We start from the raw sequence: 72,089 nt of genomic DNA on the forward strand, positions 1-72,089 counted from the left end.
ACCTCATCGATGGTAGCCATCAGTTTGCAAATTTTACGTCCTGCAACTCCTCCTCTTTTCCGGTAACGTAGATGCTGGCCAGCTTGCTTGTGTAACCATCCAATTTTGACATAAAAGTTGGATTTAGTGGGCCGGTACTGATTCGACTGAACTCAGCAGCAATCTGCAGATTTAAGACAAGATTATAGTAAGGATAGTTTTCATGTTTAAAAATATATTCAGGGTCATTCATTGACATCTGAACACTTAGCATTTAGGCTAACTCTGCATGGACATGAATAAAGCACAATTAGATTGAATTCGATAAATTAATTACTATTTGTTTCACCACTTAAAACTATGAAAGAAATAAATAGTTATTCCATCATATTTACCTCATGTTCACAAAACAGAGCTGGCCATCTGCTTTTGAAGTCAACAATTAAGATGGCTGTGTAAGTTAGCGCATTCCACGTTTTAAATCTACAGGGACACTCGGAGTAAGTGCACGGAAAACGATTAGCTACCGCGACCATAACGTCCATGCGCTAAGCGATACTGTTTCAACAACTGTGATCTGGTCGAGACTGTTATTTTGCAGTCCTTGCACTGCTACATGCTTGCTTTGAGGAACACGCCTAACTGGCTAAAAGACTCAAACACTCCGAAATACACCGATAACTTAAATTAACATAACTATGTGAACACTCGCATCACTTTTTCCTGGCGATATTTAACAGGATGGTAAAGAATTATGAAATATTCATACCTGACAAAATCACCATCTTCTCCTCCTCCTTGTACTTCGCGCATTCGTCTGTCTTCCGTCCCGTTGCTCCGCCTCCAGGTGAGCAGCTACGGTATCCGCAAAGATCCAAATTCATGGGGTTTTGCGTTTTACTCTACAATGTTAAGTTGGCCAGTCAAACTCTTACTAAGTAAAGCCAACAGTACTAAATTTCTGTAGAAATAACATAGTTAACTTGTGTTAATTTAGTTACTTTTATGTTTTATGTACTTTGAACAAGGGTGGGTGTAGTAAAACTAACAATAGTGAAAGTTCATTTTTTTGAGTGTACACCGCATCTCTTCCATATTAATCTGTCATAAGAAACATGATCTAAATGTCACAGTGAATACAGTTCATCTTCAAGACCAGCAGTTTCTGTGAGATTCAGATCAACTCAAAGATGGACTTCCTCCCCAAAGAACAATATCTACATTTTATTACTGTGTACAATTTTGCTTTATGATATAAATTACATTATTATGCTTTATTACGAGTTTCATTTCATGTTCAAAATGTTCTTGTTCACTAAACTGAAAAAGAGGCTGATTTGTTTTTAATTTCATCTTCACTGTTGTTTTTAAAACAATTAGTTATTCTTCTGCTTTGGGTGTGTTTTACAAAATGCAGGAGTAAGATTTTCTGTCATGTAGGTTTGAATCTGATCCATCTTCACTTTTATTCATTTGAGATGCTTTATATCTTGTTAGTCAATAAAGAGAGACATCTGTCTTTTACTTTATATTTGCTTCAAGTATTAAAGGATTAGTAAATTATTATTAGTAAAGGATTATTATTAAAGGATGACACTTTTAAAAAAACTTTTGCTGATAATTTACTCACCGCCATGTCATCCAAGATGTCCATGTCTTTCTTTCTTCAGTCGAAAAGAAATTAAGGTTTTTGATGAAAACATTTCTCCATATAATGGACTTCATTGGGACCCAAACGGTTCAAGGTCAAAATGACAGTTTCAGTGCAGCTTCAAAGGGCTTTAAACGATACCAGACGATGAATAAGGGTGTTATCTAGCGAAACGCAATTACGTAGAAAAGGTCACGCTTGATGTAGGCGGAAGTACCGAGTCAGTGTTTACAAATGTGCAGAAGGAGGACCATATACACATATTCAAATGTCTTTGTGTCAGTTTATCGTTTAAAATGCCCATTTCGTGTGCGTATCCTGGGTGTTTTAATATTAAAAAGCCTAAAAGAAAATTTTGGATTTCACGTCAACCGTGACCTTTTAAACGTAATTGCGTATTACGTGACGTCACGAACGCGCATCACAGAACAGAGCAAGGCGAGCATTTGTGCTTATAAAACTTAAACTTTTTTATTTATTTTTGAAATGACCGATCGTTTCGCTAGATAAGACCCAAATGAGTAATTTCATAATTTTAGTTACAGACTGTCTGTCTGTGTCAGCAACAGTTTGAACATTATTTTAGTTTGATACGTTTTATAGTACTGTGTAGTTTGCAGAATTTGGTGCGTAGATTTGGTTGGTCAGAATTAGGTTTTTATTTTGTCTGATCCACCCAAACACAATTTGAGTGGATGGGACAGTATAATTTTGGGTGATTGGGACCGTGCTTAAAGGCATTGCTAATTAAGAAAATGATTGACCTTGTAATAGAGATTGTATATGCTTTGTATGCCCTAAATCAGTGGTTTTCAACCTTTTTATTTGTGCAAGCCCTAATCAGCCACAAAAATATTCATGAACTAGATTTTGCTAAAATGAAAAATCTGAAATATAAGCATTCTCAAAAACAGAAGCATTATAGATAAATATATATATAATTTATTTATTTATTGCTTTTTTATTGTTTTTAACTGTTTTCAATTACTTTTGGACTTCAAGCTGTTGAAATGTGTGGATTATGGATGGATTTATAAACTGAGAAATAAAGTTGAACAGAAATAAATATGGACTCTTAATGATGATGAACAGAAAAGGAAACATTGCATATACAATTATATCAAAGTATGAACTAACTTGTGCAATAAAGTAAATATGCTTACAATAGCCTAAATCAATGAACAAGTGTGCTGTCCCAATCAGCCAAATATTACCAGAAAATCTTTTTTGGTTCAGTTTATAGAAAAGTGTACGTCACACATCCTTTCATTTTAATAATATAACATTGTCTCCTCCTCAAATGGGTAGTAAACATCTTCAGTATTATGTTTTTAATTTATGGCAAGACACCTTGCAGAAGGCGGAAATTCAAAAACTGTTCCAACCACCCTTAAAAATATCTAAAAACAGATTTGTTCTCTAGAGCCTTTCTTTTCTTTTTGTATATTAGTTTTAACATACACTGGTTATTGTAATTTGCTTTACTTTATCTATTTTATGTTTGTATTTTGTTCTTTTCTGTGAATGCACACATGCATCTCTCTGTAAAGCACTTTGTAAACACTGTTTTAAAAGGTGCTATTAAAAATAAAGCTTTAACCAATCAGACGTCCACGACTGAGCGATGGAAATACTATGTAAAATCTAATTGGCTGAGAGGAATCTGCACCTGGAATTCTTTTGACAATCAAAGATGGATCCTTAATTTCTTTCCAGTTTAATAATATTTAGCATTGTTAATCAAATGTACATTAGAAATGGCTAGAAATTGGGTGTTTGGATGATTTTACATATAAATAACCTCTGTCCAACTGCTTGGTCAAACCCTTCTGAGCGATTTATCTAAAAACAACATATTATAGCCTGTGGCTCTGAAGACTTCATAGAAAATATCAATTTTATGCCATATGTTAGATACCTCAACTGAATTTAAAATCATTGCAATAAATTCTCAGTTGGTATGATAGCAATAATAAGTAATAATTCCTATCAAATCAACATTGAATGTAATAAGTGATGTAAATGATGAAAGATAACACAACAAATGCTCGTATAGAATCACTGTTTGGACATTTATTGGGAGTTTTTTTTTTTTTTAGTTCTGATTTTAGTTAGATGTATTTATTTATTTTTTCATGAAAACCCACTTCATATTAGCTAGACATCCAATGGCCCTCTCCTTTAACACAGTTACAAGTTATTACATTGTCTGCGAATGCATTAATGTTATGACAAATATGATAAACTTGTTATGGTGGTATATTTGGTCTCCACATCTTAAGAATTTAGGGAATAGTGCATCTGACCCTGATCTAAATAGTCTTTGCTTCCTCCTGTATGTTGGTTATTAAAATGTAATGAAAGTAATTAATATAATTTCTATGATTGTAACTGTTTGGTAATGAGTATATTAAGAGAAAAGTATACTGTGTTCGATGTGTTGCATATGTGAGGACAATTATAGCAATGATTGCTGTAGTACTTTACTAATGGGAACGGTGTTAATGTTCTTCCGAGAGATTTTCTTCTTTTTCAACCAGTAAAACACCAAAATAATGTTGTATCCGAAGTATCCAAAGTAAAATTGATCCGTTTGTCTTGTCTCTCTTCACATACAAAACGACAAGCAGAAACTATTTTGGTGTTATGAATGTTGTTATTAGAAAAATTAAGTACATTTAGGTTCATGTGGAAAAATCACAATATCCGATAAAGATACCCAGTGGGCATTTGATGTCAAAAAGACGTCAAATTGACATCAAAAAACAGGTCAAAAATGCAAATCAAATTGATGTTAAAAACTTGATGTCAATTTGACGTCCACACATTAATGTCCTATTCTAGACCAAAATAATGACACCGTAATAAATGTAAGAAAGTTTTATTCATCAAGCAACAATTCAAAAATACAAATGTAAATTGGATTTTGTATCCCCTGAACAGAAAGGACTAAAGTACAGTACACGTAAATCAGAGGTTAAAAACACTATGGATGATAATAAATTACAGCTCAACTGTAAAAATAGAAAGAAAAAAAAGAAAAAGGGAAATATTCCAGCATTCATTTTTGGGCACAATTTTTACAGAATGAGCGTAAAATATTGTATCGGTGTGTCGATATAGAAGGATTCATATTGAGTAAAAAACAGTACACATTATTTTTTTTTTAATTTTGCTATAAGTTTGATCGCAACATATAATCATTGCTGTTAATGGTGTTCACCGTCTGTTTGATTACATGACATTAACTAACTGCTTGATTTTTTACTGTACATTTCTACCATATGGACATCAACTTGAGATAGTCACCACTGATCAGCTATTACTAAATATAAAATGTACAAATTTTAATTTTCTCTAAAGCTGCTTTGAAATGATTTGCATTGTGAAAAGCGCTATACAAATAAACTTGAATTGAATTAGTTTTACTGTAATGGCAACAAGTTACTATTGAAGCCAAGAAAAAAAAAATAGTTCAGAGTCAAATGCTCAAACAATTCTCCTGATTTGACCTTACTTTTTTTTTTGTGGTGACCACATTGATATACCACATAGATATTCTGTCAAGACCACCAGCAACCAGGAAACATAACTATAACCATAGCATTTAAATTGCCCCAGCTATAGTGACTATGATTTCTCTATTACTGAACAATAAAAACACTTAAGAGGTCAAGCATTTAAAGCAGCATATTATTTAACTGCAGCAACCACCTAGAATACACAGAATGTTATCATCCCTTTTTGTGGACGCTAAAATACTTGGCATTAGTCATTGTTGAAAGAGTGGTTAGAGAAGCTCTGTGCTAATGTATAGGAATACTCTTACCCTAACATAGATCTGGGACAGGATCCTGGAGTTTCTTGAGACAGCATCATTCTCCTTGCTCATCGAGAACCAGAGGTGCAGCTCTGCTTTGAATTTGTGTTTGAGGAACTGCTACCATGACTGCAAACATAGAGGGTAAAAACAGATCAGATCAAAAGGAAATCCTCCAATTATAAACATGCATAAAAACAGAAATGACTTCTGATCATTAGATCTTCTGAGATATCTTACACTTGTAAGGTCTTTTCACATAAAATGTAAGTCTGTAAAGTAACTTGCGTAGCCATTTCCTTCCAGATTCATAAGGAAAGGAATATTTCACAAGAAAAAAAAAACATTTACACACATTCTGCATCTTGGTCAAATTCAATAGAATCCACCGACTCATGGTGAGACACTGTATTTTGTCTAACATCTTGAGGCAAATCTGCAGCTACGTTTTGAGTTTCAACTGCAATGGTTGGTTTTAAATCCCTCTGACTACTTAATTGGTGTGCTTTACATTTGTGAGCATTAAATGTGGAATAAACTTGGCTCTCAAAATTGCACTCATTGTACGGACACTGAACCTTTTCATTATTTTTAGATGATGACGCAAGTGGGTGAAGAACTCAGATTCTGAACAAGGTTCCTTAAATTCACAGAGTGAACAGTGAAATATTAAAGGAGATTCTTTTGATCCAATTGTTTGTGGTGCATCCACATGTTGGGAATGATTTCGTGTCAAATGTACCTTCAATGCATTAAAAGACTTGAATGAACACAAACAGTCTGTGTGAAGGCATGGAATTGGACAAGTTCGAGAGTAGCTTCCATGATTTATGCGATAATGCTTCAATAGGAGAGATCTCTTTTCACAGGAAAAAAAACAATACTTACACTTCCATTGCATGTCTCATCATCTAGTAAGATCTGCAAGTAAAAGAATATGTATTATTATCATCATACATCTAAAATAACATTCAAATATAAATCAGTGAATCAGTAATCAGCAATGTTTTTGTCAGGCACTGCACACATTTGCCCTCATTCTTCAAAGTTTCCTGAAAATATACGAATAAATTTACGGAAAACTGTGCGTAAACCAGACATTCATGAAAACGCTCGTCAGGATTTCACAAATGATTTATAAACCACAGATTTGACCATCAAACAGGTGTCTGTTATTAAATCACAATCATTAAATAGCATATGTGTGCCATTCACTCAGCATTATCTCCCTTTCAATAAATTGTCTGGTCTTACGGCGAGTAGCTGCATACCAATGTCACAGCTACTCTCTTTGTCCATTTTGGTCTCCAAACCCATCAGTTTAGATGTCACTAAATTTATGAAAGTATTAATTCATGACGCAAGAAAACTCAACAGACAACAAAACTGAACAATAAGAGTTTAATACTTGAAGCAAATATAAAATAAAAGACAGATCTCTCTCTTTATTGACTAACAAGATATAAAGCATCTCAAGTGAATAAAAGTGAAGATGGATCAGATTCAAATCTACATGACAGAAAATCTTACTCCTGCATTTTATAAAATACACTCAAAGCAGAAGAATAAGTAATTGTTTTAAAAACATCAGTGAAGATGAAATTAAAAACACATCAGCCTCTTTTTCATCTTAATGAACAAGAACATTTTGAACATAAAATGAAACTCGTAATAAAGCATAATAATGTAATTTATATCATAAAGCAAAATTGTACACAGTAATAAAATGTAGATATTGTTCTTTGGGGAGGAAGTCCATCTTTGAGTTGATCTGAATCTCACAGAAACTGCTGGTCTTGAAGATGAACTTTATTCACTGTGACATTTAGATGATGTTTCTTATGACAGATTAATATGGAAGAGATGCGGTGTAGCACTTGAAGGAACTGAACCTGAAGATAAACTACTTATTGTGATTGTTTATTTTATGACTCCGTAGAAAAGATGATTGAGGGAAACTCTTCCTGCATGCAGTGCAGTGATACGGTTTCTCTCCAGTGTGGATCCTCTCATGTGTTTTCAGTTCTCCTGACTGACTGAATCTGTTGTTGCAGTGTGAACACTTGTAAGGTTTCTCTCCAGTGTGGATCCTCTGGTGCTGTTTTAATTCTGTAGCTGTAATAAAAGTCTTCTCACACTCAAAGCACATATACTCTCTCACACCAGTGTGTATCTTCTGATGTAGTTTTAAACTCTGCAGATGTGAAAAACTCTTTCCACAGAAAGAACATGAATGTGGTTTCTCCTTTGAATGAACTTTCAGGTGCTCCTTCAGGTATGAAGCCCTCAAAAATGTTTTCCACATTGATCACATTCATACAGTTTCTCTCCAGTGTGGATGATCATGTGTCTCTTAAGGTTTGATGATTGTGTGAAACTCTTCCCGCACTGATCACATGTGAATGGTTTCTCTCCAGTGTGGATCCTCATGTGTCTCTTGAGACTCTGTTTGTATGTGAAACTCTGTCCACACTGAGTGCAGGTGAAACTTTTCTTGTCTCTTCTTTTCAGTAAAGAAACTCTTTCAGTCTGTGAGTGAGTCTTTTCTCCAGTTTTGACATGATGTTTTTTCTCCTCCATTAGATCTGAAATTAAAGTTAAAATGGGTTACAATATAATTAAATAATTAAAAATTCAGAGAAATGTGAAGTGAAAGCAGTTAATGACTACACCAAATTATAATCATTTCGTGACATTTTTACAAAATAAGATACAATAATCTATATTAGAAATACAGACTCTAATCCAATGTTTCTGTAGTGAGAACTATTCGATGCTTGATCAACTCCACAATTATAATATTATATTATAAACATAATATTAGCATTAATATACTGTAATAAAAACTTATGTAATTAATAACTATTTTAAACTAATAAACTGACCAATATTTTTCGCTGTTACAACATATTTTTCATTCAATTTCTTCCTTTTTAAAACAAAAGCATTTTTTTTTTTAAAAAAGGCAACATCCAGGAAGTGACATCATTTGAAAAAAAATTATATTTAATTATTTTAAACTAAAACTGGTCAATATTATTCACTCAGCACAATTTCCATTTATTTCGTCCTTTTTAAAGCATTTTATTTTTAATGGCAACATCCAGGAAGTGACATCATTTGAACATTTGAGTTTCAGTCCCTATTTTGTACTCTGGAGATAGAAAGTCTCCCCTATATTATTTATTGGACTTTTTTTCTTGAAGGATGAAGAATAAACACCAACCTGTTTGTTCTTCAGTGTGTTTCATTCTGCAGGGTTCTGGATCTCTCATGTTCTCTCTGTCCTTCAATAAACTCTGTCTCTGCAGATTTCACTTCTTCCTGATGCTCTGATGCTCGTCTTCACTTGTAGACTGATGAGAATATTCCAGCATTTATTGCTGAACTGCAGTGGGAGGAGCTTCACTGAAGATGTGATTGTTGTGGGAGGAGCTTCACTGAAGGTGTGATTGTTGTGGGAGGAGCTTCACTGAAGGTGTGATTGTTGTGGGAGGAGCTTCACCGAAGGTGTGCTTGTTGTGGGAGGAGCTTCACTGCAGATGTGAATATTGTGGGAGGAGCTTCACTGAATATGTGATTGTTGTGGGAGGAGCTTCGCTGAAGATGTGATTGTTGTGGGAGGAGCTTCGCTGAAGGTGTGATTGTTGTGGGAGGAGCTTCGCTGAAGGTGTGATTGTTGTGGGAGGAGCTTCACTGAAGGAGGAGCAGATCTGCCAAAGTTTGAGAGTTTGTTTTTCTACTAATTCACATATTAAGCATTTATGTTTATCTGGTATTTACAGTAAAGTATCTGTATTTTTATACAAATTTACACATGCATTTCTGTTTTGCCTCTAAGATTTTCATATTTAATATGTGCACATATTAAAATGTTAAGAAAAAAAGTCAAAAGAATAAATAGAAGTACAGTTATGTAACCAATAAAAAAATCAGTGTTTCCATAATTCCTTCCATTTGAGTTAGAATTGTTGTTCATTGGTTTTTAGTTTTGTGTTGTTTTATATTAAATATAATCTAACAGACTAATGATGAAATAAATGCTGTTAGGACGTTTGTGTCTTGTAGATATCATAATAGTAACTGCATAGTTCAAGTCTGATGAGAAGAATTAAATTAACTTTAACTGGCAGTTTACAGGAGATCTGCATAATATGAGCTAAAAACAGGAGCTATTATCATGAAATAGAGGATTTTCAGCAGCTCTGAATCTGACCTAATATTGATGAGCCTCAGACTATAAACACTCATTAAACAAGTCATTCAGGATCAACTGATCATCTCACTTTATTCTGAGTATAATATTCTGAGTTCTTTCCATTAGAAATACAGAGCTCTATTGAAAAACATACTTCTCACTCTGACATGACTGACACATTCATCTTTACAGTTTCTGTTTGCAGTCCTATTCAAATATAAAAACATAAAGTAACTAAATCTATTTTTATTATTATTATTATTATTACAAACATAAATGTCAAAAAAGAAAGAAAGCTAAATAACATTAAAATCTCATCAGCGAGTCTTGAGATTGATTTCTATTAATTTCCCTCACAGATTCATACTTCAGCTTTTGACTCCAAACACTGAAACAATCAAATACACGAATGTACAGAAAACAAACACTGGAAGAACATGAAAAAATCGCCCATGAATTTAAATAAAAAGTGGTTATTTTGGCGTTTTAGCTAAATTTAGTTTAGATAAATCTTCCATGGATCAAATCGGGGCGAATACATTAAAGAGAACTACCAAATATGATTAAAATATGCAAGCAGACACTGTCAAAACGGCAATCAAGAAATGAACAGATTCCCTTGAAAAACACATGCATCATTTTCAATGTCAACAGTCAGAATTTAAATGCTACAAAAGTGATCAGAATAAGCAACATAATTATAGGTATTTCACACTCGTTCATGCTCACACCATGACAGTCACAACTGTGTCATTCTGTATGATAATCCCATAATAAAGAAAATAATAACAACAATAATGCTCTTACTTTCGTGTCGCTCTATAATTTCACACAGAACTAAGTCTTTTGTGAAGTTTATATTGAACATAATATAGAAGTGTGCACAGTCAAAACTAACAAAGTCCAGCATCTTTAAAGTGTACCAAACTGGACCATTTAAAAGATAAAAGACAGGATCATATAGATATAAATAGATTTTGATGAAATAATTTAACTGTGCTCTGATTTTGGAGTTGCAGTGATATAGCCTTCATGTCATATCAACAGATGTAATCCATGTTTTGAGAGGATTACACTATCCACTTTTTACCATTGAACTTATATATAGGCATTATGGTAACTTACAGTTATACATTCAAAATCAGATCCGTTATCGTGCTAAAAACCCGTGGCTTATGAATCATCACGTCTGTCTTCTGATCACTATAATTGGTTAACAGCACCAGTCTCTTTGCAGTGTGTGTGTGTGTTTAGTAATGTTGTGACTGATTGGATGCATGCAGTAGGCTATATATGCACACTTGGGCTTGTTTATTAACCAAGTAGCCTATACAATTTAAATGTTTTGAAAACCGCCAAACTGACCAAAAACCAGCCCAAATTGTGTCCACCTGCCCAAGCCAATATTCACCCGCACAATCAAATTCAAAACCACCCAATCTGGCAACACGCAGGGACAAAATGCCAGACCTCTGCAATATTTTAACTATCAGGGGACACTCAAACACCATTTAAATTTAGCTTAAAGCCTAATTTAATGGAATTCAACACTATGTATTATTATTTTCTCTTTTTGATTCTGTTACATCGAATGACTTCAGCAAACGACACAATTCGTTATTGTGATATTTGCAACTATTACAACAGAATATATTCATTAATCTGTGATGAACCGTGTTCATATAAAACACAAAACCAGAACAAATTAAGTTCATCTCAATTCATTGCATATTTCTCTTTTTAAATTCTTGCTTTTTTATATTTGGTGTCTTTTAATTGTATGTGGGGTTTTTTTCTATATGTCTGTGCCTGTATATTAATGAGAGAAAAGATCAATAATAATAGCTAGATAATTGGTTTATTTATTTATTTTATTTTATTCAGCCTACAAGTACGAGCATCAGGAAGAAGTGAAATCTGCAGAGATAGAGTTTATTGAAGGACAGAGAGAACATGAGAGATCCAGAACCCTGCAGAATGAAACACACTGAAGAACAAACAGGTTGGTGTTTATTCTTCATCCTTCATCAGTGAGGCTGAGGAACAATTATGTAATGACGCACAATAATATGACGGCTCCGACATTCATTTGCCGTGTCTGCCAACTGAGGTTGTTGAGACCCTCCTTCAATCCAGAGCTCCCTCTACGAGGAAACTGTATGCCCTGAAGTGGAAACTCTTCACTTCCTGGTGCGGAGACCGCCAATTTGGCCCAGTTAACTCCCAGTTGGTACAGTGCTGGAGTTCCTGCAGGCCCGGTTCTCCGCAGGGTTAACCCACTCAACGATCAAGGTCTACGTGGCTGCTATTTCGTCATACCACGCCCTTATCGATGGCCAGTCAGTGGGCAGACAACCCCTGGTAATACGTTTCCTCCGCGGTGCGCTGAGGCTGAAGCCTCCGGTGCGACCACGAGTCCCTACGTGGGACTTGGCTGTGGTATTGGAGGCTCTGAGTAGGGTGCCTTTCGAGCCTCTTGAGGCGATAACTGATAGACTCCTCACTATCAAGACTGTCTTCCTGTTGGCCATCACCTCTCTGAGGAGGGTGGGGGATCTTCAGGCTCTTCTTCGGCCCCTTCTCACATTGACTTTGCGCCCGGCATGGCGAAAGTATTTATCTACCCCCGTCCGGGGTACCTTCCTAAAGTCCCGACAGTCGTACCACAGCCGGTCGTACTGCAGGCCTTCTGTCCTCCTCCCTTCAGGGAGCCTGACCAGGAGAAGCACCACTGTGTGTGCCCAGTGCGAGCACTGGGCGCATACATCCACAGAGCTGCCCTGTGGAGAAAGACGGACCAGTTGCTGGTATGCTATGGTCCGCCTAAGAGGGGTCTTCCTGCTACGAAGCCCACTCTTAGTAGGTGGATTGTGGATGCTGTTAACCTTGCTTACGAGGCCTCTGAGCTTGCCCATCCGCTGGGAGTCAGAGCGCACTCAACTAGAGGTATGGCGGCCTCAAAGGCCCTTTGGGCAGGTGTCCCAATACGGGACATCTGCGACGCTGCTGGATGGTCCACGCCCCTGACCTTTGCAAGGTTTTACAACCTTGATCTCCGAGCCACTCCAGGCTCTTCTGTCCTTTTGTCCTGACACAGACAGGGACTTGTCAGTATGGAGGCGTTGGTATAGCGTTCCCATAGCGTCTCCGACGCACCTCGACGTTCCTGAAAGGGAACGACCTAGGTTACGTATGTAACCCAGGTTCCCTAAGGGAACGAGAGCTGCGTCTCGCAGCCATACTTCCGGCATCCCTGCCAGCGCTTGCTTCATGACATGGAGCTAACGCGGGCGCCGCCTCACGTGCTTATATACTTCCTGGTCATGACGTCACCCCGCCCGTGACGCTTCGCCCTTTCTATTGGACTGATTGCATACGATATTCAGAGCGGAATGACGCTGAGAGCGTTCCCATAGCATCTCCGATGCAGCTCTCGTTCCCTTAGGGAACCTGGGTTACATACGTAACCTAGGTCATTTTCCTATTATAATTGAGCATTGATTTATCCTCGTTATAACACAAAAATTGTGATGTGACTTTAAGGTCTGTTTGATTAATTTGAATAATAAAAACAGGATTTTTGTCTTGGACTTATTAATGCACTTGATCTTTATGAATTTTTGGGGTTATAGTGGATTGAACTAGGCTGTATGAAATGGTATGTCAATGAGTAACTATTATTGAATAACCATTTGAGCTTAGGCTGTTTTCAGGCACTGTTTGTTTTGGGAGGATTTATTAGAATTATTTGGATTTGTTGTGGTCAATTAACTTATCTTCATTGTGAATTTTATGTTAGTTCAAAATTACTTCCATTCAGGGATTGAGTGTAGAACTTTCTGAGAAGTTTCTAGATAAGTGCACTAAAGAACAACTTGTAGAAATCGCAGAGAGTCACGCAATCATTTTGACTGGAAATGATAAGAAGCGCTAGGAGGATTTGTTAAGAGCTGTTAAAAGCCAGTTGATAGCCAAGGGAATTCTGGTTGTAGGAGATGAAGCTGGCATTGGTAACGTAGTGTATCCACTGGTTGAGAAGGATTTTAATGTCCATGGAGAAACAAACACAGTTTGAAACTGAGAGATTATTGGTTGAAGGTACTCCAGCATTAGAAGATAGGGAATGGGAAAAACGTTTTCAGGTTAAAAAATTAGAGCTTGAACAGGAGCGTGAGCGTGCACAATTTGAACTGAGGAAGTTAGAGTATGCACGTGAGAGTGAGCGTGAACAGAGGCAGTATGAGATGAGGAGGTTGGAACTTGAATTGGAAATAAAAAAAGTGGAAGCTTCAAAATCCATTCAGGTTGTGCATTCTTCTTTTGATGTTGGTCGAAACATTAAGATGGTGCCCCCATTTTGTGAACGTGATGTAGACAAGTATTTTGCTCATTTTGAAAGAGTTGCTTCTTCTCTAAAGTGGCCAGAAGAAGTTTGGACTCTACTTCTGCAGTGTGTTCTGACGGGGAAGGCTCAGGAAGTGTTTTCTTCTCTTTCTGAAGAAGCGAGCGTAGATTTCAATCAAGTTAAAACAGCCATTTTAAGAGCGTATGAGTTAGTACCAGAGGCTTATTGCCAACGATTTCGTGGTTATAAAAAACCTGAAAGACAAACATATGTTGAATTCGCTCGGGAAAAAGAGATTACGTTTACAAGGTGGTGTCAGTCGCAGAAAGTAGAAACCTTGAATCAGTTAAGGGAGTTAATTCTTGTGGAAGAATTTAAAAATTGTGTACCAGGGTCTGTGTCTACTTAAAAATGTGTTTAGCTAATGCAAAGTTTGTGTGTTTTTATATAAATTACATTAGCTAAGGTTTCAGCGACTAGCTTAACCACGTGAGTTGTGTAAGGTTAGTAAGTTAACTTTTAAGTTAATGCTTGGTGAATTCAGTGTTTGTCTTGACTTATTTATTAGTTTGTGGAAGCCGAAAAAAAGCAAAACAGTTTTACGAATGTTAACGTTAATTGTACCAGCACCTTCCTTGCTGTCTAGGCTTGTATGTTACGTTAGACTGGCCAAGTCTAACATTACATTAACGTTATTCCTGACTGGCTGTAAGCATGTTTTCTAATCTTGTCAATTAACATTAGGACAAAATACACCTGTGAAATCATGTTGGTAAAATGTGGTTAATGTGCACTGACGGCAAGAATTTATGTTTCTACATAATCATAATGGCAGGCCTAGGTAACGTTGGGTGCCTGAATTGACCGTTTCTTTAAAACTTTGTATTTTTTTGACACCTGTAGACCCGCCCCTACTCTGCAGCTGACTGGCTCTGACCGACCGTGACATTTTCAAGGCCTGTCACTCCACTTACGCAAACTTACCCAACGAATGCAACGAACACTAGCCAATCAGAGGCAGGTATTCGCGGAATGAAGAAGATGTCAAAAACATTCTCCTATAGAAGAAAAGAGGTAGTGCAGGACAATCCAGCTGCCGGAGAGTTTAAAGCCAGGTGGCCTGCACTTTTTCACATTGATGAGGTAAGCACATGCTTGCTCCCTGGGTTTTTACATTGCACTTTGACCCCTTGTATATATAAAAAATATTATTAAGGTTTAAATAAGGATGCAGGATGCTGGTCCAGTTTTGATTTCTTGCCATTACCCTTGATTGATAGCAATACATCTGGCTAGAACACACTGTACACCTAATATAAGAAAATTTGAATATATCTATTTAATAGCTACAAAATATCATTACACCAATGGCTGATCACAGTGCTCTTTGTCTTCTGTTGTTGTTTTTTTGTGTGTGTAATAGATAAATGCTGAATTCCAGCGCATAACAACCGTCCCACTTGAAACAACCTTCATGGCTCAGTTGGACAGCCATTTTCCCCAGCTGACATCTATTTTCAACAAAAAGGGAGGTGTTTCTGGCCAAAAACTAGCCAAACATCTGGTGATCTTGCAAGAGGTAAACATGTTTTTACATTTTAGTTGAAAATATCTTATACACTGTGGAGAAACCTGAAATATACCCGTCTAGTGCCAGCCTTGATTATTTGTAAGGGGCAAGGTTCCTAACGCTACATCCACACTACTACATTTTTGTTTTAAAACGGAGACCTTTTGGAACATTTGCACCTACCATGCAGACTGAACTGTCACCCTATCGCCCTACACATTCAGACCTGAAATTTTATGAAAATGAAGTCACAATACACTAACATTCTTTAGCTAAAGAAGGCAGTCCATTTACAAAATGTATAATGAAGTCATTGAGTATATATTTTTGAGGCTACCACAGGTCTGAATTATTCTACAGTTTCAAGACATTTTTTATTTATTGTATTTTAATAGTTTTAGTCCTTTTACACAGGCTAGAAGTGACATCAATCTTAAAAGGGCAGCAGTCCTCAAGGCACTTTGCATCTACCTTGGTGAGGATGATGGACATCTCATTCGGGAGTATAAGGCAAGTCATTGTAATTGCATTTATCAGTCTGATGTACTGTCTTGTATTATAAAATTTAAGATCCTAATGTCACTAACCCACTAGTTAGAAGAAAATGAATTTAAAGGGGCACTCAACAAAACAAACCCGATGCATAACAAAATCAGTGTGTTGACACCAAAACTATGGCAGCTGTAGTCCTATCACAGTCTGCATGCTGTCGTGTTTTGGGGTCTAGAGCTATTATAGTGTGGAAGCCTGCTGTTTATTTAAATCAACTAATGCAAAACTTGAAAAATGCTCTAGCCACTAAAGCATGTCACTACATAGGATCATACTGGTGTTTTTATGTTTTAGCCCATTGATGACGAATGCATTAAAGGAGAACTCCGGTCAATTTTAACATTGAGCTCATTTTTTTGTAAATTTGGAGTGCTGTCAGTACAGAGAACCTGTTTTTTGGTCCACAGTAGTCGATTGTCGAGTTCAAGCGCATAGGTTTAGTTACCTATGATCACGCGCGTGATCTCGACAATCGACTACTGTGGACTTCGACCGAAAACAGGAAATAAATACAGGTATGTGCGCTGGCTGCATTAACATCACTTTTATTCATATCTTTCACATCTGCTGCAGTCAGATTCACCCGTGTTCACTCGAAAGTAATCACTCACATGGCTGGGCATTTGTAATGACACATCAAGGATGTTAAGAGGCTAAAAGCAGGTTTAAAACTTGCCCCATTGAAGTCAACAGGGTGCCAATTTTAAAAAGAGGATAACACTATGTAGGCAACCGATTTCTGTCGTTTTTCTCTGTACTGACAGCACTCCAAATTTACAAAACAAATTAGCTCAATGTTAAAGTTCTCCTTTAACATTACCACTGACCATTTTCCAAAGCATCAAGTTTAACCATATAAGTAGCCATAAGCTTCAGAATATTTGTATAAAAATCAACATTTGCTGCACAGTTTTCAAAGCAGGTACCATTTTCTAAACACACCCTGGTGCATTCAAGAACTCTGACATACGATAATTATTAACAGACTCTTACAAACTTTGTTGAGGAAATTAAATCCTGCAGAGTAAAACAACATGGATGTTGTCACAGGATGATGTACATTTGTCTGTGTCTGGACTGGAGATGTTCAGTAATTGGCTAAAACATTTTAAACCATCAGTTTGGTTCTTGAAACAATAAGGCAGGCTTTATTCATTATTTTTCTTATTGTTCAATTAAAAGACCAAAACCAACAATGCGTTAGTCCATCTCTCAATCCATTCTGACTTCTGTGTCTCTGCTCCATTTGCAGAAAAGTTTTGATATTTTTCACAATGCCATAAAAACAAAAATCTGTGGTTTGTTAATTTACATGAACCTTTATTTTACTGACCAGTGTAATTATATATTGTAAATATAAAGAAATTTAGAATTCTCAGGTCATTAAAATATATTACATAAATTCATGTTTTTCTTATATTCTACAAATATACAGGACATTGAAGGAGATGACATCCAGAGAGACCTGCAGAATTCCACCATGGGCGTATATGTCATCAACAAGGAGGGTGGAGAAATTGGAGCACATGATGACATTGGCATTTATGTTGAAGGAGAAATCATTCTGGACAACATTGGATCTGTAGCCCAAGCATGTGCAATGATGCTGGGAGTCATCTATGTATTGAACATGGCTTACCCCAAAGAGCTGAAATACTCCTATGAATTCTTTCAAAAAGTGCTCTTGAAAATGGATGGAGAAAGGCTTTCCCCCAAAGTCCTTGGACTAAAGAACAAAGTCATTGCTGGACTGTAGGATTTCTTCAGCCGCTCATGTGAATGCCGCCAAGCTGCATTTTTAAATCTGGTTTGGGAGGCGATAGAAAACATTTAGTATGATGTAAAATGCAGCCCTAGAAGATGCAAAGTGAGTGGTGGACTGTAATACATAGCCACTGGTGTGAACATTTAAAGTTGTCATTTAAAATTGAGGCATTGCACAAGAAGAGGACGCAATGAGATGACGTCATTAAAAGAGCTCCAGTCAAAGTTCAAACGATGGAGAACCATGTGTAAAACATGGAATTATGACATTTCTTGTTAGTTTCATGTAAGAATGTTACAGCCTCCTCATTGCTCCACACAAATGTTATGTTTCATTTGCACCTATTTTTATTATTCTCAGAGGAACTTAAGCTTCAGTGGACATTTAAGTCGCGTTTCATTTTATTCAGTAAGTCTTTAATTTTTTTTCCTATTACAGTATTTTTTGAATGTAACTGTTTGCAGTTTTTTGTAATTTCAGCATCAGGTCCTCAGTTTGCACTGTGTTGCAGCTGTGGACAGTTCTTGTACTATAGTATTTTATGTTCTGTATAGTAATGGTGTATTTTGTTATTTGTATATGTTGTGCTCTTGCAAAGTCTTCCAGCTAATCTGGTTCATTTGTTTTGTTTTTGTTAAGAATGGTTCAATGTATTTTATGTTAATTGGTGATACTACTGCAGAAAGCAATTTGAGAAATGGTGACTATTGAGATACATTACTGAGACTCTTGTTTGGGAGATTACTGAGTTACAGTACTGCCATTCTTGTTTGAGTGAGCAAAAATATCTCTTGGATCACAAATAAAGTTACAGTTGAAAATATTGGGTTTGCTTTATTTGTCTGAATATTAATGAAAGATACAATAGATAAAAAAAATATTGGATTAAAATTAATTTTAATTAGTGGTGTCAAAATTAGCGCGTTAACGCATGCTATTAATTATTTTCAGATTAACGCGTTAAAAATATTAACGCAAAATAACGCAGGGGCGGGGCTAGGGTTGGCCACCTCATTCGCAACTGCTGCCTCTGTCTCTTTTTTCTTGCAAAGGATTGCGTTTATTTAGATGCAGAATGTCTTTATGACCACATCAAACGGGAGAAGTTTCAGACACGTGCTCTATACGTCGCCTCCACGCCAGACGCGAGTCAAACAAGCGCGTAAAAGATACTGTGCTCGTAGTGCGCACTCTTCAAATACACGCACATAGGTGCCGGTGCGCGCTGTAGCCTATATCATTTCATATCATACAGAGAAAGAAACTACGTGCATGCAATGTCGTAGTTATGCCGTCAGTTAAGGCATGAAGTTACCAAAAAGGCGATTAAAGCTGCCTTAAATGTGTGCATGCATGCAATAGCCTATATTATATATGCGTCACATTTAAGTACATGTCTCTGAAATGGTTTTAAAAACTGTCCTGAGGCACCCCAGCACTGTCTCCCTCATCTAAAATACCCAATTCAACTCATCCGCTCATTAGTTGAGACTTTCAGACCTGAAGTGAGTCAGAAAATGTAAAGAGATTTGTGAGAAAATAAGATGCATGTCAGATCTGCGTCACGTTCAGCAGCAGCAGCTTTTAAAGCAATAGCAGGCAAACAAGTTAATAACCAGCTGCTGTGATGTCTATTAATCCAAGAACAAAAGAAAAATGAGCAAATCAATAACTTTCATAGTTTTAAGGGGTTCATCTATATTTAATTTAGAATTTAGTGTTTGGTAAGTATTAATTTTCTGTATATTTCTGCTGAAGGGCACAGCTAAATATGTAATTTATTATAATGGGTTCATGTGAAGATTGTTTTAAGTTCACTTAAATTAGACGTTAAGTCTAATAAATGTTAAAATTGATAGCTCTCAATTATACTGTAATGCTGAATGGTTACAGTCAATGGTTAAATATTCAGGGGGCCAAAATTCTTTTTTTATAGAGACATCAGTAGTATTGATATCAGTGATCCTGGCCTTCAATCATAAAAAAGATACCATTAAAGAAATATAAAAAAATATACTGTCTTTATGTTGTTTGTACATTGTACATTTGAAGATTGTTTATTTAAAAACTTGAATGTTAGGTGGGGTTAAGCGTGATTAATCACGATTAATTTTAGAAAAATGTGTGATTAATTAGTTAATTTTTTTAATCAATTGACAGCACTAATTTTAATATGTAGAAATTAAACTATTAAATTGATCTGGTTGCACAATTAATTTGAGTAAATTCTACTCAAAATAGTTTAGCTAAAATTATGAATATAATTAATCTGAAATTACTGAATGGATTAATAAACTCAATGTATAAAATATAAGTACAACCAATTTATAAAATATAAGTAAACTCAACTTATAAAATATAAATTCACTCAACTTAAAAATATATCTGAATTTAGATAAATTTATTTTGTGCAACCCCTTGACGTAATAAAATTAAGTAAATTCAACATAATTTTTTTCAGTGTGGCTTACTACTCCTGCCGATGTAAATATAACAAGCCAAACTCACGTAGACGCAGAGCAAAGCATGCAGTTAATTTATTACAGTGCTAATCACCATTATTTTGTGTTTTTGGCTCAATTTTATCAAGGGATATCTACACTTATTACATAGCCTAAGTGTTCTGAAAGCAGTTCTGCTTACTGCAGGCTCTACACTCACTTCAACTCTCTCCCTTTCTTTATCCTCCTCACCGGTGCTGCCAGTGCTACTCTCATCAGCCACGGCAGCTGATGAAGGTCCTGCTGCAGCTGTGGCAGAAAACATCTGTGTTATTTTGCAACACTTTGGAGCGTCCGTTTGAAGAGCCGGTCTCTTTTTTCCCACAATTTCTCTGCGCCTCCCTTCCGTTTCTTCTCCATCTCTCTGAGTCTCTCTTGACTATTTTGACAGATACTCACCGACGCTGCACGCTCACACAGACCAAAATGGGAGTTGTTTAAAGATGTGATTGGGTCAGCCCAATGTCAAATAAGAAAAGAACCAATGGGCTGCAGATTAAATGTCTCATGGGCCAGTCTGTCTGAAAAAAAAAATTGACAAATAAATTACACAGCCACAAAGACCACAGCACTGTCAACTAATTAGGCAGAAAAAACTATAGGCTGCTAAGAGATTTATGGGCCGATCAGACAAATATGAGCAGCTGTATCAACCCGGCCCAAAAAGTACGTCGGCCCAGCAGGAAAATGCCGATCTGCCAGATGGCCAGGCCGCCCCTGGCTGTATTTATATCCGTGAGTTGATTGACTTGATTACGTGCCACTTGTGTTTAATTAGGCTAAGTATCTGACGTGCTCCTCCCGAACTTTGTTAATAAAACATCATTTAACAACAAAGTAAAAGAGGTTTCTTTTAAAATAATGCATAGAATATATCCAGTAACACCTGTGCTGGAGTGCTTTAAATTAGAAACTGATTTCTGTAAAGGTAAAAAATAAACTATTTTTCATTTATTTGTGCATTGTATATGTGGCAGGGTAGTTAGATCCTCCCTGTATTCCCGTTAGAATGTAGTTATCCTATCAGTGGGCATAGGTGGGTTTATAAAGGGCTGATTTCTCAGGTGCCTCTGCCACTTTCTGGTATTGGCGTTCAACATTGTGTGCTTGTTAGCAGTTTGGCTAATTTAGTCACGGCTCGCTTTTGTTTGACTTCGTGTGTTGATCGGAAGGGTAAGCATTACAGCAGTGTGGTTTAATGTCTGTTAATATTCAGTTTGTTATATTAATGTTATCATTTAGTACTTATTGTAGTTGTACGAGATGTCAGCTGGTTAGTGTTTGCGACGTGCGTTTGGTCGGACTGCCTACACAGGTATGTGTAAAATTGTTGTCTTAGAGGCTTTAGCCATATGCGGGAGCATATGTATTTTTGTGTTTGTATTTTTGTTGCAGCATTTTGTTGCTACAATAGCAGTATTCAGTATATTCTTGCTGCTGTCAGCCCCGTGCTTCTACAGTTTAGCATCGGTGCTGGCTCTGCTTTGGTGTGGCTCTTGGCTGCATTCTCCAGTTGTCTGTTGATGTCAACTTTTCCCTCTTCTACTGTTCAGCGCTCACGCCAGCTCTGTTTATTTTAGTTTTGTATCAGTTTAATTTTTCTTTTATGCATTAGTAGTTTTCTCTGTTGGATGGTTCATCTTGGCTTTATATTTTAACATCTGTCAATCTAAGGCCTCATTGGCCTCTATACATTAAATGCTGAATGCCTGGTGACCTTATTCATTTAGATTTATGATTTGATTGTTTATGGTCTTTTGATCTGTGTGTAGTTCATTGTGTGGTTTATTAAGTTGATCTGGTTTCTTTAATTGCAGGTGCTGTGTGTCCAACAAACACAGCAGGGAGGCAGATTTTCCATACATGTGAGGTGGTGGTGCTGTCTTGTCACCGTGTGCCGTGTCGATCACTAACAGTGATTTCACTGGGTATTGTGTGAGTGTGTGAACGTGTGCACTGATAGTGTGTGTGATAACTGAAATGTATGCTTCTTTGGGAGGTTGATACCAGTTGGCCACAGCCCTGTTTCTTTTTTTTTCTGTGTGGTGTTTGTGTATTTTGGGAGGGCAGCAGCGAGTAGTACCATCATTTTAAGGTTGTTGTTGTTGTTGTTGTTTATGTGAGCCTTTTTACTAAAATCTATTAATTGAAATAATACAAAGTATCTTTTTGTACCCACGTCTCTCGCTCGTTTATTCAGTAGAACTGAACCGGTTTCCTTGTAGTACCCGAGGGTGCGTAGTATTTCCCTGGGGGCAAGTCCCAGGGTGACGTGGTCATCTCTCCATTGTATAATAAATATTATGTATATGTAGCAAAATATTATGCTACATATACATAATATTTTGGATTGATATGGAGCTTTTATTTAGAAAAAAATTTGACATTTCTCTGCAGTTGACTGGATTTGATGTTATAATGTACTTCAGTGTTCATCTTTTTCTATGTTGTCCTTTGCAACTGAATATTTCTCATTGTGTTCCAACCCTGGTGAAAATCAATAGATCCTGTTTTCACCTCATTCATTATGCTGATGACTTCAGATCTGTTAATTACCTCATTAAGCTCATTTTATTGCTGTCTTAACAGACTTAAGCAAACAACACAATCAGTTATTGTGGCATTACAAGATATATATAAGCATCATAATGGCATTCATTTAATGAATCTGTGATGAACTATGTTAAAACTAAAACATACAAAAACAAATTGATAGGTTAAACTTAATTGGTGGTCTATTTGTACCTTGCAAATTTGTAAAATTATATTTCCATGTTTATTCCTTCATTGTTTTTTTGTTTTTTTCTTACATTCTTACCCCTATAATACATCTTTAAATGTATATACGTTTTGATTTATAAAACACTTTAACTTTAAAGTTACTTCACTAGGTGGATAGATTGGTGAACATTAATATTTAAAATGGGTAAATTATTACACAAATAATGTGTAATAACTTGTATATCTTTATTTTGGGCAGATCTGCTCCTCCTTCAGTGAAGCTCCTCCCACAACAAGCACACCTTCAGTGAAGCTCCTCCCACAACAAGCACACCTTCAGTGAAGCTCCTCCCACAACAAGCACACCTTCAGTGAAGCTCCTCCCACAACAAGCACACCTTCAGTGAAGCTCCTCCCACAACAAGCACACCTTCAGTGAAGCTCCTCCCACAACAAGCACACCTTCAGTGAAGCTCCTCCCACAACAATCAGACCTTCAGTGAAGCTCCTCCCACTGCAGTTCAGCAATAAATGCTGGAATATTCTCATCAGTCTACAAGTGAAGACGAGCATCAGAGCATCAGGAAGAAGTGAAATCTGCAGAGACAGAGTTTATTGAAGGACAGAGAGAACATGAGAGATCCAGAACCCTGCAGAATGAAACACACTGAAGAACAAACAGGTTGGTGTTTATTCTTCATCCTTCATCAATGAAGCTGAGGAACATTTAAAGTTATCAGCAGTTCATCAGATTTAGTGTTTATAGCAGAAAAATACTCTAGGAGTTGTAAAAAATGAAGAAGGAAAAAAAAGGTCAAATAAATAATATAGGGTGGAGACTTTTTATCTCCAGGGTACAAAATAGGCACTAAAACTCAAATGTTCAAATGATGTCACTTCCTGGGTGTTGCCATTAAAAAATGCTTTAGCTTTAAAAAGGACGAAATGGAATGGAAACTGTGTTGAGTGAAGAATACTTTCCAGTTATTTAGTTTATAATAGAAACATATTTAAATACATAATATTTTAGTATATTATATTAATGTTAATATTATGTGTATAATATAGTATTATAATTGTGGATTTGATTAAGCATCAAATAGTTCTTGCTACAGAAACATTGGATTAGAGTGTATTTTTAATATAGATAATTGTACCTTATTTTGTAAAAATATGTCAAAATGATCATAATTTTGTGTAGCCGTTGTCTGCTTTTAGTTCACATTTCTCTGATTTATTTAATTTTATTTATATTGTAATTTTTTTTGTAACCTTAAATTTCAGGTCTAATGGAGAAACCACATCATGTCAAAACTAAAGAAAAAAACTCACTCACAGACTGAAAGAGTTTCTTTACTGAAAAGAAGAGACAAGAAAAGTGTCACCTGCACTCAGTGTGGAAAGAGTTTCACATACAAACAGAATCTCAATGATCACATGAGGATCCACACTGGAGAGAAACCATTCACATGTGATCAGTGCGGGAAGAGTTTCACACAATCAGCAAACCTTAAGGACCACATGATCATCCACACTAGAGAGAAACTGTATGAATGTGATCAATGTGGAAAAACATTTTCTTGGGCTTCAAACCTGAAGGTGCACCTGAAAGTTCATTCAACGGAGAAACCACATTCATGTTCTTTGTGTGGAAATACTTTTTCAGAGCTGAAGAATTTAAAAGTTCATCAGAAGATACACACTGGTGTGAGAGAGTATATGTGCTTTGAGTGTGAGAAGACTTTTATTACAGCTGAAGATTTGAAACGGCACCAGATGATCCACACTGGAGAGAAACCTTACAAGTGTTCACACTGCAACAAGAGATTCAGTCAGCCAGGAAACCTGAAATCACATGAGAGGATCCACACTGGAGAGAAACCGTATTGTGTACAATTTTGCTTTATGATATAAATTATATTGTTTTGCTTCATTACAAGTTTCATTTTATGTTCAAAATGTTCTTAAATTCATATTTGTAGAAGGTTTTTACAGGTTCAAAATGTTCTTTACTAAGCATTCGTGTGTATGATTGTTGAAATGTTTGGAGCCAAAAACTAAAGGTTGAATCTGTGAGGGAAATGAATTAGACATGCTGATGCAGTTTTAATGTTATTTATCGTTCTTTCTTTTTTGACATTTATGTTTGTCACACAAAAAATAGTTTTAGTTACTTAACATTTTTAAATAGCCTATATTTGAAAAGGATTGCTAACAAACTGTAAAGATGAGTGTGTCAGTCATGCCAGAGTGAGAAGTATGTGTTTTTGTTTATATATAATAGAGCTCTGTATTGCTAATGGAAAGCACTCAGACTTAGAATAAAGTGAGATGATCTGCTGCTGATCCTGAATGTCTTGTTTAATGAGTGTTTATAGTCTGAGGCTCATCAATATTATCAGCTGCTGAAAATCCTCTAAGCTATGTTTCATGTTAATAGCTCCTGTTTTCACCTCATATTATGCAGATCTCCTGTAAATTGCCAGTTAAAGTTAATCTCATTCTTCTCATCAGACTTAAACTATGCAGTTATTATGATATCTTCAAGACACAAATGTCCTAACAGCATTTATTTCATCATTAGTCTGTGTTAGACTTTGTTCAAGTCTGTTGGCAAAAATTTTATAATCAGTATTTAACAAGTTTATCGGACATAGATTATCTATTTATCTAGAGTTTTTTTCGGGTTTAGGTAGTAACGTCATCAGCCCTTGTCTCTGTGTAGAGCTTAATGTGCCTTCAACAAATTGTAAGAAAGTTTTAAATAATTATTTTTAAATCTATAAAAGTTGGAAGTTAGCCCATCAGGACCTGGTGATTTATTTAATTTGTGGTTTTTCACAGCTATATTGCACTTGTTTTCTTTTTTTTTAATAAAGAAGAATGATGGAACATTACAAAAATATATTAAAAAGTAAATCCAGAAACACAAAATATAATAGCAATCTTAAACTATAGAACAGTGTTTAAGAGGAGAAAATAAATAAAATAAACAAATAACCACATAGGAAAAACTAAATAATAAAAATAGAAAACACAGAAACAACTAAACAAGAGTACAAATTTCCTTCCTTTTTCCTTAGGACATATTCAAAGATTGCAGTGGGGGAGCTATACCAAAATATATATATATATATATTTTTTTTTTTGTTTTGTTATTGTTATTTTATATTAATTTGCATTAGAGACTTTTTCAAAGCTTCCGTTTCTGATAAAAATAGATTACACTTTGGTATACATTTCTCAAATTTATGTGTATGAATATAATATTTCCCTTGCAAAATTTAAAAGTTAACGGCATAATTTTTTTGTGAAAAAGTACAAATAACATATTTTAAAGATAGCATATAATTAACATTTATTTGCAGAAATATAAAGGCACTAACAGACCAAAATCTAAGAGACAAATCACAATTATAAAACATAAAGCCGGTGGTATCTTGAATTGCTGGTTGCAAAGAGACTTATCAATTTTGGGAGGACTCTTCTAACTAAAGTTGAATATTTATCTAGACTGATTTATCCAGCTTTTGCTTTAGCTCCCTCTTCAGTTATTATAAAAACAAGCAATCAAAAAATGTATGACTTTTTTTTGGAGGCACAAAACTCATTATATTAGAAAATCTGTTATTATTAAAGTGTATATATAAGATCATCCAGTCACACCACCCTTATCAAATATTAAGAAATGAGTTAATCACACATTTGACAAAAACATTGTTAAATATTTCAGAACATCCTATCTAAAATGTCCTATTCTTCACAAGGTAAAATAAATACAGTTTAAAATATTAAATGATATATATCCTTCCAATAAATGTCTGCACTCAGAATTTAATTTTGAAAAAGTGCCTTGTTATCTATGCACACATTTGCGTTTCTTAATTTGCATGTGTTGTGAGGATTTGCAGCGTTTCTGAATTTGCATGCATTGTGAGCACTTGCAGTGTTTCTTAATGTGCATGTGTTGTGAGCATTTGCAGCGTTTCTCAATTTGCATGTGTTGTGAGCATTTGCAGCGTTTCTCAATTTGCATGTGTTGTGAGGATTTGCAGCGTTTCTTAATTTGCATGTGTTGTGAGCATTTGCAGCGTTTCTTAATTTGCATGTTCTGAGGATTTGCAGCACATGTGCTGTCAAAATGATGAAGATGTTTTCTTGATTTGCTGGTGTTTTTTTCTATTTGCATGTGTTTTCTGAAGTTGCAGCGCGTTGAGCTCTCTCGGCCACCGTAACTTTGATGTTATGAATGCGGTAAATAATATTTGAACTATATTCAGATTCATAACAAATCACAGTGTTTGATGGTTTCTATCAGCAAACACTCAGAATAAAGTGAAATGATCCTGAATGTCTTGTTTAATGAGTGTTTATAGTCTGAGGCTCATCAATATTATCAGCTGCTGAAAATCCTCTTTATTTCATGTCAATAGATTCTGTTTTCTCCTCATTCATTATGCTGATGACTTTAGATCTGTTAATTACCTTTTCGTTAATGAAATTAACACTACTGGTCAAGTTTCATATATAAGTTTCTTTAAGTCACACCTGATCTGCCACTGGCAGTACAGCCAGATCAAGAGAATCAATCTGATCCCGCACTGGAGTAACTTGCGCCGCCTGTACGCTTGCTGACACTGCCACTGGCTGAACCTCACTAACCTCAGAAGGCAAACTTACCACCTCCACGCATCTTAACGTGCCAATAATAACTTGTGGATAAAGAACGACATCAGTTGTGCCAACATTTACTACCGGTATATATACTGTTCCCCCAAACCACCCTCACCAAGGCAGGAGATGCCAACAAGCCTGCTGGGAGGCCTACCTCTGGTGGTTCATATAGGACTGCCCCACTGGAATACTGGGTTGAACAGGTAGCAGCTACTAGCTTTAATGTCCCACCGGGAACACGGTTCACCCGGCGACCCCGTACCCTGACTTGACCCCCAACAGTTACGACAGGCTTAATGTCTGCCTGATGACAGTGTTGCAGTGCCTGTGTAATGAATGAGGGAGCCTGTAACACAGCCGGTAGCTCAAAGAGGACCAGGACCCCGCACCCCAAGAGCAACCGACCGCAAAGTTCAATATCTAACTCCAGGTACCCTATGTACGGAATTGATAAACCGTTCGCCGCTCGCAACCACTGGCATGAAAGGAGACGTTCTGGTCCCCAAGGTTTAAAATAAGTAGTAAAACAACTTTCTGTGACAGTTGTCACCATAGAGCCAGTGTCCACTAAACAAGGCACAGGAACGCCTCCCATGTGAACGATGAGCTGCGGACAAGATGACACCAGACGAGCAAGTGAGTCTCGGCTAATCAAGTGACGTGAGCCCCTCCCTTCCCCAACCGAGCAGTGGCTCAATCGCTCAGTGGGGATTAGTTTTCTGACGGCTGGTCTGACGGAGCCGGTCCCCCGCCCCGGGGAGGACCCGCCGGTATGGTAGGCTGAAACTGGGTAGCTCTACGCTCCCCCTCGCACTCTCTTGCGAAATGTCCCTACAAATAATGTGACTAAATCGCTGTACTCCGCCCCCCTGATATTATTAAACAGGCATTAAATCATTCTCAAATAGACATTGAAGTGACATTAAAACAGAAATAAAAGTGATAATAGCGAAAGAAGTACAGGAAATATGGCAGAATGAATGGAAAGAAGGAACAAAAGGTAGACATTTATACTGTATACAAGAGAAAGTTGGTTCAGAGAGAAGAAGATTTGGAAACAGGAAAGAGGATGTTTTAATAATGTTGGAAACTTTTCCTTCGTCAAAGCAGAGACCAGGAGACGCTGGGATATCTTTCAAGCAGAAGTTACTCTTTATTGAGAACTCGCTGTGCATCGCTGTAGTCATCCAAGTCTGACTATATCTCAGCAAAGTAGAGTTTATACCTTTCGAGGGGGAGGGATGCATAGAGGTGGAGACAATCTAAACAAAGCATGCAAATGCAGTACAGGAATCGGCCCATTACCAGAATTTCCCCAGCCCTGACATCATCAGCATAACAGTGTGATTCAAATGCATAGGTGCTAATCCAATCAGCCTGACAGTATCACCCATACCCTCACATTATCATATCTTAACTTGGGACAATGACACTGTTCAGGAGGTGCATAAAGACAAAAGGTTAATGTCAGACACCTGGATTGCTTGACTTCATCTTCTTTGAATATCATCATCTATGCCTCAAATGCTAAATTCAGTCTACTAAACTTTCTCAGTTTATATACTATTGTACTGGAACCTAAATTAAACATTTAATACATTTGTAATACAACAATAACAAGAATGCATATTGGACATTGTTTAATAAATCAATGCTTACATAGAATAGGAAAACATAAAAATGGAAATTGTGACAAATGTGGGTTAACAGAAAATGTAGAACATGTACTGATAAAATGTGAGGCTTATGAAAGAGAACGTTTCCAACTAAGTCAAGATTTAAGATATTTGGAAATAAATGATTTGTCAATCCCGGATTTGTTAGGTGATGGACATAATCAGTCAAGAATATATCGTGAATTAGTTCTTTATTTAAAGGAAACAGGATTGATTAAGAGCATATAGGATACCAGTTTCTCTCGTTTTTTATTTTTTATTTATTTATTTATTATTATTTTTTTTGAATAAGTAGCTTTTTGTTTGTAATCTTCCTATTCATTGTGCGCTTCACACTCCTTTCCAGTAGGGGGCGGGAATGCACCTTTAAAGTTGGTTTGCCAACCGCCATTAAATCCTAAAAGAAGAAGAAGAATAGTTCATCAAAATTATTGGCAAAAATAAAGAAATAAAAAGGAAGAAATCAGTTCCATGGTGGACTGAATTGTGTAGTAAAGCAATTCAAGATCGAAATAAGGCTTTTAAAAAGGTTAGGAGGACGTATATATTTGATCATTTCATTTCATATAAAAAAGAGCAAGCCAAGGTGAGAAGGATAATACGAGCTGCAAAAAAGAGCTACTGGAGAAAGTATTGTGATTCTATAGGGGAGAAGGTAGATGTTAGTGAAGTATGGGGTATGATCAGAAAGATGGGTGGATTTAAAAGAAATCCCGGTATACCCACTCTGAGTAGTGGGGAAGGAATAGCTGTGACTAATGTAGAGAAGGCAGAAATGTTGGCAGGGGTGTTTGTTAAGGTACATAGTAATGATAATATAACAGAAGAAATGAAAATAAATAGAGAAGAAAGTAAAAAAGAACATCCAAATATTATGATGGAGAAAAGACCTTCCAATGATCATATAGATATGGATTTTACCTTGCAAGAACTAAAGAGAGCTGTTGGAGAAGCTAAGCAAACATCTCCAGGAAAGGATGAGATTTGCTATACAATGATTAAGAATTTATCTGATTTCTCTCTGAATTGTGTATTACGACTTTTTAATAAAGTATGGAGCATAGGAAGACTTCCTTCTGTGTGGAAACATGGGATTATTATCCCTGTCTTAAAGCCTGCAAAGAATAAGCATGATGCTACAAGTTATAGACCCATCGCGCTAACGTCAAATTTATGTAAGATAATGGAACGTATGATTGTATGCAGAATGAATTATATATTGGAAAGGAAAGGGATTATTTCAAGACATCAGAGTGGCTTTCGCAAAGGACGCAGTACAATAGATGCTGCATTAAGTTTAGAGACCGATATAAGAAAGGCTCAAGTCAATAAAGAAGTGGTAGTAGGTATATTTTTCGATATTGAAAAAGCATATGATATGATTTGGAAGGAGGGATTGTTAATAAAGCTGGAACAAATAGGGATTGTAGGTAGAATGTTCAACTGGATAAAAGATTTTTTGCTTAATAGAACAGTTCAGGTAAGGGTTGGAACATCATATTCTAGAGTATATAAAATAGATAATGGTACTCCGCAAGGAAGCGTATGCAGTCCAATATTGTTTAATATAATGATAAATGATATTTTTCAAAATGTCAAAATAGATATTGGAAGATCTCTTTATGCTGATGATGGGGCGATATGGAAAAGAGGACGTAATGTTTCACATGTAACCAAAATTATACAAACAGTGGTTAATGAAGTGGAAAAGTGGGCCAATAAGTGGAGTTTCCGATTGTCAGTTGCTAAAACTCAACTAGTCTGTTTTGCAAAGAGAAATAGTATCCCTGAAATTAACGTGAAACTTTATGGACAAGTACTGGAACAAGTTAAAGTTATAAAATATTTAGGAATATGGATGGATAGTAGGCTGACTTTTAAGACACATATAGAGAAAGTATTAGAAAAATGTAAAAGAAGTAATAATATATTAAGATGTTTATCAGGGATGGAATGGGGAGCTTGTCGAAAATCTTTACAAAGAATATACTGTGCTCTGATCAGATCAGTAATTGATTACGGGTATATTATTTATGGATCTGCATCAGAATCATGGATGAAGAAAGTTGAAACAGCCCAGGCACAATCAATAAGAATTTGTTGTGGGGCTTTTAGATCCTCTCCTTTGTCGGCATTACAGGTGGAGGTAGGAGAATTGCCAATAAGATTGCGTAAATTGAAATTAGCAATGAATTATTGGGTTAATATAAAAGGACATACAGAGACACATCCAGTTAAGGAAATACTAAAAGAATGTTGGGAATATGGAAATGATGGCATCAGAAGTTTTGGTTGGACAGCAAATAAGGATGCTATGAATCTGGGTATTACTGATATTCCAGTTAGTCCCTCTGTAGTAATACCAAATATTCCTCCTTGGTTGCTTCCTATGCCTCAAGTTGATTTTCATCTTCAATATAAGTTTAAGAAAGAAAAAACTATACATAAGGAGGTTGTAGTACAACAGTATTTGGACCAAGCATACTCATCAATGCTTCATATATTCACTGATGGGTCTAAGGATCCAGCTTCTGGGCATACGGCTGCAGCTGTATACATTCAGAGATATCAAGTCAAAATTCAGAAAAGGATAACCAATTATGCATCTGTTTTTACAACTGAGCTGATAGCAATTTTGTTGGCTATTCAGTGGGTAGAGGAAGTTAAGCCAACAAGGGCAGTTATTTGTTCAGACTATATTTCATCTTTAAATAGTTTGTCAGGTGGGACATCAACAGTAAGGCAAGAATTGATTTATGAAATACTTATAAATCTGCTTAGAATACAAAATATGGGTATAATCCTGAGGTTCATATGGGTACCTGCTCACGTAGGAGTACAGGGGAATGAAACAGTTGATAAATTGGCTAAACAGGCGATGAAACATAGGACTATTGAAGTACAAATTCCACTAAGTAAAGCAGAAATAAAAGGAATAATCAAAAATCAAATCAATAAAAAGTGGCAAGAAATGTGGGACAGGGGAATAAAGGGTAGGCACCTATATAGCATTCAAAAACAAGTTGGTAAAGGGAGAGTATGCCACAACAACAGAAGAGAAGATATCATTATTACACGACTGCGGATAGGACATTCTGGTTTAAATCATTCATTATACATAATAGGGAAACATCAAACTGGATTGTGTATATTCTGTAGTGTAGCAGAGACAATTGAACATGTACTTATACACTGTACAGCATATAATAGAGAAAGAGGCGAGTTGACTGAGAAATTGAAGGATCTAAGTATAACTAATTTCAGTTTAACAAATCTATTAAGTTGTGCTTCAGAACAGTCAAGAGTGCAAAAAGAAATATTATATTATCTCAAAGTTACAGGATTGGAAGGAAGAATTTAGTGTTTTTTTTTTTTTTTTTTTTTTTTTTTTTTATAAACCCTGTTGAAGCTTCACACTCCAGTCCAGTTGGTGGCGGTAATACACCATAAGTTGGCTTGTCAACCGCCAATAAACGACACAAGAAGAAGAAGAAGAAGAATAGTTCATCAGAAAACGAGTGAAGCTACAATGGGTAAGAGTGTCTTTTTGCTCACTCCTGTATGTTGGTTATTAAAATGTAATGAGAGTAATTAATGTCATTTGTATGATTGTAACTGTTTGGTAAAGAGTATATAAGAGAAAATCTACTGCGTGTTAGATGTGTTGCATGTGTGACGACAATTATAGCAATGATTGATCTGTAGTGCTTTACTAATGGAGTCAGTGTTAATGTTCTTCATAGAGATGCATGGATTTATTTTTTTCATCATCGGCTAAAACACCAAAATAACCAGTTTTCATTTAAATTCATGGGTTGTTTTTTCATGTTCTTCCAGTGTTTGTTTTCTGTACATTCGTGTATTTGATTGTTTCAGTGTTTGGAATCAAAAGCTGAAGTATGAATCTGTGAGGGAAATTAATATAAATCAATCTCAAGACTCGCTGATGCGATTTTAATTTTATTTAGCTTTCTTTCTTTTTTGACATTTGTTTGTAAAGTAAAAATAGATGTAGTTACTTTATGTTTTTATATTTGAATAGGACTGCAGACAGAAACTGTAAAGATGAGTGTGTCAGTCATGTCAGAGTGAGAAGTATGTTTTTCAATAGAGCTCTGTATTTCTAATGGAAAGAACTCAGAATATTATACTCAGAATAAAGTGAGATGATCAGCTGATCCTGAATGACTTGTTTAATGAGTGTTTATAGTCTGAGGCTCATCAATATTAGATCAGATTCAGAGCTGCTGAAAATCCTCTATTTCATGATAATAGATCCTGTTTTTAGCTCATATTATGCAGATCTCCTGTAAACTGCCAGTTAAATTTAATTTCATTCTTCTCATCAGACTTGAACTATGCAGTTACTATTATGATATCTACAATATATATTTAATATATTTTTTCTTAACATTTTAAATATGAAAATCTTAGAGGGAAAACAGAAATGCATGTGTAAATTCAGATACTTTACTGTAAATACCAGATAAACATAAATGCTTAATATGTGAATTAGTAGAAAAACAAACTCTCAAACTTTGGCAGATCTGCTCCTCCTTCAGTGAAGCTCCTCCCACAACAATCACATCTTCAGTGAAGCTCCTCCGAAACAATCACACCTTCAGTGAAGCTCCTCCCACTGCAGTTCAGCAATAAATGCTGGAATATTCTCATCAGTCTACAAGTGAAGACGAGCATCAGAGCATCAGGAAGAAGTGAAATCTGCAGAGACAGAGTTTATTGAAGGACAGAGAGAACATGAGAGATCCAGAACCCTGCAGAATGAAACACACTGAAGAACAAACAGGTTGGTGTTTATTCTTCATCCTTCATCAATGAGACTGAAGAACAATTAAAGTTATCAGCAGTTCATCAGATTTAGTGTTCATAGTAGAAAAAGAATTTGAGTTTAAAAAAAATGAAGAGAAAAAAAGTCCAATAAATAATATAGGGGAGACTTTCTATCTTCAGGGTACAGAATAGGGACTGAAACTCAAACGTTCAAATGATGTCCCTTCCTGGATGTTGCCATTAAAAAGGAAATGCTTTAAAAAGGACAAAATAAATGGAAATCGTGCTGAGTGAAAAATATTGGCCAGTTTTAGTTTAAAATAATATTTTTTTATTTATTTTTTTTCAAATTATGTCACTTCCTGGATGTTGCCTTTTTAAAAAAAAAAAAATAATGCTTTTGTTTTAAAAAGGAAGAAATTGAAAAATATGCTGTAACAGTGAAAAATATTGGTCAGTTAATTAGTTTAAAATAGTTATTGCATAAGTTTTTATTACAGTATATTAATGCTAATATTATGTTTATAATGTAATATTATAATTGTGGAGTTGATCAAGCTCCACATATCCACAATCGAATAGTTCTCACTACAGAAACATTGGATTAGAGTCTGTATTTCTAATATAGATTATTGTATCTTATTTTGTAAAAATGTCACAAAATGATTATAATTTGGTGTAGTCATTAACTGCTTTCACTTCACATTTCTCTGAATTTGTAATTATTTAATTATATTGTAACCTATTTTAACTTTTATTTCAGGTCTAATGGAGGAGAAAAAACATCGTGTCAAAACTGGAGAAAAAACTCGCTCACAGACTGAAAGAGTTTCTTTACTGAAAAGAAGAGACAAGAAAAGTTTCACCTGCACTCAGTGTGGAAAGAGTTTGTCAAGCAAGAAGAGTCTCAATGATCACATGAGGATCCACACTGGAGAGAAACCATTCACATGTGATCAGTGCGGGAAGAGTTTCACACAATCATCAAGCCTTAAGATCCACATGATCATCCACACTGGAGAGAAACTGCATGAATGTGATCAATGTGGAAAAGCATTTTCGTGGGCTTCAAACCTGAAGGAGCACCTGAAAGTTCATTCAAAGGAGAAACCACATTCATGTGCTTTCTGTGGAAAGAGTTTTTCACAACTGTGGAGTTTAAAACTTCATCAGAAGATACACACTGGTGTGAGAGAATATATGTGCTTTGAGTGTGAGAAGACTTTTATTACAGCTGAAGATTTGAAACTGCACCAGAGGATCCACACTGGAGAGAAACCTTACAAGTGTTCACACTGCAACAAGAGATTCAGTCGGTCAGGACATCTGAAATCACATGAGAGGATTCACACTGGAGAGAAACCTTACAAGTGTTCACACTGCAACAAGAGATTCAGTCGGTCAGGACATCTGAAATCACATGAGAGGATTCACACTGGAGAGAAACCTTACAAGTGTTCACACTGCAACAAGAGATTCAGTCGGTCAGGACATCTGAAGTCACATGAGAGGATCCACACTGGAGAGAAACCTTACAAGTGTTCACACTGCAACAAGAGATTCAGTCGGTCAGGAGACCTGAAATCACATGAGAGGATTCACACTGGAGAGAAACCTTACAAGTGTTCACACTGCAACAAGAGATTCAATCTGTCAGGAAACCTGAAAACACATGAGAAGATTCACACTGGAGAGAAACCTTACAAGTGTTCACACTGCGACAAGATATTCAGTCAGTCAGGAAACCTGAAAAGCCATGAGAAGATTCACACTGGAGAGAAACCTTACAAGTGTTCACACTGCGACAAGAGATTCAGTCGGTCAGAACATCTTAAATCACATGAGAGGATCCACACTGGAGAGAAACCTTACAAGTGTTCACACCAGTGTTAATTTCGTTGACGAAGACGATGACAAAAAATATTTGTCGACGAACATTTTTTCTGTGACTAAAACGAGACGTTGACGAGCTTAAACTAATATCTGATGATAAAACCTGACGAAATTTATGCGCGTCTTCGTTAACGAGACGAGACGGGACTAAAATGTTATTTGATGACTACCGGACATTCAAAATACATTCTACAGGCTAAATTAACTGTCTTGTCTTTCAAAATGTGCGTCTCTGTCATTGGATAAGGGGCGTTTGCATATCTAGTCTCAGTATGGCAGCCGCAGTGGACGGATAGCCTACCAAAACGCGAACTAGCGATCTGAAACAATGGCCTCAGCACCCGAAGGGTTAGGGAGTGGGTGACCAGACGTCCCGTTTTTCCCGGGAGTCAAAATTCATTGTCGATTAACTTAAAGTCAGTGAAGGTACGATAGGCGGAAACGTCCTGATAGAAGTGCTCTCTCTCGCGCACGCTCCACTTCTTCAGTTCTCATACAGCGCGCGATCAGTTCTCAGTGCTCAAATACACACACAGCAGTCCAAATGTCTCTCTTGTAGAGCATCTCACGGAAATACAGTCCGTTATGTTTAAGTGAGCTTAAACAGGTGGGTGAAAACTGAATGTATGTCAGTACATTCATCTAAGATAAAGACTAAGACTAAATCAAAAATGCCTGCCAAAATTAACACTGGTTCACACTGCAACAAGATATTCAGTCGGTCAGGACATCTGAAAACATTAGAAAAGGATTCACACTGGAGAGAAACCGTATCACTGCACTGCATGTGGGAAGAATTTCACTCAATCATCTTCTCTACGGAGTCATAAAATAAACAATCACAGTAAGTAGTTTACCGTCAGGTTCAGTGCCTTCAAGTGCTACACCACATCTCTTCCATATTAATCTGTCATAAGAGACATCATCTAAATGTCACAGTGAATAAAGTTCATCTTCAAGACCAGCAGTTTCTGTGAGATTCAGATCAACTCAAAGATGGAGTTCCTCCCCAAAGAACAATATCTAAAGTTTATTACTGTGTACAATTTTGCTTTGATATAAATTACATTATTATGCTTTATTACGAGTTTCATTTCATGTTCAAAATGTTCTTATAATGCATATTTGTAGAAGGTTTTTACAGATTCAAAATGTTCTTGTTCATTAAGCTGAAAAAGAGGCTGATTTATTTTTAATTTCATCTTCGCTGTTGTTTTTAAAACAATTAGTTATTCTTCTGCTTTGGGTGTTTTGTAAAATGCAGGTGTAAGATATTCTGTCATGTAGGTTTGAGTCTGATCCATCTTCACTTTTATTCACTTGAGATGGTTTATATCTTGTTAGTCAATAAAGAGAGAGATCTGTCTTTTACTTTATATTTGCTTCAAGTATTAAACTCTTATTGTTCAGTTTTGTTGTCTATTTTTATTGCATCACGGATTAATACTTTCATAAATGTAGTGACATCTAAAATGAAATATTAATATATTTTTTAGGGCTTATATTTTATTCAGGCATTACATTTTCATTGTCATTGTTTTCCATTGATTTTTCTTGCATCATTAATGCATAATTTCATAATTTTAGTCACATCTTAAAGCCATGAAATATTAATTGTTTTTGGGGCTTTCCATAATTACAGACATCCCACCTCTCCCGTAGCCAGCTATGAGATCACCATATGATTGTCTGCATGTATGATTAAGTTTAGACAGTTTGCAAAAATGTTTAGCATCCGTGGTATGAAAATAATATTACTGGCGGAGTGAGGGCTGGCGTGTTGCCAGATCCAGCTATTATAGCTGTTTTTGGACTTGACTTTTCCACTTAATTTGACACTTTATAAGGTTAATAAAGTGAGACGTTTCAGTTTAGGGTCAGCAATATCCTTACCTTGGTTTATTTTTTATTTATTTTTCAGTTTTTATTTGTTTTAATAGCAATATATGGCAACACTGCATCACGGCACTTAAACTGACAGTAATCAAAAGAGCCCACTGACAGGTTATTACTGACAGGATACCACATTCAGTAAACGAAATGCAAAAAAAATCATGATTATCTGTCAGAAATTTGATCAACGCTGCCAAAAACAGTAGCATTTAACACTATACACAGATAAGTAGGTTACAGAATGAAATGAAATGTGCAAACACTAGCCATGAAGTCTGTACTATTTTATTCAGTATAGTCATTAAATTTTTATAAACATTCATAAGAGCATAATACTTATTAATGAAAACTATAACAGTAAAATAGATTATTGTATGAATAATAAACGACTGATAAAATTGTCCACCCCTAAGTATTAACCCTCTAAGCGCCAAAGTCGCAAAATTGCGACAAGACGTCATACTTCATGAAATGGGCTGTAGTTCCTAATCTAGTGTAATGGCTCATTTGTATTCCCTTCCACTAGATGGCAGACATGTAGTACTTCGATTCTAGACCAAAATTGTTCGAGGAAATAGCAGAGTAAGTGAGCTATCGTGTCATTGATGCGGAAGCAATTCAGTTCATAGCGTCTGAGTAAATTGTGAGATTTGTGAGAGAAAATCGCCAAACGGCTAATAAAATGTTGTACTGTGAGGATGTGTTGCAAATGTGATTTGCCAATTCTGACTCTGAAGGGGAATATTTGCCTTTTGGAAATGACGATTGGCCGTCTAATGATCGCGCTTCTCCCGGTACATCTTTTCCGCGCAACGGTGCAGCTGCGCAAGGCGCGATCGTTCACAAAGCACAAACAAGTGATCATTTCAACACTTTGCCCAACGGGGATGGGTGTGGCAGGGGTGGACGTGGTCTTAGTGTCCATAGGAGAGCTGTTGCTCTCTGATAATCGGCCAGATTGCGCTGTTTGTTCTGATCGCGCGCTCTAAGGGCCGCCGGCAGACAGTACAGGTGCAGTCAGTTTGGGGTAGTTCTGTGTGCTGTGCCATGCAATGAGAGGTACCATACTCTCAAGAACTATAAACTGTCACCTAGATACCTGATTGGGCAGATAGCTGGTCAACTGATCAAAAAATAGGCACATGTATTTTACTATGGCACAGTAATATAGTAATAATTTACTGCTTTCTCCTGTTTTACTGTTGATTTCCTCTTTTCCTGATCATTTGGAATGAGGATAAAAAGGCAAAAAAACAACAACAACATGCAAATAAGTTCAAACATCCATTCAATATCTATTATTTCCTGAATATTAATGATGAACTGATCAAAAAGTAGGCTACTGTTCACATGCGTTTTACTACTATATAGTATAGTAATATAGTAATAATTTAGTACTTTCTCCTGTTTTATTGTTGTTTCCTCTTTTCTGATTATTTGGAATGAGGAGAAAAAGACGAAAAAAAAAAAAAATCAAACATCAATTCAATATCTACTATTTGACGTCATAATATGCAAATTAGATGAGTATATTTACACCCCACATAAACTTTCGGTCATGCCCAACATTTTTCTAATTTACAGTCGATCTATATCTTTAAGCCCTTTCAAGCCACAAGCTTTTGAAATCTTGATGTCAAAATCCAGCATTTTTTCCAAAAAACCCTGGCGCCTAAAGGGTTAACAATACAATAAATAGCCTTTGGTATAATTTTACAGTGTTCATCCTTTCAAAAGAGAAAACATCTTTCACAAACGCCTACATCTCTGTCTCATCTCAATAAGAATGTTATTGATGATATTGCTCCGATAAAGGTCAGTAAGAAGACTGGCAGACAAAAATAATTTTGCAGAAAATCGACAGCAGTTCAGAGCATGAAAAGACAATGCAGTAAAGCTGAGCGGATGTGGCGGAAGACGAAACTCGAAATTCACTATAGCATCTATAAAGACAGCCTTCATGCTTTCAATGTGGAACTAGCCACAGCTAGACAGACTTACTTTTGAAACCTTATAAACAGTAACTTAAACAACACCCGCACTCTTTTTGCGACTGTTGAGAGACTGACAAACCCCCCAAATCAGATTCCCAGTGAAATTCTCTCCGACAGCAAATGCAATGAGTTTGCTTCCTTCTTTTCTGAGAAGATCAGTAATATCAGAAAGGAGATTGGCACATCCTCAAGTTATGCAGAGGTCACACAGATTCGACCGCAATTTCAAAAAGAAGTGACTGTGTGTTTTTAAAGAAATTGATAACAAAATTTTGGAAGAAATAGTAAAGCACCTTAAATCTTCAACCTGCTATCTTGACGCACTTCCCACATCCTTTTTCAAAAATGTGCTTAACTGTTTAGAAGCTGATCTCTTAGAAGTGGTGAACGCCTCACTTCTTTCTGGGACTTTTCCAAACTCCCTTAAAACTGCAGTTGTTAAGCCCCTTCTGAAAAAGCGCAATCTTGATAACACCATGTTGAGCAACTATAGACCCATATCAGAGTCAATTCTGATTCTGACAAAATATCAGTGCTGGTACTACTAGATCTTAGTGCTGCGTTTGACACTGTTGATCATAACATACTTCTAGAGAGACTGGAAAACTGGGTCGGGCTTTCTGGGATGGCACTCAAATGGTTCAGGTCATACTTAGAAGGGAGAGGTTATTATGTGAGTATAGGAGAGCATAAGTCTAAGTGGACGACCATGACATGTGGAGTCCCACAAGGCTCAATTCTTGCACCACTCTTGTTTAGCCTGTATATGCTCCCACTAAGTCAGATAATGAGGAAGAACCAAATTGCCCATCACAGCTATGCTGATAATACCCAGATTTACCTAGCCTTATCTCCAAATGACTACAGCCCCATTGACTCCCTCTGCCAATGCATTGATGAAATTAACAGTTGGATGTGCCAGAACTTTCTTCAGTTAAACAAGGAGAAAACTGAAGTCATTGCATTTGGAAACAAAGATGAAGTTCTCAAGGTGAATGCATACCTTGACTCTAGGGGTCAAACAACTAAAAATCAAGTCAGAAATCTTGGGGTGATTCTGGAGACAGACCTTAGTTTCAGTAGTCATGTCAAAGCAGTAACTAAATCAGCATACTATCATCTCAAAAACATTGCAAGAATTAGATGTTTTGTTTCCAGTCAAGACTTGGAGAAACTTGTTCATGCCTTTATCACCAGCAGGGTGGATTACTGTAATGGTCTCCTCACCGGCCTTCCCAAGAAGACCATTAGACCATTATTATAACATCATTATGAATTGTATGGAGAACTAAAGCTGAAAAACAACAATTGGCATTGATATCTGTATAAAGCTGCAGAAGTAGTTCCCCAGGAGTTTTTTGTCTCTTTCAATATTGTCTGGAAGTGGAATGACATACAGTTTGTCCTTAGACCTAATAATTACCCATTTCCATTTGAGTGATTGTGGATGGACAGCAAATACATTATGAGACAATATGTAAATGTTCATGATATATTTAGCTGAATATCTCTAAAAAGAATCTCTTACACACACACTCTTTAGTGGAAGCAGAAGATGCCTATCCTCACACTTGAAAGCCATCAGGGTCATAATTTCCATCACTTATTAATTAATTTCCATCACTCATCTCTTTTTAAAAGTCATGTTATTACAAGAATGATAAAGAACACTGCTCACTGAAGAAAAAAAAAAGATTTTTGATGCTGTTCACTTTATTTAAACAATTCCATTTGATTTAACATCATATCTCAGGTTTCCCGTTCAAACATGACTGCATTGAACAGACTTGAATACTTATTAAATAATGTTTTTGGAGAAAATATGTTTATAGAGTATAGGGCTGTAGGTTTTTATAACTAATTAAAAGCTAAACAAATAAATACATAAACAATAGTAAATATATTTAATATTTACTATTTCACTGGAGAGAAATAAAATTCATTTAATTTGCTACATTTGTTTAAAGAAAGTGGTTGCAATCCATTTATTTTAGCTACATTGAAATAAACAAATTTAGTTGACTAACTTTCAACATTTTTATTTAAATGTAGCTAAAATAAATGGATTGCAACCACTTATCTTAAAAAATATAATTTTTTCATTGTACATACATTTTTCATATTACACCTACATTATGCCTTTTTAATGTAATAACTTTTACTTGGGCTATGGCAATATATATATTTTTAGTGTTTCCTAAAAAGATTCAAAACCCGCGGCTGTGACGTCACCCGTCCAATCACAGCTGAGCTTCATTCAAACTCAAAACTTTGACTCAGGAAGAAAAGGTAAGCATTTCAAGCTTCTTTATTCATATTTAAAGCACTTTTGAACGTTTATGATTTATTTATGACCCTTTTCACAGATTGTGATGATGCTTTTCCACAGTTTTTAATATTTAATTTCAAATGAGTTTATAACATTTTTATTTGAAAAGAATTTAAAACATCTTTTGTAATGCTATACGTTGTGTTATATTACCTTGGCAGTAAATGAGAAAAAGAAAAAACAATTAAGGCTGTTGCTAGGGTGTTTCTAATACAACAGCTGATAGGGTGATGGGAAATTTGACACATTTCTCTCTTCTGGCCATCGTAATTAATCTCTCTCTATTGTTTCCCTCTTTTGGAAAGTCATGGAAACGCTATTGTGGATATGTTCTCTTGCTATTTGTGCAAATACAAATATGCTATAGAGTTCTACCTAACTATGATTACTTCTGCATCTGTGAACCCTGGAAATAGGAAAAGCATCCATACTTGAGATTTCCTATATCATTTATAATGCCTCAAAATGTATTATTGTTATTATTCATTATTGTACCATTTTATTTAAATGTATTCATTTGTTCAGCCTGTCCAGCAGGACTTTCAGAGCAAGCGTACTGTGGCCTGCTCTGTTCTTCGAAGGCAGCTGCATGAATGTAAGACAGAAAAAGAAAGGGTGAAAGAAACATACCACCAAATAGTGACTGGATGGGATAGTTTGGCTGTCCTTGAAGAGGATACTGACTGCTATGAAAGCCTATCTACAGATTCATATGATTCCGTTGATGAAGACATGTAAACATTTCTATTCCTATTTTTGTTTTATTTTCATGCCCTCCAGGAGCAGGATTGGACACCCCTGCCGTACTATATGTATTAAAAAAGCTGAAGAAATGTTGAACTCTTCTTGTGTAAAATAGGCCTAAACACTCAAATGTAAATACCTTTTTAATCCCAAATGAATTATTTTACATGAGAAATTTACTGTGGCTTCTAGACGCTTACTGTACAGAACATTGTACTCAAAAGTTAACTGAAAATGAGGTACTTCAGAATTGACTAGTATGTAGTGAAATGTATATAATGTCATTTAATTTCATATGTAATTCTGTTCCTGAATGCTGACTGTTCAATAAATGTGTTTTATACATGAAAAAGCACAGGCTTACACTAAAGACCTTTTTTTTCCTATACTGTGTGTAGCACTGCAACTCATGACATATTTTCAAAGCTCAGGATCATATTTTGACCAATTCTGTCAGAAAGTTGCTAGTATTAACAGGGATCTTGAACTCGAAGCTCCCAATGCTGATCTTGAAGAAGCTGCCAAGGCTGAACAAGTCCTTGAGAGGTTCAACCCTTCGCACGTAATGTTGAACACATTTACTTGTAATTGATTTGCTTTAAAGAATGGATCCTAATTTGATGTGCTTTGTTTATCTTTCCTTAAAGTCCTTGCTCTCAAATATTTTGGTCACAGATCATTTTTAACACTAAACAAATTACACTTTTTTGGCAGGATATATTATGACATCTCTCTCCGGCATCGAAATAATCAGAAACAATTAAAAATAAATAATAATTAAAATATTTGTACCTAGATTAAAATGACTGGACTCAAATGTATTTTTATTTTTTGCAGTTAATTACTATGAAATGAATTGCTCCTGTAACCTGAAATGGATTAAGTATCAATTAAATACAAGAACAAATGAAACACACCCTAAGAAGAAATACTAATATTTTAATGTCACTTAAAAAGGTCAGAATGTGTCACGGTGCACACACGAGGGAGGAACCAGGAACACGCAGACGAGGATATATCTTCAAATAATAATCTTTATAACATCAAGGCAGGGCAAGACGAGACAAGGCAGGGTAAGACACAGACTTCCAACACCGGGGATAACGAGTAGACCAGACAACACGAAACTCAACAGGCAGGAACTTAAATACACACGCTAATGAGACGAACACGGCTAGACAAGAATTAACTGATGATTACATATGACAAGGACAGGAAACAAACCAAATATGGGCACAAGGGGCAGGAACACATGACAGACACACAACAGTTCCCTGACATAACTCCCCCCTCCCGAAAGGCTCGTCCCGAGCCTTAACAGTTCCATCGGGGAGGGGGGGGTGGGCGCTCTGGAGGCCTCTCAGGACAGACACGGACCACAGGACGGGGACCTCCAGAGCGGAACAGACAGACAGGACCCATGGCGGAGCAGGGAGCTCAGGAGGCCATGGCAGGTGGTAACTGTGGCCATGGCATCCTTCTTCGGCCCACCCACTCCACCCAGAGCTCTACTACCCCCCCCCAAAATTTCCATGGGGAATCCAGGGGGTATCAGGAGCCCTCTGGGGCTAGACAGACAAAACACGACAAGACACGACAGGAAACCCTCCAGGGTCAGACAAACACGACAAGACATCCCACAGGAACCAGAAGCCCTCCTGGGCTGGCTAGGAAGCTGAGGCTTCCTCTGGGCATGACGAGGAGTCAGGGGCCCTCACAGGGTCCCTCAGCAACCTCCTCCACTTCTGCGACAGGGGGGGCAAGCGGCTGCGACTGGCCTTCATGGCCACAACTCAAGGAGCCGCCTGCCCCAGACGAGTCTCCATGGACAAGACATGACACGACAAGGTAAGTTTAAAATGTTCCTGTGGGCACAACGAACACAAACACGGCTCTCCTGGCCGTGACATGTGGACTTGATCCACGGAGAGGGTATCGGCGACCGGCAGGCTTGAGTCAGCGGCAATCCGGTGGGCTTGAGTCAGCGGCAATCCGGTGGGCTTGAGTCAGCGGCGGACCGGCGGGCATTGAGTCAGCGGCGGACCGGCGGGCATTGAGTCAGAGGCGGACCGGCGGCGTGCACAGGGGAGCCGCGGACGGCGGCGTGAACAGGGGAGCCGCCGACGGTGGGTGGGCTTTCCCCACGGACGGCGACGTGATCCCCCGCGAACGGCGGGGTCGGTGAGCCGCGGGTAGCGGCGTGAATAGGGGGAGCCACCGACGGCGGGTTGGCTTTCCCCACGGACGGCGGCGTGAACTCCCGCGAACGGCGGGCTCGGTGTGCCGCGGACGGCGGCGTGAACTCCCGCGAACGGCGGGCTCGGTGTGAGCGGCGAGGTTGGGAGCCGCGGACGGCGGATATCTCCCACGATCGGCGGGTAGGATGAACCGCGGACAACGGCGAACTTCTCCCGCGATCGGCAGACTTTTAGGGCTCACGGCCAGCGGACTCGCGGCACTCGCGGTAATCCTGCCGAACTCCCACGCCGACTTGCAGTGGGCTAAGGCGGGATGTCGAGTGGCGACTTCCATGCCGCGAGTAACAGACAAAACAAGACCAAACAAAAAGACTTTTCAAAACGGAAAACAAAACGAGGTGAAGGGGCGCCGCTTACTGTTTGGTCTGGTCTTCTGTCACGGTGCACACACGAGGGAGGAACCAGGAACACGCAGACGAGGATATATCTTCAAATAATAATCTTTATAACATCAAGGCAGGGCAAGACGAGACAAGGCAGGGTAAGACACAGACTTCCAACACCGGGGATAACGAGTAGACCAGACAACACGAAACTCAACAGGCAGGAACTTAAATACACACGCTAATGAGACGAACACGGCTAGACAAGAATTAACTGATGATTACATATGACAAGGACAGGAAACAAACCAAATATGGGCACAAGGGGCAGGAACACATGACAGACACACAACAGTTCCCTGACAGAATGGTTATAACTATTACATATTAAAAAATAACATGAAAAAAGCAGTTTAAAAACTTTAAAGTTCTTGAAACGACTTTATCTAAAGCCATACTGGAAGCTGTCGAGAACAAAATTGCACTTAAATTAGTATCTAAAACTCATCTCTTCTTTTTTGTTGCGGTATTTCTGCAATTCGGTGAAATCAAATAGGTCAGTGAACTGAAAAAAGGGGGGAAACTATGTATTATTTCTATACTATATTGTATTTTGAATATTTGATCTACTTGTGATCCTCTTGTAAACATACTGTACCAACACGAGCCTAACATAACAAGCACCTGACTGAAACCTGAGACAGTTGGACAGAGGTTATTTATATGGACAAATCATCTATTTCTAGCCATTTCAAATATACATTTGATTAACATTTCTAAACATTATTAAACTGGAAAGAAATGAAAGATCCTTCTTTGATTGTCAAAATATTTCACAGAAAAGAACAAAATACAAACATAAAAGATATCAAGTAAAACAAAGTAGCCTACAATAACCAGTGTGTTAAAACAAAGATGCAACAACAACAAAAAATCAAGGAAAGGCCCTAATAAAAGAATATATTGTGCTCTGATAAGATCGGCTATTGATTATGGCAGTATGGTATATAGCTCTGCATGTAAAACACAACTTTTAAAATGAAAGGCAATACAATCACAAGCAATGCGAATTTGTTGTGGAGTGTTTAGATCATCCCCATTATCAGCAGTACATGTAGAGATGGGAGAGATACCTCAAGAAATTCTGTAGGCTCAAATTAAGGATGAGGTACTGGATAAGTATAAAGGGACATTCGGATAATCATCCAGTTAAAATGGTGTTGAAGGACTGTTGGGAATATGAATATAAAAAGTTATCAAGCTTTGGATGGAAGGCCAATGAGGAAGCACAGGAAATGGGTTTAAGTGACATACATATTACCCCTACTGTGGCTAGGTCAGCCATTCCTCCTTGGCTTTTCCCAATGCCTTTGATTGATATCCAATTGCATAAAGACAAACATAATAATGAAACGAGTGTATTAGAAAGTTTAGTTGTACAGAAATATTTAGATGTTACTTATTATAGTGCAGTACAATTATACACTGATGGTTCAAAGGATCCAGACTCTGTAGCAGTATATATTCCTCGATTCAAAATTAAAATGTCAAAAAGAACTTCAGATCACATTTCTGTATTTGCTGCAGAACTAATAGCAATATTCTTGGCACTTCAGTGGATAGAAGAAATACAACCAACAAAGGCAGTAATATGCACAGATTCTCTTTCAGCACTAAACAGTTTGTCAAGTGGAAAATCATTAGCAAGACAAGAGATGATAAATGAAGTAATGCAAAGTCTTTTTAGAATAAGACAGTATGGACTTCTGGTAAATGTTGTGTGGGTACCATCACATATGGGTGTGAAAGGAAATGAGGAGGCTGATCATCTGGATAAACAGCCATTAAATCATTCTCAAATAGACATTGAAGTGACATTAAAACAGAAATAAAAGTGATAATAGCGAAAGAAGTACAGGAAATATGGAACAAAAGGTGGACATTTATACTGTATACAAGAGAAAGTTGGTTCAGAGAGAAGAAGATTTGGAAACAGGAAAGAGGATGTTTTAATAATGTTGGAAACTTTTCCTTCGTCAAAGCAGAGACCAGGAGACGCTGGGATATCTTTCAAGCAGAAGTTACTCTTTATTGAGAACTCGCTGTGCGTCGCTGTAGTCATCCAAGTCTGACTATATCTCAGCAAAGTAGAGTTTATACCTTTCGAGGGGGAGGGATGCATAGAGGTGGAGACAATCTAAACAAAGCATGCAAATGCAGTACAGGAATCGGCCCATTACCAGAATTTCCTCAGCCCTGACATCATCAGCATAACAGTGTGATTCAAATGCATAGGTGCTAATCCAATCAGCCTGACAGTATCACCCATACCTTCACATTATCATAGCTTAACTTGGGACAATGACACTGTTCAGGAGGTGCATAAAGACAAAAGGTTAATGTCAGACACCTGGATTGCTTGACTTAATCTTCTTTGAATATCATCATCTATGCCTCAAATGCTAAATTCAGTCTACTAAACTTTCTCAGTTTATATACTATTGTACTGGAACCTAAATTAAACATTTAATACATTTGTAATACAACAATAACAAGAATGCGTATGGGACATTGTTTAATAAATCAATGCTTACATAGAATAGGAAAACAGAAAAATGGAAATTGTGACAAATGTGGGTTAACAGAAAATGTAGAACATGTACTGATAAAATGTGAGGCTTATGAAAGAGAGTCAAGCTTTAAGATATTTGGAAATAAATGATTTGTCAATCCCGGATTTGTTAGGTGATGGACATAATCAATCAAGAATATATCGCAAATTAGTTCTTTATTTAAAGCAAACAGGATTGATTAAGAGCATATGGGATACCGGTTTCTCTCTTGTATTTTTTTTTTTTTTTTTTTTTGAATAAGTAGTTTTTGTTTCTAATCTTCCTATTCATTGTGCGCTTCACACTCCTTTCCAGTAGGTGACGGGAATGCACCTTTAAAGTTGGTTTGCCAACCGCCATTAAATCCTAAAAGAAGAAGAAGAAGAATAGTTCATCAGAAAACGAGTGAAGCTACAATGGGTAAGAGTGTCTTTTTGCTCACTCCTGTATGTTGGTTATTAAAATATAATGAAAGTAATATCTTTTCTATGATTGTAACTGTTTGGTAAAGAGTATATAAAGAGAAAATCTACTGTGTGTTAGATGTGTTGTATGTGTGACGACAATTATAGCAATGATTGATCTGTAGTGTTTTACTAATGGAGTCAGTGTTAATGTTCTTCATAGAGATGCATGGAATTATTTTTTTTCATGTTCTTCCAGTGTTTGTTTTCTGTACATTCGTGTATTTGATTGTTTCAGTGTTTGGAGTCAAAAGCTGAAGTATGAATCTGTGAGGGAAATTAATAGAAATAAACCTCAAGACTCGCTGATGAGATTTTAATGTTATTTAGCTTTCTTTCTTTTTTTACATTTATGTTTGTAAAATAAAAATAGATGTAGTTACTTTATGTTTTTATATTTGAATAGGACTGCAGACAGAAACTGTAAAGATGAGTGTGTCAGTCATGTCAGAGTGAGAAGTATGTTTTTCAATAGAGCTCTGTATTTCTAATGGAAAGAACTCAGAATATTATACTCAGAATAAAGTGAGATGATCAGCTGATCCTGAATGACTTGTTTAATGAGTGTTTATAGTCTGAGGCTCATCAATATTAGATCAGATTCAGAGCTGCTGAAAATCCTCTATTTCATGATAATAGATCCTGTTTTTAGCTCATATTATACAGATCTCCTGTAAACTGCCAGTTAAAGTTAATTTAATTCTTCTCATCAGACTTGAACTATGCAGTTACTATTATGATATCTACAAGACACAAACGTCCTAACAGCATTTATTTCATCATTAGTCTGTGTTAGATTATATTTAATATAAAACAACACAAAACTAAAAGCCAATGAACAACAATTCTAACTCAAATGGAAGGAATTATGGAAACACTGATTTTTTTTTATTGGTTACATAACTGTACTTCTATTTATTCTTTTGACTTTTTTTCTTAACTTTTTAATATGTGCAAATATTAAATGGAAATCTTAGAGACAAAACAGAAATGCATGTTTAAATTTGTATGAAAATTCAGATACTTTACTGTAAATACCAGATAAACATAAATGCTTAATATGTGAATTAGTAGAAAAACAAACTCTCAAACTTTGGCAGATCTGCTCCTCCATCAGTGAAACTCCTCCCACAACAATCACTCCTTCAGTGAAGCTCCTCCCACAACAATCACACCTTCAGTGAAGCTCCTCCCACAACAATCACATCTTCAGTGAAGCTCCTCCCACAACAATCACACCTTCAGTGAAGCTCCTCCCACTGCAGTTCAGCAATAAATGCTGGAATATTCTCATCAGTCTACAAGTGAAGACGAGCATCAGAGCATCAGGAAGAATTGAAATCTGCAGAGACAGAGTTTATTGAAGGACAGAGAGAACATGAGAGATCCAGAACCCTGCAGAATGAAACACACTGAAGAACAAACAGGTTGGTGTTTATTCTTCATCCTTCATCAGTGAGACTGAAGAACATTTAAAGTTATCAGCAGTTCATCAGATTTAGCGGTAAAAAATTAAGCCAATTAATAATATAAGGGAGACTTTCTATCTCCAGGGTTCAAAATAGGGACTGAAACTCAAACGTTCAAATGATGTCACTTCCTGGATGTTGCTATTAAAAAGAAAATGCTTTAAAAAGGACAAAATAAATGGAAATCGTGCTGAGTGAAAAATATTGGCCAGTTTTAGTTTAAAATAATTAATTAAATTTTGTTTTGTTTTTTTCAAATTATGTCACTTCCTGGATGTTACCTATTTAAAAAAATAAATGCTTTTGTTTTAAAAAGGAAGAAATTGAATTAAAAATATGCTGTAACAGCGAAAAATATTGGTCAGTTTATTAGTTTAAAATAGTTATTAATTACATAAGTTTTTATTACAGTATATTAATGCTAATATTATGTTTATAATATAATATTATAATTGTGGAGTTGATCAAGCATCGAATAGTTCTCACTACAGAAACATTGGATTAGAGTCTGTATTTCTAATATAGATTATTGTATCTTATTTTGTAAAACTGTCACAAAATGATTATAATTTGGTGTAGTCATTAACTGCTTTCACTTCACATTTCTCTGAATTTTTTATTATTTAATTATATTGTAACCTATTTTAACTTTAATTTCAGGTCTAATGGAGGAGAAACAACATCATGTCAAAACTGTAGAAAAAACTCGCTCACAGACTGAAAGAGTTTCTTTACTGAAAAGAAGAGACAAGAAAAGTTTCACCTGCACTCAGTGTGGACAGAGTTTCACATGCAAACAGAATCTCAAGAGACACATGAGGATCCACACTGGAGAGAAACCATTCACATGTGATCAGTGCGGGAAGAGTTTCACACAATCATCAACCCTTAAGGACCACATGATCATCCACACTGGAGAGAAACTGCATGAATGTGATCAATGTGGAAAAACATTTTTGAGGGCTTCCAGCCTGAAGGAGCACCTGAAAGTTCATTCAAAGGAGAAACCACATTCATGTTCTTTCTGTGGAAAGAGTTTTTCACAATTGAGGAATTTAAAACTACATCAGAAAATACACACTGGTGTGAGAGAATATATGTGCTTTGAGTGTGAGAAGACTTTTATTGCAGCTGAAGATTTGAAACGGCACCAGAGGATCCACACTGGAGAGAAACCTTACAAGTGTTCACACTGCGACAAGAGATTCAGTCGGTCAGGAGAACTGAAATCACATGAGAGGAACCACACTGGAGAGAAACCTTACAAGTGTTCACACTGCAACAAGAGATTCAGTCAGTCATCACATCTGAAATCACATGAGAGGATTCACACTGGAGAGAAACCTTACAAGTGTTCACACTGCAACAAGAGATTCAGTCAGCCAGGAAACCTGAAATCACATGAGATGATCCACACTGGAGAGAAACCTTACAAGTGTTCACACTGCAACAAGAGATTCAGTCAGCCAGGAAACCTGAAAACACATGAGAGGATCCACACTGGAGAGAAACCGTATCACTGCACTGCATGCGGGAAGAGTTTCACTCATTCTTCTTCTCTACAGAGTCATAAAATAAACAATCACAGTAAGTAGTTTACCGTCAGGTTCAGTGCCTTCAAGTGCTACACCGCATCTCTTCCATATTAATCTGTCATAAGAAACATCATCTAAATGTCACAGTGAATAAAGTTCATCTTCAAGACCAGCAGTTTCTGTGAGATTCAGATCAACTCAAAGATGGAGTTCCTCCCCAAAGAACAATATCTACATTTTATTACTGTGTACAATTTTGCTTTATGATATAAATTACATTATTATGCTTTATTACGAGTTTCATTTTATGTTCAAAATGTTCTTCTAATGCATATTTGTAGAAGCTTTTTACAGGTTCAACATGTTCTTGTTCATTAAGATGAAAAAGAGGCTGATTTATATTTCATTTCATCTTCACTGTTGTTTTTAAAACAATTAGTATATTGCAGAAATTCCCGGGTTTCAGCAGAGCTTTACCTACATTTCACTGCTGGTTATACTCTGTATAATTGTGTATGTGACAAATAAAAATCTTGAATCTTATTTTTCTGCTTTGGGTGTGTTTTACAAAATGCAGGAGTAAGATATTCTGTCATGTAGGTTTGCATCTGATCCATCTTCACTTTTATTCACTTGAGATGGTTTATATCTTGTTAGTCAATAAAGAGAGAGATCTGTCTTTTACTTTATATTTGCTTCAAGTATTAAACTCTTATTGATCAGTTTTGTTGTCTTTTTTCTTGCATTACGAATGAATACTTTCATAAATTTAGTGACATTTAAAATGAAATATTAATATCTTTTTTAGGGCTTATATTTGCTTCGGATATTACATTTTTATTGTCATTATTGTTTTCCATTGACTTTTCTTGCATCATTAATGCATAATTTCATAATTGTAGTCACATCTTAAAGCCATGAAATATTAATTGTTTTTGGGGCTTTCCATAATTACAGACATCCCACCTCTCCCGTAGCCAGCTATGAGATCACCATATGATTGTCTGCATGTATGATTAAGTTTAGACAGTTTGCAGGAATGTTTAGCATCTGTGGTAAGAAAATGATCTCTGAGATATTACTGGCGGAGTGAGGGCTGGCGTGTTGCCAGATCCAGCTATTATAGCCGTTTTTGGACTTGACTTTTCCACTTAATTTGACACTTTATAATGTTAATAAAGTGAGACGTTTCAGTTTAGGGTCAGCAATATCCTTACCTTGGTTTATTTTTTATTTATTTTTCAGTTTTTATTTGTTTAAATAGCAATATATGGCAACACTGCATCACGGCACTTAAACTGACAGTAATCAAAAGAGCCCACTGACAGGTTATTACTGACAGGATACCACATTCAGTAAAAGAAACGCAAAAAAAAAATCATGATTATCTGTCAGACATTTGATCAACGCTGCCAAAAACAGTAGCATTTAACACTATACACAGATAAGTAGGTTACAGAATGAAATGAAATGTGCAAACACTAGCCATGAAGACGTTTATGCTATTTTATTCAGTATAGTCATTACATTTTCACAGTCATGCTAAAAACATTCATAAGAGCATAAGACTTATTAATGAAATCTATAACAGTAATATGGATTATTGTATGAATAATAAACGACTGATAAAATTGTTCACCCCTAAGTATTAACAATACAATAAATAGCCTACGGTATAATTTTACAGTGTTCATCCTTTCAAAACAGAAAACATCTTTCACAAACATCTACATCTCTGTCTCATCTCACTAATGTTCAAACCCTGCATGGCTATGGCCATGATAATGAGTTCTGAACTGAAACAGAATAAGCATCCACTGATGATTGGTCATATGTGATAAGCTGTCTCTAATGAACTGCATCACTTGAGACAGAAAACCGAAGTAATGAATGTATGTATGTGTGTGTACTCTAAATAATTCGCGGAGCTCCCTCTGAAGACTCACGCAGTGTTTCTGTTGTTTTACCCCTCGTTGAAAGTTAAGTCTGTCAGCGAGTATAGCGATCCAACAACTTCTCACTTCCTGGTAGGAATGTGCTGCAGTTTCTTAAGCAGTGAGGCTTTTACAACAAACTGCGTTGATGCTTCGAAGCTTTTGACTCAGTGCTCTACTGCGCCACCTGCTGCTCAATAACAATTCCTACACCAACTGTGTCATTCAGATCATTTGTTTGTTGGGATATCATTGTAAGATTTATTTGTATATTAATAAACATATATGTCATTAGTAAGATGGTGTGTGCAGTTATAGAGTTTCCAAATTTCATTGTTTTTTGCACTATACAATGACAATAAAGACTTTCTGTTCTTCATATGAGAGATTCGTTTGGAGCCCGAGTCTGTGCAGTAGAGGGTCGTTTGGAGCCCGAGTCTGTGCAGTAGAGGGTCGTTTGGAGCCCGAGTCTGCGCTGTAGATGTTCGTTTGGAGCCCGAGTCTGCACTGTAGATGTTCGCTTGGAGCCCGAGTCTGTGCAGTAGAGGGTCGTTTGGAGCCCGAGTCTGCGCAATAGAGGGTCGTTTGGAGCCCGAGTCTGCGCAGTAGAGGGTCGTTTGGAGCCCGAGTCTGCGCAGTAGAGCGTCGTTTGGAGCCCGAGTCTGCGCAGTAGAGGGTCGTTTGGAGCCCGAGTCTGCGCAGTAGAGGGTCGTTTGGAGCCCGAGTCTGCGCAGTAGAGGGTCGTTTGAAGCCCGAGTCTGCACAGTAGAGGGTCGTTTGGAGCCCGAGTCTGCGCAGTAGAGCGTCGTTTGGAGCCCGAGTCTGCGCAGTAGAGGGTCGTTTGGAGCCCGAGTCTGCGCAGTAGAGGGTCGTTTGGAGCCCGAGTCTGTGCAGTAGAGGGTCGTTTGGAGCCCGAGTCTGCGCAGTAGAGGTTCGTTTGGAGCCCGAGTCTGCACTGTAGATGTTCGCTTGGAGCCCGAGTCTGCGCAGTAGAGGTTCATTTGGAGCCCGAGTCTGCGCAGTAGAGGTTCGTTTGGAGCCCGAGTCTGCGCAGTAGAGGGTCGTTTGGAGGCCGAGTCTGCGCTGTAGATGTTCGCTTGGAGCCCGAGTCTGCGCAGTAGAGGTTCATTTGGAGCCCGAGTCTGCGCAGTAGAGGGTCGTTTGGAGCCCGAGTCTGCGCAGTAGAGGTTCATTTGGAGCCCGAGTCTGCGCAGTAGAGGTTCGTTTGGAGCCCGAGTCTGCGCAGTAGAGGTTCGTTTGGAGCCCGAGTCTGCGCAGTAGAGGTTCGTTTGGAGTCCGAGTCTGCGCAGTAGAGGTTCGTTTGGAGCCCAAGTCTGCACAGTAGAGGTTCGTTTGGAGCCCGAGTCTGTGCAGTAGAGATTCGTTTGGAGCCCAAGTCTGCGCAGTAAGTCAAGTCAAGTCACCTTTATTTATATAGCACTTTTTACAATGCAAATTGTGTCAAAGCAACTGCACAATATCAAAAAAGGAAAATAATGTGTCAATAAGTTTAAATAGTGTCTTTGCAATCAGGTTGATGATATCGCTGGAAATGAAGCGTCCCCAACTAAGCAAGCCAGAGGCGACAGCGGCAAGGAACCAAAACTCCATCAGTGACAGAATGAAGAAAAAACCTTGGGAGAAACCAGGCTCAGTCGGGGGGCCAATTCTCCTCTGGCCAAACAAACCAGCAGTTCAATTCCAAACTGCAGCAAGTCAGATTGTAAGGGCTCAGCTGGTTCCAGTGGTCTTTTCCGATGGCTGTCTAAGTGGCGGGGTCCTCAATGGGGATCTGTCTCTGGCGCTCATCCAGGTGTCTGGCCTCCGCCTACGATCAGGGCCACATACGTCATCTCCCGGCGCTGATCCTACATCTCAGGTGTTCGGTCATCTCAGATCATGTAATGGTTGGATCCAGACTAAAGTTCTGTAATTCCTAGCAGAAACGGAGAGACAAGCAGAGACATGATTAGCGTAGCTGCTGTTCCATCTAAGCAAAAATGAATTGTTCAACCCAAGCTAAAGAATAATAATAATGTACGTCTGATCAGATATAACTGCAGATATAACTTGATATAACTTGTCTTCTACCACGCTATAATCCAACCCGCTCTCTAAGGTCGCAAAACTCTGGACTTTTGGTAGTACCTAGGATAGCAAAGTCCACTAAAGGAGGTAGAGCTTTTTCACATTTGGCTCCCAAACTCTGGAATAGCCTTCCTGATAACGTTCGGGGTTCAGACACACTCTCTCTGTTTAAATCTAGATTAAAGACACATCTCTTTAGCCAAGCATTCACATACTGCATCTTATAATCTTGTGGTACGCAGGTGCTAAACCATTTAGGGCCTTATAGGCAAGTAATAATAATTTGTAAATGATACGGAACTTAGTAGGTAACCAGTGCAGAGACTGTAAAATTGGGGTAATATGATCATATTTTCTTGATCTGGTAAGAACTTTAGCCGCTGCATTTTGGACTATCTGTAGCTTGTTTAATGAAGATGCAGGACAACCACCTAGCAGTGCATTACAGTAGTCCAGTCTAGAGGTCATGAATGCATGAATTAGTTTTTCAGCATCAGAAACAGGTAGCATGTTTCGAAGCTTGGCAATGTTTCTAAGATGGAAGAATGCTGTTTTTGTAACATGGGAGATATGATTTTCAAAGGACAAGTTGCTGTCTAATATAACACCCAGATTTTTGACTTTAGAGGACGTAACAGTGCATCCGTCTAGTTGCAAATTATAATCCACGAGCTTCTGTGTACTGTTTTTTGGTCCAATAAGTAATATCTCTGTCTTATCTGAATTTAGTAGGAGGAAATTATTGGTCATCCAATCTTTTACACTTTTTACACAATCTATTAGCTTAGATAGTTGAGAAGTTTCATCTGGTCTTGTTGAGATATATAATTGAGTATCATCAGCATAGCAGTGAAAACTTATCCCGTGTTTTCTAATAATATTTCCAAGGGCCAACATGTATATTGAAAATAGCAGAGGACCTAGGACAGATCCTTGTGGTACTCCATACTTTACTGGTGATAATTGAGATGACTCCCCATTTAAATGAACAAAGTGGTAGCGATCGGACAGGTAGGATCTAAACCATCTTAAAGCCTGTCCTTGAATACCAATATAGTTTTGTAATCGATCTATGAGTATATTATGATCTATAGTGTCAAACGCAGCACTAAGATCAAGTAATACTAGCAATGAGATGCAGCCTTGATCTGAAGCAAGTAGTAAGTCATTCGTAATTTTAACAAGTGCAGTTTCTGTACTATAGTGAGGTCTGAAACCTGACTGAAATTCTTCATAGAGATAATTTTTTTGCGAAAAGGAGCATAATTGAGTAGACACAACTTTTTCTAAACTTTTAGACATAAACGGAAGATTTGAAATGGGTCTGTAATTTGCCAGTTCATTTGAATCTAGTTGTGGTTTCTTAATAAGAGGCTTAATAACCGCCACCTTGTATGGTTTTGGGACGTGACGTAAATATAACGATGAGTTAATAATATTGAGAAGGGGTTTTTCTGCTACGGGTAACAACTCTTTCAGTAATTTAGTAGGTACAGGATCTAATAAACACGTTGTTGGTTTAGATGCACTGATATGTTTATTTAGCTCTTCCTGTCTTATAGTTGTAAAGCACTGCAGTTTTTCTTTGGGTGCGATGAATGAAGCTGAAATACTAGACGCAGTAGAATCTACATTTGATATTGTATTTCTGATGTTATCTATTTTATCAGTAAAGATATTCATAAAGTCATTACTATTAAACTGTGGGGGAATATTTAGATCCAGTGGTGTCTGTTTGTTAGTCCAGCCACTGTGCTAAATAAGAACCTTTGATTGTTTCAAGATTCAAGAGTTTTATTCGTCACATACACAATTATACAGAGTATAACCAGCAGTGAAATGTAGGTCAGGTCCGCTCCAAGGACAGTGCAATTATAAAGTATACAAATATTAAGAGAAGAAAAGTAGAAAAAAATAAAATAAAATAAAATAAAAAGATAGATAAAAAATATAAATATAAATGTGCAGGTCAGTATGTTGTTGACTTAAATAGTACTAAGAGGAATGTGCAAAATAATGTGCAAAAAAGTTGTACAGGGTATATAATAGCAGCAATATGAGGTAGAGAAAAATTATGAATAGCTTATTGATATGGTGATATTTACATGGAGTCAAGTGATGTTATGACACAGAGTTAGAGTTTAGGAGCCTGATGGCCTGGGGGAAGAAGCTCCTCCTAAGTCTCTCAGTTTTTGCCATCAGGCTACGGAAGCGCTTACCAGATGGAAGCAAAGTGAATAGCTGGTTACCAGGGTGATTTGAGTCCTTGATTATTTTGACAGCTCTATTTTTGCAGCGTTTGAGGTAGATGTCCTGCAGAGAGGGGAGAGCAGACCCTGAGATGCGCTCAGCTAAGCGCACAACTCTCTGTAGTGCTTTGCAGTCCTGATTGGAGCTGTTTCCATACCACACTGAGATGCACTGAGTCAATACACTTTCTATGGTCCCTGAATAGAAAGTTTTCAGGATTGCTGGTGAGACCCTGAATTTCCTCAGCTGTCGCAAATGGTACAGTCTTTGCCTGGCTTTCTTTACCTGAGTTTGGATGTGTGTAGTCCAAGTCAGGTTCTCGGAGATGTTTACACCGAGGTACTTGAAGCTACTCACCCTCTCCACAGGGGTCCCACTGATCATAAGAGGTGTGTAGGGCTGCTGCTGTCTCTTCCTGAAGTCCATGATCAGCTCTTTAGTTTTGCTCACATTCAGAGAGAGACAGTTGTCCTGGCACCATGATGTGAGTCTCTCTACCTCGTCCAAGTATGCGGTCTCATCGTTGTTGGAGATGAGGCCCAGAACCACAGTATCATCAGCGAATTTGACAATAGATGTGGAGCTGTGAGAGGACACGCAGTCATGCGTGTAGAGAGAGTAGAGCAGGGGACTCAGGACACAGCCCTGTGGGGCTCCTATGTTCAGAGTGATGGAGTTTGAGGTGAACTGGCCAACTTTCACCACTTGAGGTCTGCCGGTGAGGAAGTCTTGAATCCAGTCACAGAGTGAGGAGTTTAGGCCGAGGTCTGTGAGTTTAGATGCCAGCTTGATGGGGACTATAGTGTTGAAAGCTGAGCTATAGTCAATGAATAGCAGCCTTACATAATTTCCATTGTTGCTATCCAAGTGTGTGAGGGAAGAGTGGAGAACGTGAGAAATGGCATCGTCCGTGGATCTGTTTGGGCGATAGGCAAACTGAAGAGGGTCCAGAGTATCAGGGATGGAGGAGCAAATGTGGCTCTTTACAAGTCTCTCAAAAACCTTCATGACTAAAGATGTGAGGGCAACTGGGCGATAGTCATTCAGGCAAGAGGGTTTATTGTTCTTTGGCACAGGGATAATGATGGATTTTTTGAATGAGGTGGGAACCACGGCGGTAGCAAGGGACTCATTAAAGATAGAAGTGAACAAACCAGCGAGCTGATCGGCGCAGGACCTCAGAACACGGCCGGTTATCCCATCAGGTCCGGCTGCTTTCCTGACGTTCACTCTCTTTAGCGCCCTCCGAACCTCATCCTCCGACACGGTGATTACAGGATCATCGCTGCTCTGCCTGCTGCTTCCAGACGTGCTGGTCGGCAGAAACGCGCCACCGCCGTTGCCATCGAAGCGGCCGTAGAAGATGTTTAACTCGTCGGCCAGCAACGGATCTGCTCTCACCTCCGCGGAGGATTTGTTTCCGAAGTCACAGATGGTCCTCAGTCCCTGCCACATCCGTCGAGAGTCGTTGAGCTGGAAATGAGACTCAATTCTCTCTCTGTATCTGTGTTTGGCGGCTCTTACTGCGCGTCGGAGAGCATAGCACGATGCTTTGTACTCGCTCGTATTCCCAGACAGAAGAGCCTCATTGTAAGCGGCGGTGCGTGTGTTAACCGCGGCACGGATTGTTCTGTCCACCCACGGTTTCTGATTGGAGAATGTCCTTATCGTTATTGTTTCTGTAGCTTGCTCGGTTAGCGTGTTTACGAAGCTTAATGCTACATCCGTGAACTCGCTGACGTCAGAAGAACTCGCCCGGAACATGTCCCAGTCGACGTCATCAAGCGCCGCCTGCAGCATAGTCTCTGAGTGGGAGGACCAGCGCGTCACTACTCTCTGCACCGGAGGTTCCTGAACGAGCCTTTGTTTGTATCTCGGTGTTAGAAAGATGGCGGCATGGTCCGATTTGCCAAAAGCCGGTAGTGAGCGGGCTTTGTAGGCATCCTTGAGTGTAGCAATGATCCAGTGTGTTTGGTCCTCTAGTTGGACAGGATACATGTTGGTAAAAGTTCGGCATGACCTGCTTGAGGTTGGCTTTGTTAAAGTCCCCCGCGATGATGAAGGCAGCGTCAGGATGTTTGTTAATGTGGCCGCTGAGCACATCGTGAAGTTTAGACAAAGCCAAGCCAGTGTCCGCCTGTGGTGGAATGTACACAGCAGTAACAATGATCGATGAAAACTCCCGGGGCAGATAAAATGGGCGGCAGATAATGGAAAGATGTTCCAGATGAGGCGAGCAGGAACGCGACAGAATGGAGATATTCCTGGGGTCACACCATTTCTTGTTGATCATGAAACATACTCCTCCACCCCTGGATTTACCGGCCTCTGCTGTTCTGTCCGTCCGAAAGACAGAGAAGTTATCACTCGGCATTACAGCAGTGTCCGGGACCGAGGACGAAAGCCACGTTTCTGACAAACAAAGGATGTTACAGTCCCTAATGTCCCGTTGGAAACTAATCCTGGCTCTAAGATCGTCCATCTTATTCTCCAAGGATTGGACATTAGCGAGGAGAATGCTTGGGAGAGGAGGACTGTGAGCCCTTTTCCTGAGTCTGACTCGAATTCCAGCGCGCTTCCCGCGGTGTTTCTTGATCCGTCGCCTCGGGGGGGTGTTGTTTATCTCCGCGTTCCGAAGAATCTCCAGAGGCCACGCAGGATTCGTGGATAAAGTGTCCTGAAACAGGTTGGTGTAGCGGTTTCCAATGTCCAAAAGTGTTTCTATGTTAAATATCCCATTTTTCTTATTTAGATCATCATAATCATTTCTATTGCTCATAAAGGGGTGTTATAATTACTAGCTCTGTCAATGTTTCCTTGGTATATGACCCAGATCACAACAAGCAGCGCAATAAAATCAGACGACGAATAGTCGAAGAGAAGTTATCTAACGCAATATGTCAGAACAATTCTCTTGTGACATGTTCAACCAAAGCCTTGACTTCCTCTGATGAATTGCTTGCTGCAGAAACCCCGATCTGGCCATGGGAACGTGGAATGACCTAAACTTTTTATGTAAGATATTTATTTAGCATCACAAAGCTACAAGTTACCAAGCTTTTACAGAAAAAGAAAGGGTGAAAGAAACATACCACCAAATAGTGACTGGATGGGATAGTTTGGCTGTCCTTGAAGAGGATACTGACTGCTATGAAAGCCTATCTACAGATTCATATGATTCCGTTGACGAAGACATGTAAACATTTCTATTCCTATTTTTGTTTTATTTTCATGCCCTCCAGGAGCAGGATTGGACACCCCTGCCGTACTATATGTATTAAAAAAGCTGAAGAAATGTTGAACTCTTCTTGTGTAAAATAGGCCTAAACACTCAAATGTAAATACCTTTTTAATCCCAAATGAATTATTTTACATGAGAAATGTACTGTGGCTTCTAGACGCTTACTGTACAGAACATTGTACTCAAAGGTTAACTGAAAATGAGGTACTTCAGAATTGATTAGTATGTAGTGAAATGTATATAATGTCATTTAATTTCATATGTAAGTCTGTTCCTGAATGCTGACTGTTCAATAAATGTGTTTTATACATGAAAAAGCACAGGCTTACACTAAAGACCTTTTTTTTCCTATACTGTGTGTAGCACTGCAACTCATGACATATTTTCAAAGCTCAGGATCATATTTTGACCAATTCTGTCAGAAAGTTGCTAGTATTAACAGGGATCTTGAACTCGAAGCTCCCAATGCTGATCTTGAAGAAGCTGCCAAGGCTGAACAAGTCCTTGAGAGGTTCAACCCTTCGCACGTAATGTTGAACACATTTACTTGTAATTGATTTGCTTTAAAGAATGGATCCTAATTTACATAGCTTCAAAGCAGCTTTACATAAAATGCTTTTTCTTTTTTAGTATGAAGAGAAATCTGCTGTCAGAAATGACTGTCGATGTAATGTCCATATTGCAGAAATGTACAGTTTTATAATAGAGGTCTGTCAAGTCAAGTGAGGTCATCTTTATTTATATAACGCTTTATACAATACAGATCGTGTCAAAGCAGCTTCACAGAGTTAAATACTGAAATAGTGTGTCAATGCAAAGAAAGTTCAACTCAGCTGTAAAGCAGCTCTAATATGAGGACAATAGTAAACAGTCAGTTTCTCAGTTAAAGTCAGTTCATCGTTGATTCAGTGCTCAGTTCAGTTGTACTGATGGCTGTCGAGGTGAAGAGGTCTTCGCAGGGGATCTGTCTGTAGGGCACATCTTGTCCTGGTCTTCACTGACATTCAGAGATGTTGTGGTCTTCTCTAGGAGCTGATCCACCATCTGGACTGGAAACGGCCTGGATCTGGGTAGTGCATGTTGATTCATTTTGCATGTTGATTCGGAGGTGGGATCATAAGTTTTTTGCAGGGGTTGTTATATGGAGTCAAAATAGGGCCATATAGATCTGCAAAATAAAACAATGTTTTGCAAACAAAAAATATGTTTTGCAAAAAAAAAAAAAGTTTTGCAAAAAAAAATAGAGTATTGAGAAAAAAAATGCTTTTTTGCAAGTAAAAAAAAAAATAGCAAAAGAAAAGTTAACCACTGAGAGAAAAAATAAAGTTTAGCAAAGTAAAACTTCAGCAGCATTGACTTTGCAACACATATTTCCCTTTGCGCCGCTCCTTTAAATCCGCGTTTCAGTCATCCGTGCCTCTGCGGCGCAAGCTTTCCTTTGCGCTTCTTTTTTCTTTGCGCCTCGCTTTGTGTCCCTGATTTGACGTGGGGGAGGGGTCAAGAGGTTGGGGTGTGTACAAGGGACGAAGGCGCGTCCTTCTCGTTACGTCATCAGCGCGAGCCCCAGACCGAGTGAGTGGATCGATCGAAATGGCTGAGCAGAGACATGCGGGTGATGGATCACAGGTATGTATTATTGATCGCTTTCTTCAAGTTCGCTAGATAGACCGATAACTATATGTAACTATGTGTATCAACGCGTTTGCTCAAGTTAAGTAAGTTAGAGATCAATTAATGCGGTTAATGTGGCGATTAGCTAATCGCCGACGCAACGTTAAGTGTGTCGGCGGCTGTAAAGTTACATTTCTCTCAATATGCACACCTTTCACGTTGTTTTATAATTAATAAATAATAATTATTATTCTCCACGTCCTAGTTGTATTATGGACTATAAACGATGCCAAAGGTGTCTCTCAAAATATACTGTAAATTGAAAACAAATAATACAAAACAAATCCCTTGTATGTGCAAACATAATTTGAAATAAACCTCTTTCTGATTCCGAACAAGTTGATTTATATACAGTAGGTCACATCCATATAGACTATGTTTAAAAGCTGTGATGTTAATATGATACATTGTTAATGCACTTATTCTAGATCAGTTGTGTGAAACTCAATTCCTGGAGGGCCACAGCTCTGCACAGTTTAGCTCAAACCAGCTCCAACCCACACCTGTTTGGAGGTTTCTAGAAATCCTGAAGATCTTGATTAGCTGAATCAGATGTGTTTGATTAGGGTTTGAGCTCAACTGTGCAGAGCCGCTGCCCTCCAGGAACTGAGTTTAAAACCCCTGATCCAGATAATCCTATATGATGTTGTCATGACATATTTAACAGAGAGAATATTCAGATGTCTGTACAGCTGCACAGAATTTAATAGGTCTTCTGACCCAAAGCCTTGGTCAGATTCAGTCAGCTCAGGGTCAGCAGCAGCAGCCACAACAACGACAGCAGCCTCCTGCTATTTCTCAGCCTCGAATAGAGCAGGATATGGCCAGATATTGCCGCATCCACATCTAATTATCTTAACAATTGTCTTTTGAATGTTTAATATTATAATTAACATTGTTTTATTATTTGTAGATCTTTTCCTGGGATGTTTAAAAAAGCAAAGAAGAAAACTCCAAATCCACAAATACATGTGAAAGCCACACCTTGGAAACCATTTTCTGTTTCCATATATTTAATGAGCAGCAACACTGACACCTCACCCACACCTTCTGAAGAGCTTGAACTACTCCAGGCCGGACTAGGAAAACGGGTGATTACAATTTCATCCAATGTGAACCATTCGGATGTAAGTTCATTTTATAGTACAATCTAATTTGTTAGTTTGTGCCATCTGATTTTAGAGCAGGATTATTTCTTTATCACCCTGCGAATAATATATAATTAACTGCTTCAAAGTAATATTCCACTTTCAAAACATGCTGAGATGAATGAACATAATTTGCTTAAACATAGCAAAATGTGAATTAGTATGTATAAAAATGACAAACAAATGCATGTAAAATTTTCAATGTGATAAAGATTTAGTTTTTACTTTGTATGGTTGTTTGAGAACCCTTGTTCTGTTTCATGTTTATTTCAGTTATGCAAGCTCCTTGAAGCTGAATTTCCAAAGATGAAGTCACTTACTGGAGGGTGGTTACTTTATAAGGCACCAGGTATGCTGTACTGTCAACCAGAACAGACACAAACATGAATATCTGAGTAGAGTATACTGTAGTGTAAGTAATTTCCATAGGTAGTTATTAATTGAACATTTCCCCTGGCATTCTAACCTTAAATCCCAGGCTACATCCTTTTTTAATAATAGTACACAGGGAAGTGTTAATAGAATATGGGAAGCACTGTTTTTTGCACTGTGTTGTAAGTTTTTTTTTTTTTTTTTTTTTTTATAAAAGCACTTCGTTTTTAGCTACAGTATAAAGCCCAATTATATAGTAAAGACCTTTTATTGCTGGATTTGTTAATGTGTTTTTAAATTGTCAGGTGGGAATGGAAGAAGAAAGCTTACTGTTGTCCCTCCAGACTCAGAGGGTTATACAGGCAGCCTTCTCAAAATGGCTACCACCGCTGGAAGAACAGCACTGTATATGGTCCCTCTTCAAGAAGAGTTATGTCTTGATCCAATGCCATTCTCAGCAGAAGAGTTTGCGAAGATGCCAAAGGTTGAGTGTCGTACTTGTAAAACCACAATGCCACTACCAGTTTTGTACTTGCATGTTAAATCTTGTGGTGGCTGCACACAGTCAGCTAATGATGAGGTATGTTGTTTACACAATGACATTTTTTTAGTAGAATTTATTATAACATTTTTCAGTTAAGTTTTCTTTTAGGCAGAATATATATCTCGTTTTGTCATTTCAGACTACTGAAGATGATGATGATGTAAAAGTAGTTGGTGAGATTACCAGAGCAGTTACCCCTACAGCCCCAGCTTCTACACCTACACCCATCACTTCAATACAAACTTGTTCTCCTACACCCACCACAAGTTTTGAGGTGAGCTAAATGAAAATGCTGTTTTTAATATATTCAAAATATTTGAGAATACATTTGCTTTTAATTTAAGTGCATAAGGACCGGTGCAGTTAGTAAAATGGTAATGTATGGTATTTTCTTTGTAGTGCCTTATTGTCAAGCACTTTTGATTAATTGATTGTAATTATACTGTCTCTCATTGGTACATAAAGACCATTTTGCAAGAGGTAAATAACACTGGTTGAGAATGCCCTATTTTTATAGTTTTCAAACTATACACAAATGTTAGAAGTCAATACAAAAAACATTCTGATTCAGTTCTAAATGTTTAGTAAATTGTAAAGTTAAAAAAAACTGAAACAGCGAGTGCTTGTTTAGATCTTGCAAAATATTGGTGACCAAAGTATTTAAAGTGACAAATTAAACAAATAACTTGATTGGAGTTTGGAAATAACCAATTGTGTTTTAATTGGGATTTTATTGTATAATACTTAATCAGTTGTCCTTTTGCCATTATAGGATGAGGGACAGTGTCCCATTTGTTTAGACACATTTTCACAGACAGAGTTGCCCATGCATGCAAGCGTTTGTGGAGATAGGTAATTTTTAATGATTTGAAAAGTTATTTCATTTACAGACATTTAATAATGTTATGTATTAAAAACATGTTTTAAGTATTATAAGTGTTATAACGTGTTGTAAATGTTATAAGTCGTCAATCTAACCATTGGGTATATACTCAGTATATTACAGACACTGGATTATGAGAGTAGTCCTCCGTGTGGCACACCAGTACAGCAAAACCAAGGCCCAGACATGAAATGGTACAGTTTATTACATTTTAACAACCCTGAGACATCAGAATTCTTTACTAATCTTTTTTTTCCTGTTTTTATAGTCCAGATGATGTATTGCGTTTGTTGGCAAGAAGGGTAGATGACAGCAAGGATTTCAAGATCTGTGTTTCTCGAACTGACTTCTATCAAAGAGCTATGGTGCATGTATAATAAATCATTTTTAAGGATTAAAAATATCAAAAAAATCTTGGGCATTACTTATATTCCTTCATACATTTTCAAAGAATTTAAATAGAATTAGAAAACACAAACTCACAAATAATGACTTCACATAATGTAATGTGATCACAATATGTGATATTTTCACAGAAAGGGTCACATATACTTTTATCAGTAGCATTACATCAATGGCTTGACACGCATGACATACCTTATCAGCTTATGGTTTGTGTCTACGTGAACAACATGAAGAGGGCCCTTGATGGAATAAGTCCTTCTGACTACACATCTCAATTGTGTAATTCTTGCAAGTATTCCAGCAGAGTCCACTCGATGCATGGAATCCCAAACTCTTGTCCATTGCACACGATGACCCAAGGCTTGTAAGTGTCCCTTCATCATTCTATGGCCTGGGTGTGGACTTTTAGCTTTGATTGATCTCACTAGGTTGTCAAGTTCTTCATCTGTGATTTTACTGTAGGTGTCCTTTAGAGAAATGCCATACTCAGTGAGGCGACGTTTGATTGTCCTTGTTGACACACCAAGAAGCTAGGCAATACATGGAACAGATAGCTGCATATTAACTAGGTACTGAAGATGTTCTCTGGAAATAATAAACTTTGGGGGCCCCTTACCTCCAAATTCCACTTCAAGGGCAGTAACAGGTTCATTGTTATTGTCAATATGCCTATCCACTGTGTTTTTCAAGGTTGACAGTTCGCCAAGGAGTTCCCCTGGGACTGAAATTTGATCATAGACTGATGAAATGATGAGAAGCTCATGACCGCATAAAAACTGCAAATAATCTAGATCTAGGGGTAGGCGACTCATTGTATCCTGCAGTTTGGATAGCAGTCTTTCCATGATCATCCTTCCCAGCTGGTGACTTGTGGCATCATTAGGTCCATGGACCTAAAGATAAGAATTTATTTGATTAAATGTATAAAAAATTATTTACAAATTGATATGCGAGTCAGCTAAAGTTAAAACACCCTTAGGAGTTTGGCTGGTGTGTGTGTGTTGAGTTCTGTGCATCTGTGTGTGTTTTGTGCACGATTGTTTCTTATTTGAGTGTTTTCACGATTCTGATCAGTAGGAAATGCTGCTCTATGTAAAAGCAGTTCGAGTTTGGGTCACTTATAACGTGCATTTGAAAAAGCAACACCAGTCGAACATCATCATCATTATTATTAATATACTTTATTTAAATACCTGAGAAGGTTTTAGGAATATTGATAAAATGATGTCCATATGCATTTCCTATAACTAGTTATGTGTGTTATTGTCTTCCTCTACTGTGCGTATTTTGAGTTTTCGCACGAGAGCGACCTCTAGCTTTCGGGTGCAACAGTATTTTACCTATTTCACCCACAAGCTGTTCATAAATCATGTACAATATAATGTCTGTTAATCGTGACAGCCTTATTTGTGCTGACGCCTAGGTAAAGGTTGCAATTACTCTTAACGTCTCAGGTCAAAGAACATACGGGTCACATGACAACAGAACATGGCGGATGCAGTAACGTATGTCTGAATACTATTTCCACCACACATACTATATTGTGCCTTTTTTGCGGATTACATTTAAAGATTTCAGATGCAAAAAGCCTCTACAGGCCCATCTCCATCAAAAAATGAGATTATGATGTTCAGTGAAAGCTCTCCACACATAATAGCCTGTGTTACTCAAATAATTTTACTTCAAAACCCCGCTAAATACCACCCTCTGGCCGGTCTGAAGTATCTGTTATTAATAATATAGGAGTCTAATAATAATATAGGAGTCTAATAATAATAAGAAAGCAATCAATAATACATACCTGTGATCCATCACCCGCATGTCTCTGCTCAGCCATTTCGATCGATCCACTCACTCGGTCTGGGGCTCGCGCTGATGACGTAACGAGAAGGACGCGCCTTCGTCCCTTGTACACACCCCAACCTCTTGACCCCTCCCCCACGTCAAATCAGGGACACAAAGCGAGGCGCAAAGAAAAAAGAAGCGCAAAGGAAAGCTTGCGCCGCAGAGGCACGGATGACTGAAACGCGGATTTAAAGGAGCGGCGCAAAGGGAAATATGTGTTGCAAAGTCAATGCTGCTGAAGTTTTACTTTGCTAAACTTTATTTTTTCTCTCAGTGGTTAACTTTTCTTTTGCTATTTTTTTTTTTACTTGCAAAAAAGCATTTTTTTTCTCAATACTCTATTTTTTTTTTGCAAAACTTTTTTTTTTTTTGCAAAACATATTTTTTGTTTGCAAAACATTGTTTTATTTTGCAGATCTATATGGCCCTATTTTGACTCCATATTGTTATCTCTTCACAGGTGTTAGGGTCATCTAACATCTTCAGAAAGGCTGAATCCAAATGTTAGTGAGGTTGTTACCACTGAAATGAAGATAACTGGCATAATTCAAAGTTATATAAAGAGGCCCATACTCATTATTTATGAAACTGACAGACTTCTCTGTCATATTTTTAGTTCAAGAAGTCTGCAATAAAGTAAATATTGGTTTTCCTATTCTAATTAATGTTTGGGAGAGAGGTATCATATTTGTGTAAGATGCCAAATGATTATGAGGTTAGTGGTGTATACTGTCTTTTGCAATATTAGCCATATATGTAATTATTCATCATCACAGTATCATGCTCTGCCTGTCAGTCATGAAAAAGTTGTGGCTGTTGAGTGATTGTCACAGGACTTTCATAATAAATACAGTATGGAAACTAGAAAAAGAAGCTATGAGGCAGTGAGAAAGATCCTACAGCATGGTTCACTTTTATTAGACGCCTGTCAATCACTGTCACCTTAAAAATGTAAATATTCCATACATGTGACATATATCGCTCACACATATTGTGGAAAAATGCCTTCCTGTGTTCATCACACATACAGTATTAAAGAGTTTGGCTTGAATCCTGCTCTGCTCATAACATGTTTTCTACGGTCGGAAACACAAGTATAGTCTGGCATGAGACCAGGCCTGTATGTAAAATGAAAAGCAGGAGTCATGAACTTAGAATTAACTTTAGACAAAGTGTTCTCTACATGTTCAATGAAACAGATTCACAACATTTATATTCAAGCACCTAACTGAGCATAATATACAGTACAATACAGACACTATTTATTAATCGTATATAAAATTAATTCAGTTGAATATATTATTATAAGAAACTGAATACAGAATTGTTCTGAACAGAGTTGTAAGCCAATGCAAAATGTTGATTTCAGATCAGTCATAAATCCATGATGAAACTTTATGTCCAGGGAAGAGGATACAGAGACACCAGAGCTGTCTGTACAAGAGATCTTAGATAATAAAATCAGCAAAATCATGCAAACTCAAGCCAAAGTAGCCCATCTCTGTTTTTTTCACTCTATATAATCACTCAGAAAATAAATAATTTGATTAAGAACGATCGTAAACTCAATGAACAGGCTTGTCAATAAAAAATTAATTGACTTTGCAATTCATGTTTGTTTTAGGTCGTCTACTGCTAATTTTAACTTAATCTAGGCCCATATCTGTTCATTAGAACACATGCCAGCACACGACAGACACAATGTGATCCAGTAATATTGAAAAGAAAATACTAACATTTTTACTTCATCTCGTGGTAGAGTTTGATCATCCATTGAAAGGAATGTCCCATGTTAACATGGTTGTGAGCGTGACTCCGGAGCATGGGAAACTTCCTTAAAACCGCGTGACATACACGGGTACGGACACCGCGGAATCAAAACGCTTTATCATGCTTGATGCCAATGTATACAACAGGTGAAAAACGTTTTTTAATCTATGACCCGTGGAATATCTCAGTGACGAATCTGTCGCCGTCTAACATCTGCTGGAAATCCAGGTAAACATACTAGCGTGCACGCGCACATCCCCAGTTAACACCATCCCCAGTTGATCCATAACAGAGGTGTAGGTGGTGTGTTGATAATACTGTGGTGTGGTGTGTGGATGTCCAGAGTTTGTACAGTTTTGCTGCTTTGGGCGCGTCGTCATTTTAGAGTGACATGAATGTGCATAGTGACCTGTGTATTGGCCGATTATTTTTACTGGCCATGTAGGGAAATTTACTCTGCATTTAACCCACCCTACTATTAAAGTAGTTGATCAGCTGTCATTGTTTGTTGAGAGCCTGCGTGCAGCATAATATGTGCATTATAGTCATATAGCTGCGTTAGCTGTAACAGAGATGTGTAAGATGTTTACAGTTGCTTACTGAAGGCCCTGACTGAAACCCCACGGTATGCCACTGCTACTAGGTACTTATACTATATTGACTGGGTTAAATAGAATTACTGAAAAGAGACTAAAATGCAATTTTCATTGACTGAAACTAGACTAAATGTCATCAGTTTTCATTGACTAAAACTAGACGAAAATAGTCATGGATAATTCTGACACACTTTAACACACTATTTTCCTATTTTGATATTGTGCAGTTGCTGTGACACAATTTGTATTGTTAAAAGTGCTATATAAATAAAGGTGACTTGAATTGACGTGCGGATCCATACGCAAAGCTTTATTGACAGACATGGTCATACACAGGCAGGGTCGAGCATCAGGAAACAGATATGTATAAGGCAAGACAAAGAGTATTCCTAGGGCTGGCGTAGGTCATCGATCGGCGAACAGAATCCAGAGGGCTTTAAAGTGAATTAATGAAGCAGGTTTAAAGGAGGATTCTAGTTATGCTCTCTTGAGTATTGAAGCTAAATATTCAGTCACCAGACAGCATTTAATATTTGATTTTAACTTGATTTGTTTTATATGTTCTAGTTCTGTTTTATATGAAACATGGTTAATCACAGATTAATGAATAAATGCTGTTGTGACGGTTGCAAATGTCTCAATAGCTGATCGTGTCGTTTGCTGAAGTCTGTTGATGTAACCGAATCAAAAAGATAATAAAGATAATAATAATTCATAGTGTTGAATTCCATGAAATTAGACTGTGAATTATATTAAATGGTGTTTGGGTGCCCCCTGGTGGTTAAAATATTGCAGAGGTTTGGTGTTTTGTCCCTACGCGCCCACCATAGTTCATCAGGAACATTGTTTGTCAGAAATGGAGGTAGGTCTGAGGGGAGGTTGGTGACAGCTGGATTGTGACTGGAGCGCTGATGGTAGGAAGTAGCGTAGATTCCGGAAGTGATCCGGAAATGGAGGATGATGTGGGAGATGCGGATAGTGGAGGCGGCTAATGGAGAGTAGTAGAAAATCGGAAAAGTTGGGGACAAATATCAGAAACAGATAGTGAAAAAGGAAATCATCAGGTAAGACGAAGGAAAGAGGAATATAAAGTATTGGTGAAGTTTACTGAGTCTGTTAATGCTAGTAATCCTTTAAAACTAACAAAAACTTTAAAAGAAACAATAAGGACAGTTGAAAGCATTAAGACATTGAGGGATGGAAAGCTGATGTTGAAAGCAGGACTGAAAGAATTAGAATCATTATCCAGAGCTGCTGAAAAGTACTTGGATTGTGAGAATGTTAATGTTAATATGATAAATGAAAGGCTCAAGATGCAAACAACAAACAGTCAAATACCAAATAGTCAGTCAACATGTGGTGGCTCTTAATGGTATTAACTATCTTGCAATGGAATGGAAGAAGTTTAATTGCTAATGGACAAGAGTTTAAGAAATTTATAGCAAACCAAGAGAATGGTCCAGATATAATATGTATACAGGAAACTTGCTTAAACCGCAACTTACTGTTATAATTCATGGTTATGTCGCAATTCGGAGAGATAGACATCTAGAAAATGGTGGTGGGGTAGCAACTTTTATTAAAC

The 72,089-nt window shown here is 37.5% G+C and overlaps 3 protein-coding genes across 4 annotated transcripts; 2 read left to right on the forward strand and 1 right to left on the reverse strand.

The window, feature by feature from the left end:
• The first annotated feature begins 23,499 nt into the window (after window positions 1-23,499).
• LOC306874492 (uncharacterized protein) lies at window positions 23,500-37,544 on the forward strand. Of its 2 annotated transcripts, none has more exons than XM_079424598.1 (3): window positions 23,500-23,601; window positions 34,015-34,259; window positions 35,007-37,544. In XM_079424598.1, exons 2-3 carry the CDS (start codon window positions 34,211-34,213, stop codon window positions 36,134-36,136), a joined length of 1,179 nt encoding a protein of 392 aa, XP_079280724.1. In that variant the 5' UTR covers window positions 23,500-23,601; window positions 34,015-34,210; the 3' UTR covers window positions 36,137-37,544. The 2 variants fall into 2 exon arrangements, with proteins under 2 accessions (XP_079280724.1, XP_079280725.1); XM_079424599.1 differs by lacking the exon at window positions 23,500-23,601 and adding an exon at window positions 32,918-32,985 and having other exon boundaries at window positions 33,998-34,259.
• A 15,510-nt stretch (window positions 37,545-53,054) lies between these two features.
• Window positions 53,055-55,173, reverse strand: LOC306875189 (uncharacterized protein). Its single transcript, XM_079425646.1, has 2 exons — window positions 53,903-55,173; window positions 53,055-53,685 (listed from the first exon to the last, which is right to left on the reverse strand). The coding sequence occupies exon 1, from the start codon at window positions 54,882-54,884 to the stop codon at window positions 53,964-53,966; it is 921 nt and encodes a 306-aa protein (XP_079281772.1). The 5' UTR covers window positions 54,885-55,173; the 3' UTR covers window positions 53,055-53,685; window positions 53,903-53,963.
• Window positions 55,174-62,835: 7,662 nt separating this feature from the next.
• LOC306874748 (uncharacterized protein) lies at window positions 62,836-66,284 on the forward strand. Its single transcript, XM_079424982.1, has 8 exons — window positions 62,836-62,896; window positions 63,855-64,068; window positions 64,363-64,438; window positions 64,767-65,041; window positions 65,145-65,279; window positions 65,778-65,857; window positions 66,002-66,082; window positions 66,157-66,284. Exons 1-8 carry the CDS (start codon window positions 62,877-62,879, stop codon window positions 66,263-66,265), a joined length of 990 nt encoding a protein of 329 aa, XP_079281108.1. The 5' UTR covers window positions 62,836-62,876; the 3' UTR covers window positions 66,266-66,284.
• Window positions 66,285-72,089: the final 5,805 nt, after the last annotated feature.

Source organism: Barbus barbus (assembly GCF_936440315.1).
Source record: "Barbus barbus genome assembly, chromosome: 9".
Taxonomy (NCBI): Eukaryota; Metazoa; Chordata; class Actinopteri; order Cypriniformes; family Cyprinidae; genus Barbus; species Barbus barbus.

Bases quoted from the DNA above. Each gene is read 5' to 3' on its own strand.
- LOC306874492 (XM_079424598.1), top strand. From the start codon at position 34,211: ATGAGAGATCCAGAACCCTGCAGAATGAAACACACTGAAGAACAAACA. The intron at 34,260-35,006 runs GTTGGTGTTTAT...CTTTTATTTCAG, and splicing joins ACACACTGAAGAACAAACAG to GTCTAATGGAGGAGAAAAAA.
- LOC306875189 (XM_079425646.1), bottom strand. From the start codon at position 54,884: ATGAACCTCTACTGCGCAGACTCGGGCTCCAAACGACCCTCTACTGCG.
- LOC306874748 (XM_079424982.1), top strand. From the start codon at position 62,877: ATGCGGGTGATGGATCACAG. The intron at 64,439-64,766 runs GTATGCTGTACT...TTAAATTGTCAG, and splicing joins GTTACTTTATAAGGCACCAG to GTGGGAATGGAAGAAGAAAG. The intron at 65,042-65,144 runs GTATGTTGTTTA...TTGTCATTTCAG, and splicing joins CACAGTCAGCTAATGATGAG to ACTACTGAAGATGATGATGA.